The sequence below is a fragment of the Rosa chinensis genome, chromosome 7 (genome assembly GCF_002994745.2).
Source record: "Rosa chinensis cultivar Old Blush chromosome 7, RchiOBHm-V2, whole genome shotgun sequence".
Classification (NCBI taxonomy): domain Eukaryota; kingdom Viridiplantae; phylum Streptophyta; class Magnoliopsida; order Rosales; family Rosaceae; genus Rosa; species Rosa chinensis.
The window spans coordinates 39,783,116-39,853,690 of NC_037094.1; the positions used below are offsets into that span (position 1 = coordinate 39,783,116).

Sequence of the window (70,575 nt, forward strand, 5' to 3'; positions counted from 1 at the left end):
AGTTTCAGTTCCAGTGGTTGGAAGGGAATCGGGGGGCTTGCCCTCACAGCTACCACGTGCGTGGATTTGAGTTCGATAAAATCATATTTTGGGTTCAGGTTGATTTCGAGGATATGGTGGTGTAGTCGGAGGAGTAGTCGTCTAGGGTTTGGGTGTTGGCGGTGATGGAGGAGGTGGGGCTGAGAGGTTGAGGATTCGTCGTCGTTTTCTTGGTGTAGTAGAGGAGAAGGAAAGTCTGCATTTGTTTTGTTTTGGTCGACGACAAATCTAAGAAAGAATTTTTAAATTTTTTTTTGTTTTATTTTTAATAATAAGTTAGAGTCAAATGACAATTTTATCCTTCAAACTAACGGAGCCGTGACGGAAATCGACCACAGGTACGACGTTGATACGAAAAAATGAGTTCAGGTATCACATTGATCACTTTGAAAGTTCAGGTATCATTTTAAAAGTCCTCGAAGAGTTCAGACACTGTTGAAGTAAAAAACCCTTATTGATTTTGGTCCTAAGATCAATAACATACACTCAAGTTTCTTGCAGTTGTGAAACAAATGCAATACCAATACGAATTTATTGATCATGATAATTTATGCAGAATTTGTCTTTGAGAACAACAAGCTTCTACAGTCCATTTATAAGTGATAGATTATAATATTTAGGTACAGTTTATTTTCTAATGTATGTTTGAATATATGTCAATGCATTCTAAGATTTCTAAACTGCATCCTTCTTACTATTAAGTTAGTGCTGATGCAACTTTATTTCGCATCTTTTACATTCAGTCATTGCTTCTTCTTTTTTTTGTTTAAATTGTTTCTTCTTATCATGTGCAGAGACCTGATAAACAAGAACCCATCTCTAACACAAGACACAGTTCCACAAGTGATAGAGTAGACAAAAGGTATGAGTATCCTAATCACTTGTAGTCCATAAATTGCTGATCCAAGAAGTCATGGATAGGTGCTAACTTTTTTTGGAATTCTGCAGAAACTACCTTGCAACACAGCTCTCTTCTTTCGATATCATTGCTATTGTTGTTGCTGTAGTGAAAGGTTGGAGTACTGGGAGTGGTGATTAGCTAGGCTGTGACTTGAGAAACTTAAGGTAAGCAGTAATCTTCTGGTATGTTTTACGTGAGTAGCATAGTTGGTTTGTTAAATTAGCTAATTGGTATGTTGATGAATTTAGTTGGTTGTTTAAATCTGTTTATATGCATGTGGTGACCTAGTTTGAAGATGCTATGATGATGCTAAATTTAGCTCCTAGCTGTTGAATATGTGTATATATATGGAAAAATGATGGATGGTATAGAATTGAATTATGCTGATCCTAAGTGATAGTTTAACCAATTGGTATGTTTATGAATGAAGTTGGTTCTATGCACCTATATACATAGACATTATATATAGATGTATGAGTTCAGTGCTCTATGATCCTAGGTCATAGTTTAGTTCCTAATTGTTGTTTTTGTGTATGTATAAGATGGAAAAAGGATGGATGCATGCTGATAGGAGATCGTTGAGGTTTCAAATACGGTTTGAGGATTTTCTTAAGTTTGCTTCAGCGAATGCTGCTGACAAATCAAATATCTGCTGTCCTTGTTTGAAGTGTTGTAACACTAATGGATTTTCCATTGGAGTTATTAAGGACAATGTATTTTTTTAATGGCATTGTGACTAGTTATAAGAATTGGAAATGGCATGGAGAACCTTCTGTCAAGAATACCGATAGAGTAGGTGAATCTGAAACAGTAGATATGAATTGTAACCAAGATATGGGGGAAAGTGAAGATGAGGAGATATCAAGTGACTTGAATGAGTTTCTAAGGTTTGTGGAAGATGGAGATAAATCTTTGTACCCCGGTTGTACAACGACAACAAAGCTGAACTGTCTTATTCAAACGTTCAACTTGAAAGCAAAACACGGAATGAGTGATTGACATGCTCGATAGCAAGCGCATAATTTAACCCTAAAAATATCATTACTAGCATAAGCAAGTAGGGATCGATTTAATCCGAGGATTGAGGGTACACCTATCATTGTAGGACAATTAAACAATTAATAAAGACACAAAGTATATTATTTACAAAAATAAAATAAAGTATATACATAATCACGAAATTAAGGGGAGATTTAGGTTTTGGTTTTCGGAAATAAACTAAGTAAAGAAAACAAAGAAAGCTAAAAACATAATTATTCGAATGGAATGAGAGAACAAAGATCAAAACCAAAACTATGATCAAATTCGATTAAACCCTAATATTGTTCATCTAAGTCATGAGAAAGGAGTCGATCATGTGAAATATTCGAAAGCAAATAATTTCCCATTTTTTTACTTTTCAATGCTAATTAACCTAAGTGAAAGCACAAAGATTAATCCTATCAAACATGTAATCAAGCCCTAGAAAGCTAGTCAATCATGACATGTTTAACGCATGAAACACATAGAAAGGTTATCAACTCAAGTGTGCAACTTAGTATGAAAAAATCCACCTAATTAGAATCCTCTTTAATTAAAGTCGGTTTTTGTCCAAAACCTTTACTACTTCGATTCAAGTTACACAAAACAAAAAGTATATTTCATGTTCTTAAATCTAGCACCATTCATATCAAAACTTTAAGTGTTTCAAACCACATAAGATTAAAATACAAAAGATATCTATAAAGCAAATTTAATTAAACAAACTCACATAAGCAACTCTCGAATTACAAAAATAGAATCTGAAAATTTCATTCAATCATATAAAATTTCAGAATTGAAAATTTTGTTCAAACATAAACGTCAACTAGTATATAACCAATTAATTCAAAACAAGGTTTACAAAGAAGAGGTCAAATTACACCGTGGATGGAAGATGAAGATGGATGATTAACATTGTGGTCTCTTGAAACTCGAAAGCAAGCTTCAAGGATGGGGATGGATGGTGGTGCTCACGGCTTCTTCTTCTTCTTTTGGCCTTGCTTGAACCCGTGGAGATGACTAGAGGATGGAGAGGAAGAGAAAAGCTCACGGCTATGCTAGGTATTTTCTGAATTTTTCTAAAGTGTAAAACGTAAAGGAGAGCACCCTCAACGTCTAGAATGAGATGTATATATAGGAGCACGGCTAGGGTTCACAAAGCAATCAGAAATTTCCACATCACTACAACCAATGGTATGATGCCAAGTAAGCCCTTCTTTGTTGTTCAACCAATCACAAAATTCCAAATTATTTCCCTAATATATGGTTGCCGAAATTCCTTGTAAATATTCTGATTTTTCTCTTTTATTTCGGCCAAACTTCCTTTAGGGAATGTGGGAATGAACCTAGACACCTTTTTAGCTTTTCTTGGTCTCCACCTTTTTCTCTTTCCTTTTATTTCTCCCTTGAATGTCTCTTGGCGTCATCTTCTTAGGGTTTCTTTGATTTTCACGTTGATTCCCCTTTTTCTCTCTCCATTTACATGGCAATTTCCCAATTAAATCCTCCAAGAATATCTCCAAGACATATCCTTCCTTGTATGGCGTCAATCACTTTTATCTTGATTGATTTTGACGCCAACTTTCTCTTCCTCTTAGGTTTTCACGGCAACATGGCTTAGGTCTCCAAAAATATCTCACATGCATCACAAAACCCTAATTCCTTGGGCTTTTATCCATTTGCCGAAAATCCAAGTCATTCTTGAGTGTTCTTGGGCCTCCATGTGCCACCTTCATGCCATGTCATCATCAAATGTCTTCAAGAAGCTTCTCTCATGCCATGACACAGTATTTTTCCGATTTCCTTTCTTGGTTGGCTCAAGAGTCTTGTTTTGGCAGGGTTTCCTCTTTTGAGTGGAGTTTCCTGGTTGAAACAGGAAAGCTTCTTTTCTTCATTTCAGCTCATTTATGCAGCCCTTAGTGGCTTGTCTTTACTCCCTCCAACGTTGGCTAGCTCCTCTTTCCATTTATGAGCTCATTTCAGCTCATTTATTCCAAAGTCCTGAAAATAGAAACTGTTACAAAAAATAGAAACTTTCCTAAAATGAAAAACAGAAACTTTTCTAAACTAAAATGGGAAACTTTCTAAAAATGAGAAATAGAAACTACAAAACGGAAACTTTCTACAATTAGGAACTTTCCCAATCAAAGAATGGAAACTTTCTTAAACAGGGTTTTAATAAGGAAATAACGCAAGAAATGTAGGGAAAAGCAAGTAAAACGTAGCATTAAAATGCTCCTATCAGTGATGCTTGTTATTCCGACATGCTAGTCATGATTGGCATGTTGCTTCCCGAAGGGAATGAGGTACCCGGTTCTCTATATGAGGCTTAAAAAACACTTGCAGCATTAAGGATGGAGTATGAAAGGATTCATGCTTGTCCAAATGACTGCATGTTGTATGGAGGGTAGCATTCTGAAGCTACAAGCTGTCTGATCTGTGGTGAATCACGATGGAAACTGGGAAGGGATAAAGTTGAGAAGGAAGGGGTGTCTGGGAAGGTATTGTGGTACTTCCCACCAATCCCAAGATTCAAAAGGATGTTCCAATCAACGAAGACAGCAAAGGACTTGACTTGGCATGTTGAGAATAGGAAAAAAGATGGCATGATGCGGCATCCATCAGATTCACCGACTTGGAAATTGGTCGACATAAAGTGGCCAGAATTTGGTAGAGAAGCTAGGAACCTTCGTTTATCCCTTTCCTTAGATGGGTTTAATCCCCATAGTTCTTTAAGTAGTTGGTACTCTTGCTGGCCGGTTATCCTCATTACGTATAACCTTCCTCCATGGTTATGCATGAAGAGGAAGCACATGATGTTAACATTATTAATATCTGGACTGAAACAGCCTGGAAATGATATTGACGTGTATTTACAGCCATTAATAGATTATTTGAAACAACTGTGGCAGGGAGTTGAAGGTGTGTACGACGCTGTAAGAGAAGAGTCATTTACACTCAAGGCAGTCCTACTTTGGACTATTAATGATTTTCCTGCATATGGGAACCTCTCGGGCAGCATTATCAAAGCATATAATGCTTGTCCTATTTGTGTCGACGAAACCCGACCATATAGGTTGAAACATGGGAAGAAAATGGCATTTATGACGCATCGCTGTTTTTTGCTGAGACATCATCGATATCGCAAGCAAGCTGCTGCCTTCGACAATACCATAAAGGAAGATGTTGCCGCTTCACCATTAAGTGGAGAGGAAGTGTTGTCAAGAGTTGAATGTTTAAACAGAAGGTTTGGGAAAAAATAAACCCTTCTGCCTCTTATAAGGGTGCTGAAGAGACTAGACCTTGCTGGAAAAAGAAATCAATTTTCTTTGAACTTGATTACTGGAAACATCTTCCAGTACGACATATTCTTGATGTGATGCACATTGAGAAGAATTGCTGCGATGCTATAATTGGTACCGTCTTGAACATTCTCGGGAAGACAAAGGATGGAGCTGCTTCTCGTTTGCACATGGTTGATATGGGCATCAGAACTGATTTGAAGCCTACACCTAGTCCAAAAAAGGCCAAGTTACCTTTATGTAGTTAGAACTTGCGGGTAGAAGAGAAGAAAAAAATGTGCAATTCATTTTTTGGTATGACGGTTCCTGTGCGTTTCTCTTCAAATGTGAGGAATCTAGTCTCGATGGAAGATTTAAGACTGGTTGGTCTTAAATCACATGATTGTCATACGGTGATTCAGTTTCTTCTCCCAATTGCAATAAGATCAGTTTTAGAGAAGCCGGTTAGGTATGTAATTATTCGGTTTTGTCTATTCTTTAAGGCAATTTTTAGTAAAGTCGTAGATGTTTTAAGACTTAAACAAATGCAAGCAGATTTGGTTGATACAGTTTGTTTGCTGGAAAAGTTCTTCCCACCTTCCTTTTTCGATGTAATGATTCATTTAACAGTTCATCTCATTAGAGAAGTTGAGTGGTGTGGTCCGGTATTTTTCCGATGGATGTACCCCTTTGAGAGGTACATGAAAGTGTTCAAAGGGTATGTGCGAAATCGACAATTTCCTGAGGGGTGTATTGCTGAGAATTACATTGTTGAAGAAGCTATAGAGTTTTGTTCAGATCGTATCCTTGAAGAAGATGCTACCACTGTGGGAATTCCCTCTACAAGCCAACCTGAACACTACAAACAGTGCAAACCATTATCAGGCGAAACCATGGTAGCATTTTATAGAAAGGAGTTGATGCTAGCACACCTTTGTGTATTACGAAATACTGAAGATGCTCAGCCATACTTCATGTAAGTGTTTTCAACACTAGCTATAGTTTTTTCGGTTTTGTCATTTCAATACCTACAATCATTTATGCATTTGATTAATCTTGCTGATTGGTTATCTTGTTCTTCTACTTAGGGAGCATATGCAATTGTTGGAGTTAACGTTCCCTAGATTCAAGAACCATAAGTGGATGAGAGAAAAACAGAACAAGACATTTGGGGACTGGTTAAAGGAGAGGGTAAGTTCATTTTGCACCCGTAATGGTGTAAGTGTACTTTTTAGTTTGCAAATGAAATGAGGTTTTCGGACAATGATGTTTCCGAATCCATTTTACAGGTTACAAATCAAATGAGGTTTCCAGACAATGATGTTTCGGAAACAATAAGGTGGATGGCTGGTGGCCCAAAAAATGAAGTGCCAAGTTTTGCTTCATACCATGTCAATGGAGTTAACTTCAACACCAAAGACCGGGACAGGATTCGAACAGTTCATAATAGTGGAGTTTTTTTTGTTGCCGATGCAATGCAAGTTGCAAGTGCCAAGGATCAAAACCCAAGGACTAATGATATGGACTTCTATGGTGTTATAAAAAGTATATGGGAGGTAGACTACTATAAGTTTAGGATACCAGTATTCAAATGTGATTGGGTAGAGAGTACTAGGGGCGTAAAAGTAGACGAACTGGGGTTTAGTTTAGTGAAACTGAATAGGATAGGCCATGTGAATGACCCTTTTGTTTTAGCTACACACGTTAAGCAGATTTTCTATATTAAAGACCCATCGATGCCGAATGGTCAATTGTTGTGATGTGCCCAGATAAAGACTACTATGGGGTTGATGATGAAGAGGAGCTGCATGACATAGAAGTAGAAGAAAGTCCATTTGTTCCCACAATGCCATCAGTTGATACCTTTGATGATGTAGATGGTCATCAGCCTAGCATACATATGCGAGATGGCGCTGAGGGAATATGGGTTGAAAATGAAAACTTGCCTCATGATTGATGGGAATAGGTAGCTCATAGGGTTATCATATTTTTTTATATTTATGCTTATTAGGGTTTAGGGTTTATTTCCAGAATTGTTGCTTTTAGCTGTTAAAGTTATTAGGTGATGAAATATATTTGACATAATCATTTATCTATATTACCTCAGTGTGCTTTTTCATAATATATCAGTCATTAATTATCATGTAGCTGACCAGATTTGCTTATACATTTCAGATCATGGCACCAAAGAATAGAGCAGCAGCTGCTAAAGCTATCGCTTTAAGAATGAAAGCTATGTAAATGAAGAGGGCTAAACCTAAGGATATAGAGCAGGCAACTTCACCATTGAAAACGTCTGTGTCTAAGAAGAAGTCTGCATCTCCAAATAAGAAGGATGTGTCCCAAAAGAAGAGGACTTTATCGCCAAAGAATAAGGCTGGATCCCCAAAGAAGAGGACTTTGTCGCCAACGAAAAAGGCTGCATCCCAAAAGAAGAAAGGCACATCTTGTTCTAGTGCTCGATCTATGAAGGATGTGTCAAGCAGTAAATCTGGAAAGATTGTTAAGTCCACTAAGAGAGTACAGAGAGCAACAGCTAGTAATGAGGAAGATATCAACGTAACAGGTGGTTTGAGGCTGCTAAAGCGAGGAATGGTGACAATGAGTCACATTACAAGGCGGCTGATCAGAGGGAAGCGGCTAACTGTGGAGATTAATGATAAAGGGGAACCAATTGGTAAGGCTGCAAAAGAAATGAAATCTTACATTAGGGTCTTAGCACGTACAAAGATCCCCATTATCATTGGTGATTGGAGAGAAGTGGACCCGGATGAAAAACAGAAAATATGGGAATCGATTGAGGTATTTATATTATCCCTTAAACTAACCTTATAGCTTTGAGTTTCACTAGTTTTATATGTAAACTAACCTTATTGCTTCTGTTTTAATGCAGGAGGCATTTGTGATTCCTAAAGAATGTAGGAAATTGGTGATATCCTCCGCTGCAAACAAATGGCGGGAGTTCAAAAGCAAACTGACTAACAAGTACATTATACCTTTTATCGATACACTTGAGCTGTTGGAAAATCCTCCAGATGACTATCGATGCATTAACAAGGAACATTGGGAACAATTTGTTGCTGAAAGGATTTCTGATGCATTTCAGGTTTGTGAACTCTTACAAACTAAGTCCATCTATTGGTTTTAGTTTAGCTATGTTGAATAAGTTGAATCCAATTTTGTTCCTAATCATTTTCTTTGTAGGAGCTGCGTGAAGCCCAAATAGAAAAAAGGAAGGAAAACAAGTATCCTCACCGTATGGCGCGTAAAGGATATGCTAATTTACAAGAAGAATTGGTTAGTTCTTGGTTCATAACATAAATTTGCTGGGTACAGCGTGATGTTGTTCAAGTCCTAATATGTTTCTTATGTGTCATAGTCTGCGACAATCCCGATAGAGGAACTCGATCGTGCAACAATGTGGGTGAAAGCACGGCAAGACAAGAATAGTAACTTCAAAGTAGTTGAGGTGCAGGAGAAGGCCAATAAAATTGTAAGTCATTTTATGGTACTTTGATGGATGATATTGGTATTGTACAAGAATTACATCCTGAATCATAAGTGTGTTTATATATTTGTGTCAGCAAAAGTTAAAGCAGAAAGAGTCTGATGGATCGATTACCACACAAGGTTCTGATGATGTGCTCACTTTGGCGTTAGGGAGACCCGAGCATCCTGGTAGGGTATGAGGAGTTGGAGGTTATATCAAACCAGCTTCATTCTTTGATGTAATGCCCCGTACCTTAAAATCTTTACTAGTTACTTTTTACCGTGGTTGACCGAGGAGTGACTTTTTCTTTAATCCGGTAAATTAGAAAATTTATTTGAGATTGTCGTAGAATACGAAAAATCGAGTTCGTGGACACGTAGTTTGTTTAAATTGGATTTATATCGGAAAAGTTATGACCAAAAATAGAAATTTCTATTTTTGGCATGGTTTTTGTTTGTGAGCTTCTATTTGTAGTAAGGAAGGAATAAAACAGATGGAAGAGAGAGAAAGGGAAAGAATCAGAAAAAAAAAAAAAAAAAAAAAAGGGAAAGAGAGAGAGCACGGGTGGAACCCGAGTCACCCCCCCCCCCCCCCTCTTTCTTTTTTTCTTTTGTCGCTGCTTTCCCTCTCTCCGGCGATTCCGTCGCCGTCCGGCCACCCCAGGACGAAAGCTTGGGCACGGCGTGATCCTCGCTTCCTTCTCCTTCTAGCCATGTAAGTATTTCACCTTGGGTAGCTTTGGTTTTGGAGATATGAGGAGAATTGCAGAAATGGAAAAAAATGGATTTTTGCTTTGATGTCCGGTTTCCGGCAATTTCCGGCCGGATTCTTTGGGGGTTTTGGTTGTTGGGGAAGTACTGAACGTATTCCTAACCTTGTTGCTGCTCGTTTTGATCGGTGGAAGAAGATTTGAAGGTGTTTGAGACTGTGAACAGTACCGTGAACAGTAACTCTCGAATTCTTGGGTTCTTGTTTGATTTTTCTGGTTTTTCTACTTGAATTTGGTTGTTGTTGCAGGTATAGGAACTGTTAGTTGTAGTCTATGAATTGTTGTGTTAGATTTAAGGTTGTTGGTTAATGAGTTTCCTTGGAGTTTGATGTTGGTTGTGGTTCTAAGGTGGTTAAGATTATTATCTTGGGTTGAGAATTTGTTGTCATGTTTTTGGTGTTGAGTTGAGAGTGTTGAGAGGTTGAAGAAGTATATTGGGTTTGGAATGTCAAAGAGAAATTTGGAATTTTTGGATGTTTTAAATGTTTTAGTTGATGAATCTTTTGACTTAATCTCTTGGTAATTTATTGTCAATGTTATTGTGGGATTGGTCTATATTGTTGAGGAATTTTGGTGTTGAAATTGTGGTTTGGAAAAGAAAATTTAGAGAGAATTTGAGATTGTTAGAGTTGAAATTGTGATTTTTGCAAAGGAGAAAAATTAAGAAAGAATGTGGAATTGTTGGAAAAGGATTTATATTATAAATTGGTGGTAAATTGTGTTGAAGGAAGTGAATTAAAAATTTGTTAAGTTATCGAACGGTCTTTGTGAAGGTTTAGATTAAGCGAGGTCATAGAATGGTTAAGGAATCGATTTAAGAATCGATTGAGTGGTTATGAGTTGGAGGGCATCGAGGTTGTAAAGGAATGATAGAATTTAATCCCAAATTAAAGGATGGGAGTTTTATAACAATTTGTGAATAACGGATGCTTATTCCGAGGGTAATGAGTTGTTTTTAAGAGTATTTCATTATATGGTTAATTATATCCTATTCAATTGTGACAGGACGTACTGAGCCCTCGAGCGAGGAGGACACAGGCAGGCAGCAGGGTTAGCTGCGGGACTCACTTGTGAGTGGACTTTCATTTTTTTTAAATAATGCATGCAGCATGGAAATAAGTTTTCAGTTGATTTATTATTTTGAGAAAATGTGATTTGTGGAAAATAAAGGATTTAAAAAGGAAACAGTTGACAAGGAGGCCAGTTTTGGCGCATGCGTATCTTACCTAGTTGGCAGTCCCTTCTAGGTAATAGTATGGTCGGCAGTCCCTTCCAGATGACTTGAGATAGTTAGTCGGCAGTCCTGTCTACTACCTGTGACTGTTGGCAATCCCAACTAATCACCACCTCCTATTCCGATTGGCAGTCCCTTCCGGTGCGTCATCGGGTGGCAGTCCCTCCCCGATGGCATGAGATGCCTAGGAAGCAGTCCTTCCTAGTCATCGAAAGAGTTTCTTGGAAAAAGAGTGAATTGGAAACTTTTATGAAGTCTAGCTGCATGTTTGTTTTGTTGGAAAGAGAAATGGGAAAGCATACCATAAATTGTTTGATTCTTGTTCGGTTTTGTCCACTCACTCTAATGGATTTTATATGTTTTCCCCTGGGCCCTTCGTTTTCAAATGCCCAGATTTCAGATTAGCAGAGATCGCGTCTAGGCTCAAGGACTTGGAAATCAGCGCTTCCGTTTTTTGTCCGTAGGTTATTACTTAACCTACCTTGTATGATATCGGCTTAGTTTAGTGTTGCTCTGATAAACCTTTTCTTTTAAGTTTGATGGATGTTGTCGCTTACGGAGGATTATGTTGGGATTTGAACTTTCCGGATGTAATATATGTGCTTGGATTGTAAATTTGATATAGTAGGTTGAGTAGAAGTTATAGTTGAAAGCATGTCCAGGTTTGTGAAATTTTGGGTAGCCCATATTTAAGGGAGGTTCTGCCAAATTTTCGGTAGGATTTCACTTAATGTGGGCCCCGCAGGCTCGTATCCAGGTAATTGGGGTGATTCCTGGGTCGGGTCCTGTCATTTGACCTGCCTAAACGGCGAAAGAAAAGTGTTGAAGAGACAGTGCGGAAAAGTGTGAAGCTGATATTGGAGGAAGAGAAGGAAACCATCCTTGAAAATGAAAGAGCTTTATGGGAGCAGGAGAGAGAAAGAGTATGGCAGCAAGAGAGAGAAAGAGTGGTTGTTGAGAAGCGTGCCTATTGGACAGCCAAGTTTGCAGAATTGGCGGCAAAGATTGATGGAAAGAAGCTGCCATTAGAGTCACCAAAACTAGTCACACCCCTTCAAGATCCTGGTTCAGGACAAGGGAGTTGTTCCCGACATGCTGAGAAAGTTATGCAGAATAATTCGGACAGTGAGCTCAATGCAGTGAAGAAGAGGTTGGTTTTAAATGATGATGCAGCTGGACTGTTAGTTGAAGAGAACCATGAAGTTCTAGAAGGGAGCCACAAAGTAACGACAATAATCGAGGAGGAGGTTAGAGACATCATGGCTCCCAAAACTTCAGCAAATGATGATTTGGTAACACCATTATTCCCTTCATTTATCTCTTTTCTCATTTCCTATAGTTTGCAACTTTAGTGGAACTATTAATGAAACTAAAATATATGAACTAATTGTTTATTTTCATTATTTGTCTTAGGAGACGACTGCTGCGGTCCATAAGTGTGAACTGGCAGTAGATAGGGTGGACAACATTGTTGCTATTGGAACAATTATTCAAGTGAATGTTGCATCGAGTGATCAGCTGATACATGGTGTTCCATTGGGAAATGAAAATATGCGCGTCTCAATTGTTCGAGCCATTGTTGATGATGCCCTGTTACCTATTCCGGTGAAGGATGAGATTGTCACTGTCAGCGACGCTATTGGTACTTGTGTTGCCTGGCCAAGAAACCTGGTTGTTATCCCTGGAGAAAAGGCACCCCCTAAAGCCATTCAGCAGAAGGTAATCAATCAGTCTTATGTTTAGCTAGTTTGAAAATGGTTTTGTTCAATATGCAATTTTGTTTATGTACTATTGCAATATGTTAATCTGGGAAAAGTTGATAACATGTAGTCTTATTGGTTTACACAACTAGAAAAAAAATCGTGCTAATACCAAGAAGAGAATGAGAAATGTATTTGATGACAATGAAGACCTTGAAAACTTGCCACCGAATCTGCCAACGACATTAAAGGATTTGTGCACGTGGGGGAACAATTTCCTTAGAGACAGGGTCACCATCCACACAACATTTGCTGCAGACCTTTTCGGCCGTTCAAAGAAAGTCTGTCTGTTAAGAAGTGATCTCTATACCATGGCCAACAAGCTAGAAGTATCAAATCATGTACTTGTGTTTTACATGAGGTAAGGAATTATTAAAGCAAGTTGGGTGCATATAGTCAATAATACATTATATGATTGAATTTTGATTGGCATGTATCACTGTTTCTTTTGAAGTACTTTTAATACTTTCATATTCCAAAATAATTTGTAGCTACCTTCATGAAGTCTTGAAGAAGTGTAAGATGGTGGATATGGTTGCCTTTGTCGATCCTGATCAGACTGGTACACTTGGGTGTGGAAATCCCACTGAAAGGGCTCGGTCTTTGTCAGATTGCTATAGGCAAGGGAGGTTAGGGCAAATCTTTGTGGTTCCACATAACTCAGGGTACGTAAAAATTAAAGCATCTGGTCTGCCAAGTTATATTGTTAATGGTAATTAACAGATTTTTTTTTTTTTTTTAATGTTATCCCATAGTGCTCATCGGATGTTGACGGTTGTGAACCCAAATGAAGAAGTCGTGCACTTCATGGATCCACTTAAAAGGCGACTCGATACTGGGGAATGGAAATCTATTGTCAACAAGTAAGTGTCTGATATTGTACTATAGTGATTAATCAGTTGGTGTTTTCATGTACTGGACTTGTTTACTAATTATCATTTTCTATTTGAAGCTCCATTAAAATCTATAATGCTCACAAGAATCAGAAAGGAAGGAAAGTAATTCAATGGAAGAATCTTGCTATGAGTCGGTTGAACTTTTTGTAGTGGTTAGTTTTATGTACTTCATTGTATATTTCACCTTCGATTACCTTAATTCTTTATTTTCAGGGTATTCCGGAGCAAAAAAATGACAAGACTTGTGGATATTTCATTATGTGTTACATGAAAGAAATTGTGGAGGACAAGAACTTGGATTTTAGTGTAAAGGTAAAATTGATCAACTGCTTACCTATGGACTTTATTGTTTAATGATATAGTGCATGCTCTATGCATAAAACTTTCATATTTAATTTGCTGCATTTCCTTATTGCAGTGGGGAACGAGGTCAAATTTGGTTTACACATACAAGGATATTGATGAGATCCGAACGGAATGGGCTAAGCATGTTTTGAAGTTCCCAAAAAATTAAGTATCAGCCTATATATCTGCTTTTGTTTCTGGTAGCTTGATAACTTGCAGTAGTAGTGTCTAGGAACTGCTTTTGTGCATTTTGATAGAACTGATGGAAAGTGTTGAACAATATAATGCATGCAGTTGCTGTAACTACTATATGGATGCTACTAGGTTTTTGTCTTAGTTAGATTAGGATCCATGCAACAATGGCAGGGGTTAATGTAAAGGCTAGCATGCTAGCTAGTTTAATTAGTATTAGGCTACTGATGGGAATGTATTTTGGTGTGTTAATTGATGCAATGAGGAATTTGCAGATTTCTGATCTTATAATATGCCTTTTTGATTACTAGTGTACAGAATGATGTTTGCTATATGCTTCAAATCCAACAAAATGCAGGTTTATGATATGTTGTATCACAAATACAGTAACAACATAAAATAATATCTCTCTGTTGTTCCTTCATACTTGTAACAACAGAAAACTAAAGTTTATTTCACTATCAAACAACAGAAAACTAAAGTTTATTTCACTATCAAACAACAGAAAACTGAAGTTTAATTCATTATCAAACAATAGAATACTTTTACCAGACAACAGAAAACTGAAGTTCAATTACTATCAAACAATAAATACTTCTAACATACAACATAAAACTGAAGTTCAATTCATTATCAAACAACAGAAGTTCTTCAAACAAACAACAGAAACGCGTAGTTCATTTAATTATCACACAACAGAAGAGTGTGTTTTCGACCTCAATCAAACTACAGAACTACAAGATTACATATAGTTATATTGTCTATCAGACAACATAAATACTTAAAACTGTGGTTGGAATACAAGATAAAAGACATAAAAATAAAGTCTTAAAACTATTTAGACGACAGATGAGCATAATTTTCCCAGTTATAAGTGATTTTCAAACAACAATTAAATGTCTTTGAAAATGCATTCAGACAACAGATTGTTAAACAAGCCTTTATTTTGGTAACTTTAGACGACATATAAATGTGTTCTTATTACATGTCAGACAATAGCAGTTTTATTAAAACTGTAGTTTGTAGTTCATTTGAACAACATTAATCTGTCGTTGTATATGATTATTAACGACAGAAAGTCCCAAATCCTTTAGTGTTGGGTTGTTCAGACGACAGAGCCTTGTGAAACTTCTGTTGTCTGAGTGAGAAGAGACGACAGAGGATATCTGTCGTCTGATGCCGTAAGAGACGGTAGCTGGATAGACAACATATAATTTACATATCAGACGACAGATGAGTCTAAAGGCTTTATTGGCATAGTGTTGACTAAAGATTTCAGGATCATTATCTTCTCCCCAATCAAATTCAGCTTCCTGCAAGTACGCCATATATTCATGAGGGTTGATGGCAGGTTTTCTAATTCTTTCAGATCTTCTAAGTTGCTGAGGAGCTGCTTCAGGATTAACTTGTGCTTCTTGCATGTTTTGAGGCTCAGGTTCTTGCTCTACTTCATTCAGATCACCCACGACATTTTCAAATTGTTATTTTGATTTTCTGCAACAACTTCAAGTTGAGGTTGTTCAATATCTCCAGCTACAGTTTCAAAAGTGATGGGGATGGCAATGTTTTCAGATTCATCTTCAGGTAACTCTTGAAACTCAAGTTCCAGGTTTTCAAATGAGTGAGAATAGTTGATTTCATCAAGGAAAATAGCCTTGTTGGTCTCAATTATTCTTGTGGTGTGAGAAGGGCAGTAGAACCTGTAACCTCTAGAATGTTCTAGATATCCAATGAAGTAGGCTGAGATTGTCTTTGGATCTAATTTTCCTTCTTGATGGTTATATGGTCGAGCTTCAGCCTTACATCCCCAAACATGCACATGATGCACACTTGGTTTTCTGTTTTTCCACAGCACAAAAGAAGTTTTAGCCACAACTTTGCTTGGAGTCCTATTCGTAATATAATTTGTAGTTTTAAGAGCCTCTCCCCATAAGATTCTCGGCAAACCTGAGGTGCACATCATACTCCTCACCATTTTGAGAAGAGTTCTATTTCTTCTCTCTGACACGCCATTTGATTCTGGTGTACCTGGAGTTGTATACTAAGCTTGTATCCCATGCTCCTGCAGATACAAAGTAAAAGGCCCCTTCTGCTGTCCAGCTTCAGTATACCTACCATAATACTCCCCTCCTCGATCTGACCTCACTGCCTTAACTTCTTTTCCCAATTCTTTTTATGCTTCAGTTCTAAAAATTTTGAATTTGTCTAGGCTCTATTATTTTCCTGAGATGAGAAAAACAGTACAATATCGGGTGTAGTCATCTATAAAGGTAATAAAATATTTATTACCACATATAGTTTGGTGTGCAAAAGGTCCACAAATGTCTGTGTGGATAAGTTGTAATGGCTCTGTGCTTCTATTGGATTCCTTATTTCTGGATTTAGTCATTTTCCCCTTTACACATTCAATGCAGGTGTCAAAATCTGAAAAATCTAGTGCAGGCAGCAAGTTCTCTTTCACCATTCTCTATAATCTATCTTTAGATATGTGTGCAAGCCTTTGATGCCAAAGATAAGCTAAGTTCTCACTGTGTTTTCTCTTTTTACTTATATCTTTCTGTGCATTCTCAATCAACAATATATATATATATATATATTTTTTTTTTTTTTGACTTTGTCAAGGGGAACCCAAAGGCTTCCTAGACCCAAGATAACCCCTTCGGCGCATGTGAAATGCTCCAACTGTGCATTGCAGCACAGTGCCTGACCACTTTGACAGCTTGGGGATTCGAACCTAGGTTGGGGAGCACACCTAACTGGGCAAGAATCACTAGGCCACTTGCAGTGGTTCAACAATATTTCTTTAGGATAAGAACATTCAAGAGACCAATAATCATTCAAGAAAGAAGCTTAGTCAATATAACGAGAATCATGGGAGATTTTTATTCTGAAAGAGTTGATGTAAAAAGTATATCTTTGTTTCACTAACTGAGAAACAAAAATTAAATTCCTCTTCACCGAGGGAATATAGAAAACATTGCTCAAATCAAAATGAGTGCCTGAGCCTAACACTAAACGGACTGTGCCTATAGCCTTCACAGCCACTCCCATGCCATTCCCAACTGCTACTTGCACCTCATTTTTCCTTGGAGCTCTCTTGCTTAGAAAGCCCTGCAATGAATTTGTAATGTGAATTGGTGAGCCGGTGTCAATCCACCAAGAACTAGGAGATAAATCAACTAAATTAACTTCAATAGAGAAAGTATCTAACTGTGACTTACCCTTCTTTGCCATCCAATCCTTTAATCCCTAGCAATTTTTCTTCATATGACCTTCCTTTTTACAAAAGAAGCATTTGAAGACTCCCGGTTTCTTACCCTTGCTATTCACAGATTTCTTGGGGCCAAGTTTGTAAGGCTTGGTCCCACTGGTACCTTCTCCAGAATTAACTGCACTAGAGGCAACAACTTTGCCTTTTCCCTTCCATTTCGACTTTGAGATCAGATTCACAACAAGTGGTCCATCCTTCTTCATCCTATCTTCCTCTTGCACACATATCGCTATTAGCTCATTCAAATCCCACTTATCCTTCTATGTAAAATAAATGGTCTTCAACTGACCAAAAGAGGCAGACAAGGTTCTTAGGGACTGATGCACTATAAATTCAGCAGGCAGGGGTATCTCCAGATCTCCAAGCCTAGTGGTGATGTCAATGACCTTCATGATATGCTCACGGACACTCTTAGAGGAATCATAATTGATCCCCATCAACATATCCAGTAGAAGAGAAATCTCGGCCTTCTCATTCTCTCAAAACTTCAAGGCAATAGCAGCCATAAACTCAGTGGCTGTGTCTTTGTCAGCAATACTCCCCCTAACCACAGCAGTCATGGTTTGCTTAAGAATAAGCTTGGTCATCCTTTTGGCTCTAACCCATTCTCTATGTTTCATAATCACTAGATCAAAGCTAGTGTCATCTATTAGCGGTTCAGGCTCAGTCAGACACCAATCAATTCCTTGAAGGCCAAGGTAAAGCTCTATGGATTCCTTCCACTTCTTAAAGTTACAACCATTGAGAGGTTCAATGGTTGCAAGGGACAATCCTGAGGTGTTCAAAGCTGGGAAAGAAAAGAAAAGAAAAGTTTAGTTTAGTTTTCTGCCTTAGTTTCTGTCTAAAACAAATTCCAGAAAACTATGAATACAAAAGAAATCAAGTCACAACAAAACTACTCGAGATCAAAACAGAATATATGGTAATCAGAATCCCCAAAACATGCATATTAATTTTCAATAATAGATCTTACCTGTATGGCAAAAGAATATGTTATTGCTTAAGTTTCTTATTTGCAAAACCAAAATACTAAAAACCAAAATATCCCTGGAACAGTCAACACATGTATAGCAAGAAGAAAAGTCCAATTCTCTGAATTTAGTTTTTAATACTTCATGATGCACTGTTTTACTTTTAAGAACATAAAGTTAATCCTTCGGTTGAAGATACAATTTGTTCCAAAAAATAAAGACACAATTTTCCTTGTTCTATATCCAAATGATTTCAAAACAATACATTGACAGATTGATGTGTACAATATGCGTCAACATACCATCTTGCAATCTAGAACTAGTAGTTATTACTCCTTAATTTTTAACACAGCAAGCTAAGTTAAAACCAAAGAAAGAGAACAACCTGTTCATCAACGAATTTCCATGAGCAAGATTATGAAAGTTGGATTACCAAAATGGGAGATTATCTTGTCAACAATTCAAGACAAAAAAATGTATATATAATTCAACCATAATTCAAGAGCAGACAATTGATCATTTAGAAATTTTCAACATATTCCAAACATCAAAAATTCAAGATCAATCATGCTAAAGTAAATTTCATTTGGTCCCCATGTACTCTAACCTAGGTGCATGCCAGGAATGCTTCTAATGTTCAGATGCTCAATCAAGAATCATATATACATAATAATAAAAAATATTCGAAAACGGGAACTAACCCGGTGTTCCTGCTGCTGTTGGAGTTAATCGAAGCAAGATGAGCATATACAGCAACATACTAAGCCATAACAACCTTCTATCTTACAGTAATTTGGTTCAAAAACGGGGAAATCACAGGGTCAATTTGATTTTTTTTTTCTAGAACCCTAATTCCCAATTCTGGGAAAACTGAAATCACTGACCGGTTAGAAAGCAATGGTCAATTGGGGTCGTGATTTTGCACATATGCACTATTTGTATGTGGACTTGTGGACCCGAAAGCAGGGGAAGTGTTAGGTTTGTTGGAAACAAACTTTATATTTTAATAAGTTAGTGCTCTTATTTTATTCTATTTTGTTAAGAATAAGAACGTGCAAAACCCAACATGCAAAACTGAATTTGTTTATGAAACATGCAATAGGCTCTGATACCAATTAAAAGTGTAAATCTGGAACACTAATACAATTGCATATAAAATACAAACACATGTATTGCACTCACATACACAGATGCATATATAATTATAGAGAAATAAATATGCAGATCTTTAGAACAAGATGTATACCTACTGGAACTGATGAAGCCATCTCAAATACAGATCTTCTGTTCTCTTTGTTTGCTATATATCTATGGGGCAAGAACTGAATAGCTCTATTTAAAGAGGGTATAGGGACCTAGTATTTATAGTGAAAACATCCTAATACAATGCCCTCCCATAAATGATAATTGTAATCACAATAATGTCTGTAATCACTATGATATATGTATTCCGACGTCTTAGTGCTTGATTCAAGCTATTTACGTTTCCCAATATATTCATTTGATTCATATGATAAATATATTTAACAGGGAAAATGAATTACTTAATATCTCTAATTACTTGCTCTATTAGTAACAGTAATTGTTGTGCTAAATATAAGCTTGTAATTGTTCAATTTCAACTTACAATCTCATTAACAATATAAGAGTGTTTAAACAAGATACTTCAAGAAGGACTATTCAGGTAAACAACAAGCTCTTTATCTTCATCCTTATGTAAGGTTTCTTTTTTTTTTTGTTGGATATCCAGTGTTATTGTTTTCTTTTTTACAATGTCCTTTGTTCTTGGTTCTTGGTTGTTTGGTGTTTGGGAGCTCACAACTGGTCTTCAATTGTATCTTCTTCATCTTGGGTATTTTATTATTTTGTTGTTCAATTCATTGTAATTTAACGATATTTTCATTGTATTATCTTTTACTGTTATTTGGTTTATTATAGTTCGGTTATTCAGATATGAGTCTTTTCTTTTAGTTCTACTGTTCACTTCATTCTTTCTTATACAACATGTAGGGAAGGTACAACTTGAGGAATGAAAAACAGAACATATTTAAAGCTACAGATGTATTTGGAAGAGCTCAACATCAAGAATGAGGAGATCTAATCACCCTAAATTCACTCCCAAATAAGTAGCGAAGTGTCTCAACATCAAAAGTTTTGGATCTGCTTTAGAGAATTAATAGAATATTGTTATTAGTTTTACTATTATTTATTTTAGGGATAAATATTGTTTAGTCCTTGAGCTTTCGACCAAAAAACACTTCAGTCCCTGGCCTTTTAATTTCACACGTTTAGTCCTTATACTCCAAAATTTCGAACCAATAAGTCCTTTCCGTTACTCGCCGTCCAAAACCTCAGTTACTCTCCGTCAAAATGTCTATTATACCCTCAATTTTTATTTTTTTTACATTTATTCTTCTTTTTCACTTACTTGATAAGTTGGAATTCTCTCTCCTCTCAGACCTCGCCGCCCCAAAATCGAGTGTGGAGCAGCTGTTTGGAGCTCCAATTCAAACCTGAAATCGAGGCCGAGAGACAAGATGATCCGACCTGGGTAAACATCTGCACCTTTGAAAATAACCGGAACATCCCCCTTCAACTCGGAGCCTTCACCGGCCCAAACAAACACCAAATTCAGTATCTCCCCACACTCCTCGTCCCTATGAATCTACAAAATCACAATTTCACAATCCCAATTTTAAAATCAGATCAGAACAGAAAAATAAGCAGAGCGGCTTCCAGATAAATAGGTTCAGACCCATCATTAAAACCAGGCTTTAAAAATCGAGGGTTCTTAGCAAAAGATCCAAAAACAGAATCTGAAAAACAAGAAAAAGAGAGGCTGATAGCATTTATGGAAGAGAAAACAGTGCTCTGAAAGAAAAGTTGGAGAAACCCATTTTCGATTTTGGTTGTTGGACTCAAGCAAAGCCTCTAGTCAAAGAGATGAACAATAGTATGGAAGTGAAGACGACGGCGGGGATTTGACTGGTGAGCTTGGAGCTATTTTCCAATGGCGGCTGAGCGAAGACAACTGCGGAGATTCGACCTGGGCTTTGTCTTTGGCCGAGATTTGGTTTCCGGTGAACTCTCTGGGGATGGCTTGGAAGGTGTGGTAGAGAGAAGATTGGGATTGGATAGAGGTGTGTGAAGCAGAGGAAGGGTTTCAATCTGGGCATAGAGGACAACAAGAAGAGAGAGGAGGAAGAAGAGGGCACGGGCTAAATGGCTTAGGAGTAGTGAGTAGGTGGAGGAAAGAGATAAACAGAGAAAAATAATAATAATAATAATAATAATAATAAATATATATAAATATATATATATATATATTAAAAAAATAGTGAGGGTAGAATAGACATTTTAGCAGGAAAATGATTGCCACGTCAGCTACTTAACGGAGGTTTTGGACGGAGAGTAACGGAAAGGACCTATTAGTCCGAAATTTTGAAATACAAGGACTAAACGAGTGAAATTAGAAGGCCAGAGACTGAAGTGTTTTTTGGTCAAAAATTCAAGGACTAAACAGTATTTAATCATTTATTTTATTAAGATTTGTATCAGTAGTACACAATGTAGGAAAACATGTTGGCTGAGACAATGCAGAGGTGTGTAATTTGATGAATGCCACATTGTATTTTGATTGTTATGAGATTGTTAATGAAAATAATGCTCTTATGATCAAAGATTTGAGAAATTATTATTGTGCTTCCATGTTGTAATGATAGTAGCACAATTGAAATGCTATTAGATAATGAACTATAGTATTCAAGCAAACACTATGGATTGTCTAAGCATAGCGGTTCACAAAATGCTATGGAAAGTTTAACAATAGCGTTTTTAAAGTGTTGTTGAAGCCTATACAATAGCGCTTCTAAAATGCTATGGATGTTGAACTTTTCATAGTGTTTGCCAAAGCGCTATGATAGAACCTAGATCTATTATAGCTCCGGCAGACATATCGTTGACTAAAACGCTATGGTATCCTACGATAACATTTTTTGAGCGCTATAAATGAAAGTTTATGGTGTAGTAATTGGGGCCTTTCTTGGGATTCATGGTCTTCAAGGGGGAGCAATTTCTTACCCTTCTCTTGCTTTAAGTTTTTTGTTGGTGTTAAATTCCAGTTACTTCTTTGTTTTAGTGATCGTTTCCATGTTCTTTCTTACCATGCTTGACTCTTTCATTGCAAAGCTTTCAAGAAGTGACTTTTCCACATTGGGGACAATGTTAAGTTTAAGTGTTGGTGATAGGAGCATTTTAATGCGACGTTTTAACGGTTATTTCCTCATATTTACTTAGTTATTTCCTTAAATGAATCCCTTTAGTTTAAGAAAGTTTCTTTTTCCGGTTTTTAGAAAGTTTTCATTTTTCATTTCTGGAAAGTTTCTATTTTTCATTTATGGAAAGTTTCCATTTCTCACTTTTAGAAAGTTTCTATTTTTCAATTTTGGAAAGTTTCTATTTTTCGTTTTAGGAAAGTTTCTATTTTTAGTAATAGTTTCTATTTTTAGGTCCTTGGAGCTCAAAAGTGGAAATGAACTCACAAAAGGAAAGAGGAACTAGCAAACGTTGAGAGGTGTAAAAATAAGACAAAAAGGGCTACACAAATGAGCATAAATGAAGAAATGAAGCTTTCCTGTTTCAACCAGGAAACCCTGCTCAAAAGAGGAAAGTGTATCAAGCAAGATTCCGAAGCAACCAAGAAAGGAAAATGGAAAAATGAAGTGTCATGGCATTGAAAGAAGCTTCTTGAATACATTAGAAGACTATAAGGCTTGAAAATTACGCAAGAAGGCCCAAGAGCATTCTAGACCTTTGTGGATTTCGGCAAATGGACAAAAGCCCATGGAATTAGGGTTTTGTGACGCAAAGCATTATAGGGGGAGTGTTTGCCGTGAAATACCAAGAGGAAAAGAAGGAGTTGGCATGAAAATCAAGAAGAAAATAAAAGATTATGCCAAGAGATTTTCTAGGGAGAGTTTTAAGGAAAGAAGAAGTGTGGACAATAAGAAAAAGCTCAAAATGCGTCTAGGTTCATTCCTACATTCCCTAAAGGTATTTTGGCTGAAATAAAAGAGAAAATCAGAATATATTCATGGAATTTCGGCAACTATATATTAGGGAATCATTTTGGAGTTTTATGATTGGTTGGACAACACAATAGGGCTTACTTGGCGAATTCTTATTGGTTGGAATTATGTGGCAATTTCTGATAATTCTTTGGAAAATAAAAGAAGATTCATGAAGACTTGAAGACCAAGGACAACGTCCCTATATATACTCCCTTCTAGTTGACGTTGGAGGGATCCTACAATTCAGAAAATTACTCTCTAAAACGTGAAGCTCTCTCTCCATTCTTTAGTTCATCTTCTGCGATTTCAAGCAAGGGAGGAAGAAGGAAGAAGAAGCCATGAGAACCTCCCATAATCCACCTTGAAGCCGTGAGTTTTGAAGCTTGCTTTCGAGATTCAATGGTTCATTGTTCAAGTTCTTCATCACCATCTCCATTCACGGTATAATTCAACCTTCTTTCTTGTAATCGTAATTGATTTTCCTTGTTTGATTCGTATGGATGTGTTCTAGTTAACAATAATATTTGAACAAAGTTAAATTCCTAATTCTATGATTGAATGAAGTTTTCGATGATTATGATTGTGATTCCGTAGTTGCTTTTGTGAGATTGTTCAATTAAATTTGCTTGATTGATATCTTTTATATGTTTATCTTAAATGGTTTGAAACTTTTAGGGTTTGCATATAATTGGTGCTAGATTTAAGTTTATGATTCATCTAATAGTTTTGTAAACTTGAATCAAAAGTAGTAAAGGTTTTGGACAAGAATCGAATTTAATTGAAAAGGATTACAATTAGATGAACTTATTCATACTAAGTTGTGTACTTAAGTTGATAACCTTTCTCTTGTTTATTGCGTTGAACATGTCTTAATTAGCTAGCTTTCTAGACTTTGATTGCATGTTTGATAGGATTGATCTATGTGTTTTCACTTATATTAATTAGTAAAGGAAAGTAAAATATGGGAAATCGTTTGCTTCAAATGTTTCACATGATCAACTTCTTTCTCATGACTTGGAAGAATAATTGTAGGATTGATTCGAATTTGATTATGGAATTGGTTTTGATCTTTGTTTCTTATGTTTCATTCTTGTATTTGTGTTTTTGTAATTACTTAGTTTTATTTCTTTCTTTTGTTTTTCAGAAACCTAAAAAACCTAAACTCCCCCTCTTAATTTCGTAAATTGCATATATTTGTAAATATTATACTTTGTTTTTATTTTAATTCTTTATTTGTTTCAAAATGACAGGTGTACCCTCAATCCCCGGAATAGAACGATCCCTATTTACTATATACTAACGATGACATTTATAGGGTTAAATTATATGCTTGCTTTGAGCGTATCAGTTGGGGGAAGGTTTAGTTTAAATTCAATAAATTCAAATTGTCAAAAAAAAAAAAAATTGTTTTTAGCTTTTAGTTTTTTCTAGTTTTTGTGTGTTTGTTTGCGTTTAGTTTCTTCCAACTCCTATGATGAAACTTAAACTTAATTTTAAAGGGCTAGAAAATCATGATTATTTCTTGTGAACTCAATTTTTCAAGACTTATGCTTAACTTCACTGTTACCTTTGATTGTCAAGTTGATGCCAATAGATATGGTTGGCATGATGAAATTTGAGAGAACTATTTGCACCATATGTGAGTTCTGAGCCTAATGAAAGTGCATCCAATAGCTCTTAGTACTTTATTCTTCATGTGTGATCAATCTTTTATGGATTGTATCTCTAGAATTTGTTTTGTATCTCTCAAAACTTTTGTTAAGCTTGAATACATTGCGGAAATGATTTAGGCAATAGGATTCCACCATGGCCAAACAAGCTCTTATCCTAAAAAGATGAATACGCTTAGATTGCCAATTTGTGCTTTTTGTTAGCCTTTCATTTCTTTGCACCACAAATACCTTACCTTCTAGCTTAAACACTAGCTAAGCCTTTCTAAGTTTTCTTAGCGAGCAATGTGAGATTGTGTATGTCAAAATGCATCAAGAAACAAAGTTTGGGGGTACTTGAAGAAAAATAAGTGGGGGAATGTCACGCCCCTGATTTTTAGCACAACTAAAAATCGATATATAATCTCATAATTACATATGCGTGATCGTTCAACCATCAATACCAAGCACCTGGAAACTTTTTCCTTTTAAACCAAGTACAAACCGATGCCCTGCACCCTCAAAAATTAATATGCACTCACTCCAAAGAGTTATATATTACACAAGCTTACGAATTAAATTGTCAATAACAAAATAAACGTAACTGCCACTCAGAGTTAACTATACAACGGAAGTCCCTATCAACGGTAAAGTCACAAAATGGCATCCTACCATAAAGCTGCAAAGGCGTTATCTTAGCTCCAGCCGCGATTATCCTAACTTGCAGGATTAACCCCTACACCGTTTGAATAGTGTATCGGGTTGTCACACAACAAACCCGGTAAGCTTTTGCAAGCCCATATGAGTAACTCAAAACAAACACCACACAACTCACACCAAAACGAGGAAAACCTTTCAACTTGAAAATCAGGAAAACATACCATGCTTCCCAAAACAATACTCTTTTCTCAAAAGAAAACAACGAAAGTCACACCGTGACAAAATCATATAAATCGTTAACCTAACAATTCAAATATGATAAATCGATCCAATCTGGATAATAAAAATCAACTCACAACAAAACATCAATTCAGTCCAACCTGGACAAAACACAAATCGGTCCAACCTGGACAAAACACATCAAATCAGTCCAACCTGAACAAAACACAAATCGGTCCAACCTGGACAATATATCAACACACATCAATCATACCTATCGTTAACCTAACAAATAGAATATGATTCTTTGGTCCAACTTGGACAAAATACGTACCCCGGAGTCGTAAGTAACCTACTTAGATCCATGAAGTACCATGGCAGACAGACTAGAGCTCTAACTGAATCGTAACCTGTCACCTGGCCAAGGTTCAACCTTACGATATAACATTGCCTGAGGATGCAACCTGCAACCCCGGATCCTTAGGCCAACCTGACCCTCAGATCAAAACGTCAAATCAAATCAAAAGGAGAAATCACAACCTGTGACTCTCAAATCCTCAGACCACTAGTCGTTAGATCAAAACGTTAAATCAACTCAAAAGGAGAAATCACAACCTGTGACTCTCACATCCATCCTCAGATCACCGGTCGTCGGATCAAAACATTAAATCAACCCAAAAGGAGAAATCACAACCTGTGACTCTCACATCCTCAGACCACCGGTCGTCGGATCAAAACGTTAAATCAAACCAAAAGGAGAAATCACAACCTATGACTCTCAAATCCTCAAACACTTTTCAAAACAATAGAAATACCATTTCCCACCAATTGTTTTTCGAAAAGCCGCAACCCAAAACAATAAAATGCATCAATCATGCACATTGTTTCCATAAATCCACAAATCCACCAAAACACATATATTTCACATAAATATATAATTACGTAGTCATCCGCTCAGGAATGCCATACCAACTATAGTTTGCAGTTAAATCAATAACTCTCAAAACTACAAAGGAAATCCGTTCATTAATGAACCTTAAACCTTGTGAGATTACTCACCTCAGAATCCCACTGCGTCTTCTATACACAACCGAACTAACACTATCACCAGCAACTCGTCCAATTCACCTTTAGAAGCACCTAATCACCAATGACCTCAAATCAGTAACGATTCACAAATGATTTAAGTCCGAAACCCCTGTTTTGAACTAAAATCCCCAAAGTGACGCCAATCAAGGCAAAACCACATCCGAGACCACCCAATGTCTTCGGAATACGTCTACGATCGATATGTCCAAACCACAAGTCGATCGGACGCTCGGATCCTCACAGATTGAAGCATCAAACGGTCTGAAACCATAAAAATCACAATATATTCATACGATCTCCAAAAATTATGTATTATATATCAAAATGCTCGTATCGACGAGTAGATCGAACTAAGGAATAGAAACTATCCCTGAGGTGGCCGGAAACTGCCAGAAAACACCACCACAGTGGCGGCGCCGCTGCTGGCCCAAAGTCGGAATTTGACAAAACTCCCAATACCAAAGTTCTTCATCTCAACTCCAATTTAAACTTTCATAACTAACACAAAGTCTAAATCATAGTCGTTTGGCTGGAATTTACCTCGCAATATCTGAAATTCGATGAACCCTAGTATTTCAAAGCTTCGATTCGTCCTCTACAAGTGAAATCGTCCCAAGCCACTTTGGGAGAAGCATCAACTTCCTATGGGCTTCAAAAGCCCTCAAGAATCACTGGAAAAGGTGGCCGGAAAAAGAAGAACAGATGGAGGCGATTTCGTCCCCGACGAGGTTCTCTTCTCGGCCTTGTAGCGCCTCCTACAGCTTGTATTTCACTTCGATTTCTTCTACAAACTCGTAAAGGGGGTCAAGACGAGAAAAGCCCACTTTGTTTCACGTCAATCGGTGGCCGAATGAGGAGGATATGGCCGAAAAACTAGAGAGGGCGAAATCTAGGCTAGGGAGAGAAAAGGGCTCGGTTTCGTTTTTCTGAAATTTCTGTCCTTCTCTGCAATTTTCGGACTTTTCTCCTATTTATAGAATTTTCCCATTTTTCAATCATTCACAACTTTCTCATATGAACTCCGATTCTCGAGTTCCACATATCCACGAACTCGTATCGACGCGCTCTACAACTTTCGTGAAGGAAGTTTTTGAAGAAAACCAACATATCAAAAGTCAACCTTGAACCCCACCCCCCCCCCCCCCCCCCCAAAAGTCATACTTTCCAAATAATTAATTCGTCCGAAACACTTCCGCTCCGTCCACGAGCCACGAAACCGTCCAACAACCATAAATTAGATTCCGGAAATTCCTCGGAAAATAATTACGAATTTCTGGGGCATCACAGGGAGTATCATGTTTGTTGTGCCATTGTAATTTGTCTTTACATTTTAAGAAAGTCAAGAAACAAAATTAAAAAAAAAAAAAAGTGTCTTTAGTTCAATAAATAGTTTTTAGTTTAAAGTTTGGGGGAGTGGTTAAGGGAGAGAATCATATGGAGCATCTTAGGGTCTTAAGTTCGTAAAATCTTAACAAGGGAGTTGCTTGCCAAGTTACTTGGAATTTGTGATTTCCTATCCACTTCACTTCTCTAACCCCTCACCCTAAGCCTCATTACAACCTAATAAAAGTCTTTTTTGATCCAAGATGGTTTGTGCATGACTCGTGGAGATGAGGTTGAAAAGCAAGCATATGACGACATTTGCATGAGATTGTTTGAGTGATAGTGTATCTAACCTATAAACACTTGTGTGAAATTTAGAGTGAAAATCTAGTGAGTTTATGGTTAGCACGGTTTTGTTGTGCAAGCTTGGTTTTGGTGCATCAAAGTGACAGTTATGGCATGACATATATATTTTACTCTAGCGTTTGTCCCATAGCTTCATAAACTTTTGAGACATGACTTGATTTTCTTGCTTTAAGCAAATTGTGTTCTTTGAGGATAATATTGGAAGGATTAGGTTGTGTTAGTTTTGTTATGTTGTGGATTTGGGTTAATGATTTTGTTTGAGAACAAGCAATATTCGAGTTTGGAGGCATTTATTGAGTTACAAATTACTTATGCAATTGTGCCCCATAACTATAAAAATTGATTTGTCTTCCATGCTATTTCGCCCTTTTTAATCAATTTCCTTTTATTTGTAGAAAACCATGCATTGAGAATAAAATGACAATTTGAGACTTGAAATGCGAAGATTTGAAGGTAAGAGAAAAAAACACAAAGATTGGAAGAAAATTGCAAATAAACTTTTCCGGTGAACTTTTCGGACAAGCGGCCACTCATGGAGGATCATTTCTCCAGCAAATGAGGACCATGATTGTGAGAATCTCCCATCAATTGAAATTCAAATATCTCGCTATACATTTTCCTCTTGTCACCGTGCCAATTTGGGACCATTTGGGGGACAATGGTGTAAGAGCATCTCTTGCACATCTTTAGACTAATAGAAAAATTATTACCTTACGCATTTAACGAGGTTCTTAGTAATGTACACTGGTCCTAAGTTGAAACTGAAGAAATTTATTATTTAATCGATGCTGTTAATTCATCAAATTTATCGAGATTTTACTGTATTTGACAATTTTTAATCCCAATATATAAATAATTGCAGTTCAATTGTGAGACTAAATACAATTATACTTTAATACCACGTACAACTCTGTATATTACGTCACAAAGTTTGTGTATTAGAATTTTTATATTTGTTTTAGTCAGAAATTAGAGAAGTTTCTGTTTGTAATTTTACTTGTTATCATATCATATATAAAGAAAAAAAGAAGAAGAAAAAAAGTTGTAAACATACACAATTTTGGGTTGGGTTGATCGCAGAGCGTGCATTTGGGTTCAACTCTGATGCCCAGCCGTCCTCGTCTTCTTCCGGGGTTTGGTGGACTGGTCAAGCTCAGCGTTTGGAATTGGAATGGACATGGAAGCACAGAGGTTTTTATGGGAAGGAGCAATTCCTTTGCAGATTCATCTCCACGAATCCGAAGTCACGACTCTTCCTTCTCCCCCGCCCGCCCTGGTATCTCTTTCTCTTCTCTCCCCTTTTTAACTTTTCCGATTGAACCACCATTGATTGATTGATGCTTGTTTCAGATCTTAGCTCCTCGGCTAGGGTACCTACCATTGTTGGCCTCGCATCTAAAGCCTTACTTCAGCACCGCACTTCCTCCTGGTGTTGACACTATTTGGTTCGACTACAAAGGCTTGCCCTTGAAATGGTACCCCAATGCCCTTTTTTTCTGTCGCAGAATTCACACTCATGGACTCCTTTATTTATTTGCAACTGCTTCTTTCTTGCAGGTATATACCAACAGGAGTTCTTTTTGATCTTCTTTGTGCAGAACCAGAGAGACCCTGGAATTTAACGGTATTTCTCTTTTTATCTGGTTCCTCTTTCTTCCAGTTAATCAGTCTGCCTTTTCGTGCCTCGGGAGCATTCTTTTTTCATATTGCTAAATTGGTCTAACTGAAAATCTTTGTAAAATGTTGTGTAATGAAATCCTATAATGTGGATTCCTAAATGATCTTTGACATTTTACTAGGCCATTTATTGCACATTCTGTAGTCATAAACTCCCATTCCCTATCTACATGTTTGGTTCTGTTCACCTTACTACAATTTACCTCTTTCTATTCCCTGTGGTGGGATATATCAATTCTAGTGTTAATCCCCTATCCTTCGATACCTAGATGTGTATTTGTATCTGGACATGTGTATCTAATATAGTTCACCTTCTAAGTCTTGTTTGTCGTTCCAGATTATGTGACCATAAAAATGCTGCACAGCCTTTTAGTGTGGCAGTCATCAGAGATGGTGTTTTTGACAATTTAAATTCCAAAATTGGTTTCATTCTCAATTTATTATGTGAGGTTTCAAACGCACAAGTTGAATTTTGAAAAGTTTAGATGATCTTTCTTCTATTGTCTCCTTCCATCTTTCTTTGCCACACATTTGCAAATTAGAAGTAACTTTTTGAACAATTCTGTAGGTTCATTTTAGAGGATATCCAGGAAACATATTGATCCCGTGTGAAGGTGAAGATAGCATAAAGTGGAACTTTATTAACTCATTGAAAGAGGTGAGGGCATCTTAATTCTATTTTCTAATCTAAATTGACGCAACTTATTATTTCTTCCTATTTTCATTGGACTGGGCTTGTTTTTGCTGCTTAATTTTGCGAGTTGGGGACAATCCCACTGGAAATGTTTGTATTACAATGCAGAAATCCTTTTAATTATGAGTTCTTATAGTATTTAGTTACAACTGCAGGCAGCATATATAATCAATGGAAACTGCAAGAATGTGATGAACATGTCTCAACCTGATCAGGTGGAGCTCTGGCGCTCTGTCTTAAATGGTATACACATTTACTGAAAGAATAAAAATTGATTTGATGCTAAAGCAACTTTCTATGAAGTCCTTGACCTAAATATAAGTACTCTCAATTGAAGTCATATTGTGCAAAGTAATATTTTATACCAGTAGTTGGGTAAACAGATATTGTCTCAAGGTAAACTGATATTGTCTCATGCCTATATTATGTATTATAGTTCAGACTTCAGAGAGATGTTAAAACATTCACCAGACAAACTGTCCTTATTAAATTTTTGTAAGAATAAGTTTCACCCTTCCTTTTAACTTTTTGTTCTTCTATTTCCTACTTTTTATTTATTTTTTAAATAATTTTCCTACTTTTTATTTTTTTATATTTTTTTTTCAAAGATGATTTGTTCTTGAATTTTTGCAAATGTTACTAGTGGCTCTGTTGTCTCATATATTTATATGATATCTATGGTTTATTAATTTATTTCTTTTTGGGAAGTATCAGCTCCATGATGAATGCTAAGATTGTTCATATATTGTAAGATGAAAACATCTTGTGACTAACCCTTCTATAAAACTTTGGAACTCATTATCTCAAGTTATAAAATCTTGCTCTATCTGAAATGGAAACTTAGAAATAATACATTTTCATACTAATCAACTTTTGATATCTTAGTAATTTGAACTAATTGCTCTTGCTGGTGAAGATTTGGTATGTAAAATTTTTCAAGACTGTTTCAATCTTTTGGTTGAGTTCAATATCCTACGTGCGCATTTTGCTTTATGTTAGATTTCGCATATTGGCGTAATGTCCACATGCACATACTTGCTGTTTAACCTTTGATATTAGAAATCAATTCCAAGATGAATAATCACATTTTTTTTTATTACACTGACAAGCATCAACTTATTTTGTTATTACGTTGGGAAAACACTCCCTTGGTGGATAGTATTAGTTCTACAGTTTCTAGGAATGGACTGTCGGCCAGTCCTTACCTAATGTTGATAGTCGTTTGACTAACATGACATTGCATTCAGATTGTTATTTGTAAACATGCTTCCCGGCTAAGTTAGTAACCTAAAAACTTCTCAGATATCTGGAGCCCCTTGTAGCCCTTCCCAGTCTTTTGTTTGTGTCTATTTATATAATTTTTTTTTTACCATATTGCCAGGGGAAGTAGTTACTATCTGATTCCAAATTTAGTTATTTTATTAAAGAGCCTTCTGTGATTTATCACTGTACACATTTTGTTACAGGTAATTTGGACTCCTACCGACGGGTATCTTCTAAACTTAAGCTTGAAGCCGTTGGGGAAATGAACTCGAGCTCGCCAAGATCCCGATTGAGTATGGGTGAAGTTGATGTTTCTGGGCAGGTGAAGCCAGGTGAGAGTGTAATTTTAAGTTTGACACCTGAATTGCTTGCTTATGTTCCTAGCTTATCATCATCATTTCTGTATCATCTTCTTCCTGGCAATCATTTATATACATGGCTTCTTTTTCCATTGCTTACTTTAAGCCCACCCAATCTCGGTATCTATGTTCCCTATTTAAAGGTGCTTGCATGAATCAATTCCACAAATGCCCTGATAATGGCCAGTTATCAGTTTTGATCCTCAAACGTAGAATTTTCTCTTTCTGCATTCTGAATATACGCTCTAGGTTATCCTTATTTATAATTGTGTTACCTGAAAAATATTGAAAGAACTAATAACATTGTTGTATCATAATTTTGACATTGATTGGCTTTCTTAGGCCGAGTTCCAGTTCGGTTATATGTTTGGAATGTCAGTGAGGACTTTGATGACTTAGAAGATGCACCACCAGTTGATAGTTGGGATAAAGTTTCTTACATAAACCGGCCTGTCGAGATACAAGAAGGTAAGACAGTTTTATTATTTCTTATATGAAGAACCAACTTTGGGAATAGGTGCATGTGGCTAGTTCAACGTTTTTGTTCTTCATCTTATGATTTTGATCATTCAGTTGTATTAGGGTGCAATTTTTTCTCATCTTGTCACTTGTCAGAATAGACAAAAGGAAAACCTGTTATGAACTTTCTTGTGGAAAGCCTTGTTGATCTGGATTCTGGAAGAACCCTGTAGTTCTTTCTACAGTACTCCCCTAACCTGCTTTGTCTTGGAATTGCTTTCCCTCCACACCTTATATTCTTACTTTTTATGTCTATTGTAAGTAAGCAGGGTTATATACCTTGTGATTGTTTGTACCGAGCATGGTCTCTGTTAAAAACGTACACTGTTAGAAAATAATATCCGTTGAAATGAAAAAGAACGAAGTCCTAGGCACTCTTTTGTTTTCTATTTTAAGGCTCTACTTGGGATACACGTTCCTGAATTTAAGTGTCAGCAACTATCTTGCATTAACAAGAAGAAAGATCCTGCTTATTATGAATGCTCTCATATGCATAATCATGAGCTTGACTGAGAGCAAATATTTTCTGTAACTGTGTCATGTATTAAGTGAAATTTGTTTCTCAGAACAAAAGACATGGAGTAATATATGCTGTAATGAATGAACTATTTATATATGCGTGCATGTTTGTGTTCATAGCTTGATTATATGCTCTACTGTTTTTAGCTGTCTAGTGTGAGCCTCTTCTATAATTTTAGTATACTGTCCATTTCTAATCATATTTAGATGAAAATGAGATTTTTGCTCTCATTATTTTTTCTATTATTTAGATAGGATGTGTATCAACTAGCTTTAAGTTTAACGAAATTGATATCACTTGGATTTCGGAGGATGAGATATGAGAACAATGAAAGATAGTTCAATCACAAGCATTCATGATTATCTGCACTTGCACAGACAGAAATCAGATTTCCCTTGTTTTCTTTAAAGCTAGACAAACTGTCGAGCCTTGACCTACTCAGAGACATGGCAGCTGTCAATTTAACTATGAAACTGCGATCACTAAGTTTTCACCAAGTTGATCTTGCACTGCAGGTAGATGCTTCACTTTACATGACGCAGTGAAGAGCCTTCTGCCAGACTATTTTGTGGTCAAATCCTTGGGCACTGCTGAGTCACTGACAGTAGTTGGTGATGACGAGCAAAGAGTTTCATCCGAAGATGCAAGCGATGATAAAAAAGCTGAAGAGGAAGTAGAAACTTCATCTGATGACCATGTAAAGGCTAGTTACGAACATGAAGAGCCTGAAATCAAGCTGGTTCGTATACAAGGTATTGAACCAAAACTGGAGATACCATTTTCTTGGGTTGCAAACAACTTAATGCACCCTGAGCACTTCCTTCATATCTCTGTATATTTGAAAGTACGACAAGTCAATAATACCATGTCATAGGTGGCATTTGTAATCGTGTTTTCCATTTTATTGAACACAAGGAAACCATCTTCTGATGATGGCTTTATAGAATTGTACAGAACGTTAGTTGTCAATACATAGATTTTCATCATCCACTGGATTTTTGTTTCATCGTTCAGTTCATTTCAGAGCTTTGATAGCTACGGATTTTCTTTTCCTGTTGGATCTTGCCTTCTGTTTGGGGTTGTCATAATGACCGATTCCTACCCTATTCTGCTGTACTTGTGTTGGTGAGGAAGGGACGTCCTGAAAGAAGTGAAATGCACCCCAGGAATTTAAGAACGTCCTTTTGTATACCTCACCTGCGTTAGAGATTTAGTTTACTATGACAGCTTTCGCAAAAAGCGACATAGGTAGCTATGAAACAACTTGGTACTGGAACCAAGAAACTCAATTAAAGTGTACTATTTTAACGTCAAATGCAGCCAACAAATGCAATTAAAGCAAAGCAGAATGTTTACATTATTTTAACGTGATTGTCCGCTAATGACAGCATCCAAATTTCTACAAATGATGAACCGATTAAGTACCAAAAAAGATACTGACCATAATTTGTTAAAGGATCGACAAAAAAGATACTGAAAAAACAAAACAAAAAGCGAGTGTATAAACTAGTGTAGTCCAAAAAGGCGCTTACAGGCTTTAAGGATCTTGCCTCCATTATGCCTCTTCCTATTAGATCTTGTTGTTGTCCCCCAATCACCTTCTTCATCCCCATCATGATGGTCAATGCAAGTTACAGACTGGTCATGAATCCTGGAATACCTTTCTGAAACTGTAGAGGAAGATCTTCTCATTGACGATATTGCTCCTTTCACTGCAGTTTGAAACCCAGAAGACGAAGAAGAGACTGAGCAGTTCCTTTTCAATACCACATGACTGCCATTACCATTACCAAACTTCCTCTCTTGATGCTGCATCTCATCGTCTTCTTGTTTGTTGGAACTGGTGTAGTCGATCTTGTCCTTGATCTGTAGATTGCTTTCTGACTCTGTTTTGGATCCAAGATCTGAAAAATCCATGGATCTTGAATTCTGGCGGTGTATGATATTGATCTTGGAATATCCCCCATCCATTTCTGGGCGCTTAAACCTTGAAAGTGAGTGTGTGTATTTGAAACCAAAGTCAAATAATGGAGCTGAGGACGGGGGTAGCTAGCTAGCCCTAGTAATGCATTTATATATATAAATATAGAAATATTACCATTGAGCAATTAGAGGTATAACCGTATAAGTACGTAGAGCTGGAATGTGGAAGCAAGTGCACGGTTATTGTCGTGGGACCTCCTTGTACTTGTCGGAATGCAGAAAAGTCCAGGGAATGGGTGCGATACATGAAGGTGAGAAGAAATTGAGGCATGTATCTTGTCAATGAGGACATCTTCAACCAGGACGTGCCACTCTGGCTCGCAAATTATTTTCTAATCCCACAATTTTATATTTTTTCTTTCTATCGGTGGGATACAAATATCTCTGATTTAAAGTTATTGCATTAAGTTTAAATTTCTCAATTAATCAAAAATGTATCCGCTTAATGTGTTTTACTGATTCTCAAAAATAAAAAACCTATTCAGTTTTACAACAAGCTAGTGATGTAATTGATATTTTACAACATTTTCGTCAGATAACGGCTCAATGGACAACCGTGAATCTCCAAATCATGCAACGATTTTTTGCTCTGTGTGATGCAGTTTTTGGCTTAGCGCATAAATCAAAACTCGAATATCAAACTTCATTTACGATCAATATAAATCAATACGTTAAATTAATATTCAGAAAATATTAGTACATGCAGAATAACTAAAAGCAAATGTCCACTCACTATGACGGTGGTCCGACAAATTCCTCCTCGAGCTTGCTTTACATGTCGTCCTGAACAAAATGATGCTCATGAATAACTAATTCAAGAATTAAAAATAATTTAACGATAACAAAACCGAAACCATATAATGTTAATTCATTGAAAGCTCGAAATTACATTGGAATGAGCTCAAATTTCACCGGTTACATTGACTCGATATTTGATAACTATAACAACCTAACGAAAAATGATGTCGATCTAACGGTCGAATCATCGTGAATAACACCTCCAAAATCTCGAAACTTCGAACATTCCGATTATTTCTCAAACGTCTACCAATTATAACAAAATTCATATCCACAAGTTTGTAATGTTAAGCTCTACCCAACTCACCAAAGCAGAAGACCAAAAAAGCAGAATGCGCCCCCACGCACCACAATACCAAATTTCAATTAGGAGCAAGAATTTTACACTAACATTTTCATTATCAAATGGGGATCCATTTTTATACTTGAGGCTAAAGTCAATTTGACCTAGAACTACTAAGAAGTTACAGCACCAAGATTCATCAAGGCTTCGATTCTCACTGCTCTGATTGATTCATGCTGTAAGGCTAATACTGGGATGATAAGTGGAACATGGGCTTCAAAACCAGGGTAGTCTCTCGGCCATAAATCGCCAGAAAAAAGATATCGAACCGAGTTTCTTAGCGTAGCACCAAAAATTCAGGGCTCTATAGCTCAAATTGTTTCTAGGGATGGCAAGAGGGAAGAAGAGCGATTTGAAAGGTAGTGGTGCAGTGGTCTAGGTCGGTCGAACGACAAAGAACCCGTTAGGTCTCCAGTTTAGGGTCGGGTCAACAATCGGGTTGCGTCAAGAGAGAATTGGGAATTAGGGTTCGACTGAAATGGAAACTTCCTGAAATGAAAAGGTGAAAAAAAAAAAGCTAATTATAGTAGGTTTCTCGAAATATTTGTTTTTCAGATCATAACTTCTTCATACAAACTCTGATTTTTACGTGCTACATGTCCTCAAAGTCAGTTTAATGTGCTCTACATCTTTTGTGAATTTCGAGGTTTTCTCGAAAAGTGGATCAAGAAAAAAGTCAAACTTGGAGCTCTAAAAGGTCAAAATGAAAATAACAAGTAAAGATTTTAATCGTTTACCGTCCAAAAGACCAATAAATAGGTAATTCTGGGTACGGGGCGTAACATACCAAATTTGTGTGGGACTGACTTTAAAATGTTAACGTGGGTCTTCAAACTCTCGTCCATAGTTGACACATTCTCCTCGCCAGTTAGAACTCCCATACTTGTTTTCTTCCATACCATCTTTCGTCGAACCTACTAGCGTCTGAGATGAAACTGCAGCTGTTGTGCGTGCTACTTGAGTTGCTTCAATTTCCTAGAGCCTAAGATCTCCCTCGATCCGAGTTTGTATTTCTCACTAAATCCTTGTAAAGTCATTCACAAAATGCAACAGCCCCGTAGCCAAAGTTGCACCCTTGTGCTTGCAATTGTTCGACGTGAAACCGTTCGTACAAGGCCTTGAGCCTTTCCCCCATTTTCTGCATCCAACAAACAATGTCGCCCTATATTTTTTTACGCATTCAATTACAAAAGTAATAGGAGATGAATGCCTCCTTAACTCGTCAAAACTCAAGATGGATCTTCATTTCAGAATGTGAAACCGTGTTCTGGCATTGACTGTTTGGCTCGAGAAAAAAACTTGTAGAATAGTTTTTCATCATTGGTTTAGTGGTCCACTGGGCCTGTGGTACCAACATATAGCTAAAAAATAGAAGTGATGAATTTACATGGTTTCTTAATACTTAAGATCTCCTCAATGAATGGTGATCTCCTAATTTTCTTTATCGCAGCTGCATTTCAAACATCTTGTAACACATTCTCTATTCGAAACGCCAGGTTTTATCTCTCACCTTCTTTGTTTTTCTGTGGTCTGCACTTCTTGGGTTGGGTTCTGTGCTTCAACCTGTTGAATTTTCAACTTCTTTTCGAGTTGATCCCTCAACGACCTCTTCCTGCTTATCATTGGCGGAGTCCTCTTCTCTGTCTTGCTCACTTGCTTTACGCTTTTGTCTTCGTGCCTCCTGGAGTTCTTCTTTCTTTTGTTCATTTTCTACTTTTGTTGCAATATGCTTACATTGTCTACATTTGTTGGAACATGCTTTCAACTCATGCCTTACCAGATCCATAAACTAGAGTATTTATATTGTCTCAAACCTTATTCATGAAGTAGTTACTGCTTGGGCTGTAATTCACTTGTCCTCCAGCTTGGGCCCAATTCACTCGAGCTACGGTTTGCGATGCACATTTCGCTAGTTGACCCAATGACTTGAGGCCATGTGTCCCTTGAACTAAAAGATAGTGGGATTATGTTACTATATAGATAAGGAGGGAGCCATTCTAATGAGGATCACTAAAATGAAGACTAGTTGATGGCTTACTAATCAATGGTTTGGAAGACCTAATTTTCGATTACATTATGGCAAATCAACTGTTAAATGTGTTAATATGCATGAGTAGATCACTCCTGAAAATTTTCTTCCAAATTGCTAGGTACTGGACAAACCAAATTTGTCAAACATGAACCGTTCATGTTCGTAACAGATAAATCACGATTATGAATGTTTTAATGATTATCAATTTGGTTGATATATTGCATAATATCTAAACATCTAACTGTTGATTTGCCGAAATATGATCGAAAAGTGAGCATAACACAAAAGTTCTAAATGAGTCCTCATTTTAGTGATCTTCATTAGAAGTGCACCCTAGATAAGGATACAAGTGCTTGAGCCGCAAGTTGTATCTTAGCGGGTACCTTTATTTGGGCTTGCAGTTGAACTTGGTTGAACATGAAGGGTTTGAAATTTCACGGACCCTTTGCCGTGCCTTTGAGGGTGGGCCTCGTGCCCTAAAATATACGTCTCGAAGATTAGCTAGAAATTATTTTCTGGCACTCTCGAGTCAATTCATATCGGGTCAAACCCAAATTTCACTGCTGCTTTGTTGGATTGATTCACATTCACTCACTCACACTCACTCCACTCCACGGTCTCCACCCGGTTGGTTTGTTGGTTTAGGGTTTGTAAGGTCTGGAGGGCAGGTTGTTTGAGCGATGTGGTGAGGGGGATGGCGCTCAAGGCTGCAGCTCCAAAAGCTGCTGAAGCTGCTGAGGCCGCGATTGCATCAATTGGGCGTGGATATGATGTATCCATTGATCTAAGGCTCAAGTACTGCAAAGGGGACTCTCGATTGATTGAAATTGACGACGACGACGGGGGTCGCCAGGTTCTTCTTCCAGGTGGAATTACGATCCCCAACGTTTCCAAATCCATCAAATGCGATAAAGGAGAGCGCACGCGTTTCAGGTCCGATGTTCTCTCTTTCCAACAGGTATTCTCATTTCCCATTTAACCCCCTCCCCATGACTCTAATGCTAATTAGGCTTTTTTTCCAGAGGGGTGTATAATTGATTGTTTGGTGCAGATGTCAGAGCAGTTCAACCAGCAAGTTTCTTTGACCGGAAAAATACCCTCGGGTCTCTTCAATTCTATGTTTGAATTCTCAGGTTGTTGGCAGAAAGATGCAGCCAACACTAAGACCCTTGCTTTCGACGGGGTCTTCATCACGCTCTATACTGTGGCACTCGAAAAGTCTCAGATGGTACTACGTGACGATGTTAAAAAAGCAGTCCCATCATCATGGGAACCTGCCGCATTAGCAAGGTGAATATTTTTAGCTGAATTGTAACATCAGAGTTGATGTTTATTTCTTGAAGCTTCATTTCTTTAGCCTATGATTCATCGTCTTTTGTTTCCGATCTAATACTGCACTCAAGCTTGTGTTTCTTTTTTTTTATGTGTATCTTCATTCTAGGTTTATAGAGACATTTGGAACGCATATAGTTGTTGGTGTGAAGATGGGAGGTAAAGATGTCATCTATATGAAGCAGCAGCATTCTTCAACTCTTCAACCAGCTGACATACAGAGAAGATTGAAGGACATGGCAGATAAAAGATTTTTAGATGCCAATGGACAGTACGGCATACCGTCTGAACAAGCTTACAAGAATGACAAGGTTTGTGACTAATTGTTCTGTCGCCTACATTTTACAGTTGAACATTTAAAATGCTATCATCGATCACATATGCCTACAGTCTTCTCTGTTTTATATTGGTGTTCGGACTGCTAAATGTGTATAAGTTTTCCTTTGTTCTTTTTATTTTGAAAAGGCATCCTCTAATTATAGATAGTAAATTTGCTATTCTATGAAGGTTACAAAAGTAGTAGTGACTAGTGAGTCTGCTAACCTGTTTCCAAAAGAGTGGGTTGCTAGAGTTTGGAAGATTGAAGGTCGATAATCTTTATTCTAGATAATAATGAATCTAATTGTGCTATTGGTTTCTATACCTTTGCCATTCAACCATGGGTGAAAAAGTATCTTTTATTTTGAAAAAGATAAATTGGTCCTCCAGGGGTGCTATTGGAGTCATAGGAGATCACTTGGACTTTTTGTATCTCCAAAAATCAAAATCCTTTCTATGTTTTCTGTTATTGCAATGTCTGTCTCCACCTGTCCTTAGTGATATTAATCCTTTCTACAACAGTGGATCCAATAATCACTACCCGTCTTGACTTAATTGTTAAATCTTCACAAAGCGTAATATCAGTATTTTTGTTTTTCAATGAAAATCACACAAATGGTACCACCTCTTCTCAGATGAGTAAACAATTATAAGCTCTTCTAGAATCATATATTTGTTGTGGATCTTCTTGTCATTAGAATGTAGCTTCTGTTCTTGGATGTTCTACCTCATAAGCAAATGGGAAGCAAAGAATGGGGATTATCACTTGAATAGCAACTCAGCAGAGAAATTTCTGTTCCAAATAACAAAGAAAACGGATGATTGTGTATATATACATGTGCATATAATATAGCTGGAGTTCACAAAACAGTTGTTTAGCAGACCTCCGTTTCTGGCATGTAATTCAATGGTTGAAACCGAACGCTCTTTAATTCCCTCTGCAAGAATCACACTTATATAATATCTGCCCAAGCAGTCTGTTTAGCCACGTATTTGCTTTATCTTTTTTAACAAATAATCCTTGCTGAGCCGAAGTTAAGTGAAGTCCTTCAGTATGCTTAAAAATAGCGGGGTTTAGGTAACTGGTCTAGTGCATTTATGATCATCCTTTAAAAATTGCCTGCATTCTAGCATGCTAGTCATTTTCATTCTATTTCTCTCCATCCTGTTTCTTTTCAGCATCAGGGTAAGCAGTCTGCGTGTAATTTAAACCTAGTTTTTCCATTGGTATGATGTACAAAAGAGTAGAGTTACAAAGTTGTGTTGAATTTGATTTAAGTTTTCTTTTCTCTTTTTACTGTGCACCATATGCATTAGTTTGTATAATTTTATAATTACTTGTTTACAAAAGTACCTGGACTAATAATCTGTCTTCCAGTTTGAAATCAGGGAGCAGCGGTTGCGGTTTGCAGATACTAGTCCATCAAGTTCTTATTCACACAAGGAAGTGAGTTGTATGACAAATCATCTTCATTGCCTTGCTTGCTGAATGCATCTTTATCAAATATCCTTCTAACTACTATTGAAAAGTTCAGCGTCTTTTGTCTTTCAGTCACTGAATTATTTAAGTTGCAGGATATCGTAAGCATTCGCAAAAGGAGAGGTGGAAGTGATATTAAGAACCTATCCCATAATGAATGGTTACAAAGTGTTCAACATGAACCTGATGTGATCATAATGTCATTTATGCCAATTACCTCTCTGCTAAATGGAGTCCCAGGGAGTGGATTCTTGAGCCACGCAATAAATCTTTATTTAAGATGTGAGCAAGTTTTCCTCTGTTTGCATCTTTATTTCATTTACTTTTCTATTTACTGCTATTATAATCCTATTATAGATATTTTTGGTCCTACATTTCGTAAGATATTGTTGTCAACTATATAAACTTAAGGGTTTGAACTCGTCCTTTTATGGAAAACTCTGGAATATGGACCTTTTATGGAAAACTCTGGAATATGGACTAGTTGAAGGAAATGGAGAAAAATAAAAACTGATACAAAAAAGAGCTGTCTGTGACCTGATAGCTGTGCATATGCTGCTTACAATTGGAAAATGATTTTGTTGGTGCTAAACCAGTTTCCACCTTCCAAAACCAACTATACCTTTTCAGTAAATTCTACTTTTACTTTTGAGAGCATGCTTGCTAAGTGTCATGATCCATTCATGGAGAAAGGCCTAAGCAATTTATAATTAGTAGAGTTGATCCAGAATAGTACAACAGATTTAAGTTTTTGGCCTTGCAATAGAATTAAGACAGCAAGATAATTTAGAAATAAACAGAACTAGGAGAAAAGAGAAAATTGTTTGGGACCCCTTCTCTATACATTGGTACTTTTGCAGAAGTATTGTAACAAGTTAATTGGTAACCTGAGAGAATCTTATTATCGCTCATATGCTTGCAGATAAACCACCAATTGAAGAGCTCCATCAGTTTTTGGAATTTCAGCTGCCAAGGCAGTGGGCTCCAGTTTTCAGTGACCTTCCTCTTGGTCCACAAAGGAAGCATCAAAGCAATACATCTCTTCAGTTTAGCTTAATGGGGCCCAAGCTTTATGTCAATACTAGTCTGGTAAGGCCTCGCGATGTCTGCTTCCTTAATTAGAGAAAAAAAAATTGTGTTGCTTCTGACTGTTATTGTCATAAATGTTTTTGTTCATGGGATAACTTATCATGTTGATGTTTGAAGTTTACGAGTCATATTAAAGGGAAAATATAGACATTCAACCCTTAACTTTGGAAATGTTTTTGTAATGGAAAAAAAATCTTTGGAAAAGTTTTCTAGTAATACTAGAGACAACCTTTATGACCCTGTTTTCATATTTATGTTCTGTGATTCTGTGAAATGATATGATATCTGTTTGACTGGTCAGTTTTACATTGCCTTGGTTATGCTACAATAATTCCATGCATGAAGTATAAACTATATCATTATAATTATTCAGGTCCTCTTAAAAATCCTGCTTTCAGAAAAAATCATTATTTGCCATGGCTTAATGTCAGGTTGATGTAGGAAAGAGGCCAGTGACTGGTCTGCGGCTGTATCTAGAAGGCAAAAGAAGCAACCGGTTGGCCATCCACTTACAACACCTCTCCTCTCTTCCGAAAATCTTTCAACTCGAAGATGATCCAAACGGAAATTTCCGTTGTGATTCTTATGATCGTAAATACTATGAGAAAGTCCGATGGAAGAACTTCTCTCATGTATGCACTGCTCCTGTGGAGTCGGATGAGGATCTTTCAATAGTAACTGGGGCACAGTTGCAGGTTGAGAATTATGGGATAAAGAATATTCTCTTCTTGAGACTCCGCTTCTCTACTGTTTCCGGAGCTACAATTGTAAAGCGTCCCGAATGGGATGGGTCACCAGGGTTGGCCCATAAGTCAGGACTCATATCAACACTAATCAGTCATCACTTCACAGCAGTTCAAAGGCCACCTCCACGACCAGCAGATGTCAACATAAACTCGGCTGTCTACCCCGGGGGTCCTCCAGTTCCCATCCAAGCGCCAAAGCTGAGGAAATTTGTGGATACAACAGAAATGACAAGGGGGCCACATGAAACTCCAGGTTATTGGGTTGTATCTGGGGCAAGACTAGTTGTCGAAAAGGGCAGGATATCCCTCCGTGTGAAGTATTCTTTATTAACTGTAATATTACCTGATGAAGAAGAGTTGGAGGAACATTAGCTGATAAGAAAAAGAAAACTAAAATGATATAGGTGTCAAGGACGGGGCGTACGTTATTAGGAATTGATGGGGTTTCGAAGGTTGTTGTATTACTGTATATTTAATTTATCTCTTATGTGATGAAGTGGAGATTTTGTACCTGGACAAGTTCACAGCATGTGGCATAAAGCTTGGGCACATTCGGCTTTTGTGGCATTATCAGCTGAGCACACCTAGGATGCGAGTGTTCTAGGCTTTGTTATGATGTCTACTCCAGCATGAATTTTCCCGAATAGAAATGTGACTGCTTCCTTCTAGAGATGAAAATGTGATTATGTCGAATGAAAGTCCATTATAATTTAAGATTCTAAATCCATTTGTCCTTTCTCCATATTCATGTTGCAACCTAACAACCATTCACATCATCACAGGATATTTCTAATAATATTGCAGTTAAATTTCTTCATGCAAACATTGTTTCAATCATCCCCTCCACTTTTTCTTCTTTTCGTTCTTTTGATCCATCTATTCCTAATTTTCTCTGATTTCTTGTAAACAAATTTTGATTGCTACATCGATCTAGTTCCTTCATGGAACGGTGGAGTGGAGTCCCTTCTATAGCTCCAGCATACCCACAAGGATCGAAATTTGTGATCCAAAATGTTTATGGAAGATTTGGTGACGGATCCACCAGTTCGATGTTTATTCGGAAGTGAGATCTACGATATCTGCTTGTTTCTCTGTGGAAGGTTTCCTAGTTGGGGGGGGGGGGGGGGGGGGGGGGGGGTTCCATTGCCTTTTATTGGCTCGTTGTTATAATTACTCTACTTGAAGCTAGTTTGTATATGTCGGGCCTTGTGGCTATTTGTTGATGCATTATTTTCACTTTCATAAAAAGAAAAAGAAAAAATTACTGATATAGCACCAAAAAAAAAAACATTAGGGGGGGTGGATTTCTAATGAGGACCAATAAAATGAAAACTTCAGGAAAACTTTCTAACAAACAGTTATTCTATTCAGAACTGCAAAGCTCCTCACCTGATTTTCATTTTGTTTAACTAGTACATTACCTATTTAAATATATAAATGATAGTTTCAAACAATGAACAATATATAAAGAACCAATATTATCTACATATTTCTCGTTTGGGTATTTGTTTCGTTGTAGTTGACGTATATTTATGTATCGAGGTTTAATATGATACATGCATTATGAGAATGCGGTCCCCAAACCCTAGCCGCTGGAGCTCTACGTTTCTTCAATGGCGGTCGTCACTAGCCTCCCTCCAAAGCCATCTACTGATGGCTCTCCAACACCAATCTTGTGTGGCGACCACCAAACCTAGTCCCAGCATCATCTTTGCTCCTAGTAACAGTGTATCGAACATTGTGGGTGAGAGGAATGGATGGGCTGATCTGAGAAAACCATCTAATGGAGCGCGAGAATTCTGGATTCGCCCTTGTAGGGCTCGACTCAAACCAAATCATTGTCTCTATGCCGTTTTCTGGTGACAACGGAGAACTGTGGTGTAGCAAGGGTTGATCACTCTTGATTGGCTACCCAATCCACCTCAAACTCTTGGTGGTAAATGGCTGAAGGATCGGGGAGGGCTTTTAATTCGATGCTTCTTTGTTTGTCTGCATTTGGAATGGGCTGGTAGCGGTACGAGAGGAAAGAGACAGATGATCAGCTCTGGCCGATTGTGGGATGCGGCGGAGGATCGATTTTGTCCCCAGAACAAGACGACGACGATTTGTTATTCACGCACCGTGGTGGTCCGTCTCCGATTTGCAGGTGCGGGGATAAATTCTAGCCGGGATGGAGCAACGAGAATCCTAACTCATCGAATTGGGACGGCGGTGCTCACAGAGGCAGGTGCCGAAGACAAAACGGGTTGGAAGCCCAGATGTTTTGGGAGGCCCAAACCTTGTTGGGTGCCCAATTTGTTTTAGGTCTCTAAATCGTTGTGGGTGTCCAGAGTAATATGAAATTGGATTTGGACCCTAGTATCGACCAGGCTGACGAGCTCAGGCTCTTTAGGGTTTCGTATTTGGGATCCAGGAGAATGGAGTCTTTATTTTGCTAATCTCTCTAAATGTCCTAGCCCTACTATGAAGGGCAAGAAAAATTTAAGTTTTGTATTTTGTTTAGAACTTAGCCTATTTACTATTTTATAGTGTGTAGGCTTGATTTTGAATAAGTGAGCACTGATTGTCTAATGGGTGGTGCTAGCATACCACGTCCTAAACTTATCCTAGAGTTGGCAAGGGAAGGTATGTATCCGTGTCATTCTGGTTTGAGATGAATGAATGATTATTTGGATCAAAAAAAAAAAACATACTTCTCGTTTGTAAAGTTAAAAGAGAAATTGTATTCACACATATCAATATACTTAATATACACCCCGTAATTTTTTTTGTCAAATATTATCATCAAACTTCCTATTATATCCTCATTTTACATTAAAAAAAGATGATAGATTTGAACGAGAATGCAAATCTGTGCCAAATCGATAGTCACTTAAGAAGCCTATTTCTTAATCCCAGCTAGTCTCTATCTCATATTGACTCGATGCCCAGCACAGCAAAGCAGATAATGGTTTCTTTATGTGATTGTGAGATGAAATTATAAAGGAACTAGATATAAATCAACCAAATACACCTTCAAGAAATCTGTCTCTCTCCCTCTTGTACTTTGATTGTAGTGCCCCAGAAATTCGTTATTATTTTCCGAGGATTTTCTGAAATTTAATTAGTGGTTATTGGACGATTTCGTGGCTCGTGGATGGAGCGGAAGTGTTTTGGACGAATTTTTATTCGAAAAATGTGGATTTAGGGGGGGGGGGGGGGGGGGGGTTCAAGGTTGACTTTTGATATGTTAAGATTCTCCAAAAACTTCATTCACGAAAGTTGTAGAGTGCGTCGATACGAGTTCGTGAATATGTGGAACGTGGAAATCAAAGTTTGTATGAGAAAGTTATGAGCGATTGAAAATTGGAAAAATACTATAAATATGAGAAAATTCCGGAAATTTGCAAAGAAGGACAGAATTTTCCAAAACCAAAAAACTGACCCTCTCTCTCTCTCCCAAGCCCAGATTTCTTCCTCTCTGGTTTTCCGGCCATATCTTCCTTAACAGGACCCGCCCCGAATTTCACCCCGAAATCCGAAGTAGTCCTGCGGGGCCCGCCTTAGAAGAAATTCTACCAAAAATTTGGCAGAACTTCCCCTAAAAATGGACTACCCAAAACCTGTAGAAACACACAAAGCACTTCAAGCAAACCAACCTTATACTCCTGGAGCCACCCTGCTCCCCAAATCACAACATCGTCCAATTCACATAACACAAAACACAACTTGAATAACATTAATCCCACAGGTAATCAGAGCAATTCTAATAGAAAGGTAAATAAGGGAAAACCTAATTCAAAGGCAAACGTGGAAGCCGTGCAGTTGACTATGCCTCAACTCCATGTACGCCCGACCTCAACTAATTTTGCCTGCAAACTGGGCATTTGAAACCGAAGGGCCCGGGGGAAAGTAGACGAAAAACGTTAGCGTGAGTGGACAAAAATAAACAATTTTAAAGGAAAAGAAATTCATACTTTCCCACATTTATTTCATTAAAAACCGATGCATGCAACAATTAGAAAACACAATTAGCTTTAAATCCGAGGATTTCAAACGATAAACCGACTAGCCTTGCTAGTCACAACATTCGAAAAGATATATCGTAAAACTGAAATCTCATTTCTCAAGAAGATAAGACCAGCCCCGCTGATTAAACGGAAAATCGGACTAGCCCCGCTAGTCAAGAATATAATGAGTAGGGGAAGATGATAGCCATACGAGTGAGCCTCCCAGGCTCGGGTGATAGCCTCCCAGGCTAAAGTACTCCCATTACTCCCGTAATATACCCTTACGCCACTATGTGTAGCGATAGGATACTGGGCTTGAGAATTACTATCACAGAGACAGTAACCAGCGCCACAAAGGCGGAGGGTTTCGGTGATCCCATCACCTCGCCACTAAGGCGGAAGATCAATGCTAGCAATGATAATAGTCACCTAAAGTATGGCAACAAAAATCCGAAAACCAAGTAAATCCATAAATACATAAGGCTTCCCCATCTCTCGTAAAAGAATTTCCAATGACGTGTCCTACACACAAAGATAATCTCAAATTCAAATAAATAGGAAGATAATAATAATAAGCATGTTTTCCGTAAACCGAAACAAAACCAATTTCAAAATCATCATCAAGGCATTCCCAATGCCAAAACCAAAGTCGGTAAATAAATAAGGAATATAACTCCATCGAAATCCCATTTCGATAATCCTTTAAAAGTTTCAAATCGAAATAGATTATAATTAAGGGTATAATTCCGGAAATCACCTCGGAAATAAATAATTCGTCAAATAAGATTATAAATCATAATCAACTTCAGAAATAAATCATTATCGAAAGCACTTATATGAGATAAAGCGAAATCAATCTCTTAGATTAAAATCACACGCTCGAAATGTAAATTGATAAATAAATAGAGCATATTCAAAGAAATAAATGCATGCATCATTTACAAAAAACAAAAGTCCACTCACAGTACTATTCCGACGATCACGTATACGAGTTCCTTCATCGAGCCAGAGCTTGGTACATCGCCCTGTACACGATTATATTCTGTAAGCGATAATTCGACAATTTAATACGAATCCCATAATCAAACCCTCACCAATCAACTCTCCACTTGTTCTCGGATTCGACAAATTTTACCTCTAATACTAATTCATTATCTTAAAGGTTCCAAGTCAGAACCGAGAGATATCCGACGGTTGGATTCTCGTAATTCGATAATAGAAACCCTAAACTTCAAAATTCCTAATTAATTCCAAGTTTCTCCAAAAATTACCAAACTTCACATACAAGCTCTACACAATTTATAGGATTTAATGGGCTAAAAACCGGAATTAAAACACTGCCCTACACGCCTCCACGCGCCACCAACAATGGCATCGCGTGGGCCCCACGCGCCACCGGCAACCACCTCCGATGACCACCAAAATTTGGCAGCACCATCTACTCAACAAACCCAACCTCTTTCTCAACTACAACAAGTTTCAATTTTACCTAGAAGAGCTCCAATTTGGCCGGTGAAAAATTTCCAGAAATTCCAAGAACCCTAGAAATTGAAATTGTTAATTCGACCTCTACACTGCAAATTGAAATGAAAGACCTAGGGGAAAATGATCTATGTCAAAAACCGAACCTTCGACGCCAGTTTGGTGGCCGGAGACTGCCGGAATCGGAAAATATCGGCGTTGACTCAAAACTGCTACAGTGACCGTCCTCTTCTTCTCGTTTCTGCACCTTCCACAGTTAATATTAAGCTACGAAACGAACCCAGAAATGAAGAGAAGGAAGAGAGCTTTCCAACGACATCTTATACGTCAAAATCCGTCGCCGAATGGAGGAGTTATGGCCGGAAGAAGGTGACGAGGTCGGAGAGGAAGAGAGAATCGGGGAGAGAGAAAGGAGAGAGCTCGGTAAGTTTCCGAAAATGGAAACTTACTACAGTAACTCGGCTATTTATAGAAAATTACCATGAATAGTAACTTTAGTATTTTGGCCATAACTTTCGCATATGAACTCCGATTTTTACGTACCACATATGCACGCGCTCGGTTTAACGTCCTCTACAAATTTCATGAAGAAAACTTTCTCAAATTTTGATCCGAAAAAAAGGTCAACAATTTAGGGCCACTAAAGCTACCGAAAAAAAAGTAAAGGTAAAACAAATTGTCGTTTACTGTCCAAATGACTAGTAAACCGGTGAATTTAGGTTCGGGACGTTATATTCCTCATTCGGCCACTGATTGACGTGAAACAAAGTGGGGTTTTCTCGTCTCGACATCCTTTACCAGTTTGTAGAAGAAATCGAAGTGAAATGTGAGCTGTAGGTGGAGCTGCAAGGCCGAGAAGTAAGCCTCGTTGGGGACGAAATCGCCTTCGTCGGAACTGGAGATTCCGGCCACCTTTTCCAGTGATTCTTAGGGGCTTTTGGAGCCCAGAGGACGTGGATGCTTCTCCCAAAGTGGCTTGGAGCGATTTCACTTGAGGAGGACGAATCGAAGCTTTAAAGTTCTAGGGTTTCAATCGGTCTGATTTGTTCTAAGGTACTTGACATGCTTGTGTTTAGCAGATTGCGACGGTTTGTGCCTGTCTTGGTTAGCCTGTGAAGACGCAACGGGATTCAGAGGTGAGTGAATCTCACGATATTCGTTATGAGCCTAATTACTATATTGTCTTAGAATTATGGGATTAACTGTGACTATAGTGGTATTAGTGGCATTCCTGAGTGGATGATCATGTATATATATATTGCGTGATATATATATATATATATGTATGTATTGGTGGAATCTGTGTGATGAGTTGGATGATTACTATCTGTGTGATCATTGGTGAAATTGTGTATTGAGTTGTGATTGTAGAATATCATGTGTTGAGATACCATGGGTCTAATATGACTGTCTTAAGTGAGATTTAAGATATGGTAAAGCTTGTGTAGGAATATATGTGTGATGAATTGATGACATCAGTGTGATGAATGTTTGTGATGATTATCATGTAAAGCTTGTGTAGGGATATCTGTGTGAAAAATCGGTGAAGTCTGCGTGATGATTGCTATCTATGTGATGACTAGCAATGAGTCTTTGTGATGATTGCTATCTGTGTGATGATCAGTTGGATGATTGCTATCTGTGTGATGACCGGCGATATCTGTGTGATGATCGCTATCTGTGTGATGACCGGCGATATCTGTGTGATAACCGGCGATATTTGTGTGATGATTAGTTGGATGATCGCTATGTGTGATGATCAGTAGGATGATGGCTATCTGTGTGATGATCGGTGAAATCTGTGTGATGACAGCTCGGTAGCGGAGTTGAATTGTTATTAAGTTAACAAAGATCGAGAGGACTGCTGTGATAGTCAGAGCTACCTATGTATGTCAGAGTGTGGGGTTATGATGATTACTATGACTTGTTTTGCTTGTTTTGAATTGTGATTGTCTTGTTTCTTCTTGATTTTATTGATTGATGGTTCGATTTGTCTTGGAGACCATAGTGGTGACGATTATGCTCTGTGTGAGGTAGGAAGGTGATTCATTGTTTTCACCTTGATGTCATGTTGATGACAAAGGCTTTCGGTGGGAAGGAAACGAGTGTGATCCTTGTGATTTGCCGTTGTGCGTCAAGGGATTTCCAAACATTATCTGAGGAGGTTTTGTTTGACAGGAAATTTGTGTAATGGGATGCTAGGTTGAGGATTTGAGCATGTAGTTTAGTCACGAGTTGACCTACGTAAGCATGTTATGGAAGATTTTGAAACAGATGGTTGTAGTTGTGAGTTATGTGCTTATCGTGGTTAGGTTGAGGTGACTTAACGTGAAATTTTAGGTTTTGAGTTGTACATTTTCATGAGAAGTTGAGCCGAGTTTTCAATAAAATTTCTCAAAAGTGGACCCCACTGGACATCATGAAATTCCAGAACTAGTGTTATTGGTTGGATTCTCCTCTCTCTACAAAAGCAAATTAATTAATATCAATTTCACAAAACATATCAATCTTTTTTAGGACAAAAACTTTTTCCTTCGTCCGTCGGACGGGCTTGTTTTCAAAAGCCATTATGACTGATTGGTTTGGGGTGATGTCCTCAGCTCTAACTCGGATCAAGATGATGGCAAGGAAGTTGGTGGACTTGGGGTTGTAGTGGCGGTTTGTAAGGCCCCGTACCTTAACATCTTTATGAAGTACGTTTTTATCGGTTTTGACCGAGGAGTTTACTTTTTTTCATTTGTCTGTTATGTCGGAATATTCCTTGAGTACGTCGTAGGTTATGAAAAATTTAGTTGGTGGATACGCAGTTTGAATCGATCGGAGTTTTTACCGGGGAAGTTGTGATTTAAGTGTTTAAAGGTACTGTTCCTTATTAAAATATTGGTTTTTGTTTAAAGAAAAGGGGAAATAGATAATTAAAAGGAGAGAGAGAGAGAGAGAGAGAGTGAATCGGGACAGAGCCCGATTTCCCCAAACCCTCCCCCTTTCTTTTTCTTCTTCTCCCTGAACCGGAACCCGATTTCCGGCCGATCCTCCGCAGCCGGACCTCGTTGGACTCGCCTCCGGCCACCGCAGCTTCCTCTCTTCATCCTCTTTCATCTCAGGTACGTGATTTTAGCTGGGTAGCTTCGATTTGATTGATTTTGGGGGAAGATTGCCGATCGGGTTTGAGAACCTCCGGCTGGGTTTTCGATTTCCGGCGGTCTCCGGGCGGAAATCCTTGTGATTTTGGTTCTCTGTGAAGGGTTGAACACTTCTCCAACCTCCTTGTAGCTTGATTTGGCCGGAGGAAGTGGTAGGGATGATGAACAATGGTGTTGAACAGTGGCTGTCGGATTTTTCCGATTTTGGGTTGAATTTTCGACCCCTTCTGCTTAGTTTTAGCTGATATTGCAGGTCTGAAAATTGTTGGGTTTGCTGTGGTGAAGTGTTTAGGCTAGTTGGGTTGGCCGGAGATGGAGTTTGGTGTGATGGCGCGTGAAACCATGCGCCGCCACTGGTGGCGGCGTGTTGAGTTGTTATCAGGCTAGTTAACTATCTTGTGAGGGTTGTTGTTGTTGTTGGAAATTGTTGGCTGTGCAGGTATATTGTTGATTCTTGGCTGGTTTTGGAGGTTGTATTGTTAAATAGCTTGACCGGTTGTAGTGGTTTGTGCGGTGGCGCATCGCCATGGGCGATGGCGCCTTGGGGCGCCAGCAGCTCTATGAAAGCATCTATTTTGTATGTTTGGAGAAGTTCAATGTATTTTTATGATTTTGATGTTAAGTTGAGCTTTTGGAAATGTTTGTAATTAGTTATAGTGGTTGGTTTTGGTTAAGTTGGTCATGACAACCGGTATTGTGATTTTGTGGTAGCTACGACTGTGGGAACATTCGGAAAATTAAATGGATCAAAGGAAGTTAAGAGCGAACTTGAGGAACTTGAAAGGGAGAATTTATCCTTTATTTATTGGTTAAATTTGTAGCTAGGATATTGAAATTTATTGTTGAGAAGTTACAAGTGACTTTTGTAGGCTAAAAAGAAATTAGAGGATGTTGAGAATGTTAGGATTTTTGTTGTCAGATGTTAATTATCTAAATTGGAAAGATTCGAAATTGTAGAGGAATTGTTGAGTAACGAGTTACTTAAATTTTCAAGGGAATGAGTTTTAATTCTTTAATGATTTCCTTTGTGAGGTTAATTTTATTATGCCCAATTATTACAGGACGTACTGAGCCCTCGAGCGAGGAGGACACGGGCAGGCAGCAGGATTAACTGCTTGATTTACTAGTGAGTGGACTTTTATTTTGTTTAAATAATGCATGCAGCATGGAAATAAGTTTTCAGTTGGTTTATTATTTGAGAAAATGTGACTCTGTGGAAAGTAAAGGATTTAAAAAGAAAGCAGTTGACAAGGAGGCCAGTTTTGGCGCATGCGTATCTTACCTAGTTGGCAGTCCCTTCTAGGTAATAGTCTGGTTGGCAGTCCCTTCCAGACTACAGCCCGGTTGGCAGTCCCTTCTAGACTACAGCCCGGTTGGCAGTCCCATCCGATGCGTCATCTGGTTGGCAGTCCCTTCCAGATGACATGAGGTAGTTAGTCGGCAGTCCTGTCTACTACCTGTGGCTAGTTGGCAGTCCCATCTAACCACCGCCTCCTATTTCGGTTGGCAGTCCCATCCAATGCGTCATCTGGGTGGCAGTCCCTCCCAGATGGCATGAGATGCTTAGGAAGCAGTCCTTCCTAATCATCAAATGAGTTTTCTTGGAAAAATGATTGAGTTGGAATTTTTATGGAGTCTCGCTGCATGTTGGTTTTGTTGAAAAGAGAAATGGGGAAGCATTCCATAAATTGTTTCAAATTTTGTTTCAGTTTTGTCCACTCACTCTAATGGATTTTATATGTTTTCCCCTGGGCCATTCATTTTCAAATGCCCAGATTTCAGATTTGCCGAGATCGCGTCCAGGCTCTAGAGACTTTGGAATCAGCGCTTCCGTTTTGTCCGTAGGTTATTGCTTAACCTACCTTGTATGATATCGGCTTAGTTAGTAGTGTTGCTCTGATAACCCTTTTTAATTTGATGGATGTTTTTGTTTGGATTGATGTTATTTACGGAGTTGTGTTGGAAATTTGAACTTTCTGAATGTATATATATGCTTGGAATCTAAATATGGTATTGTGGGTTGAGTAGAAGTTAAGTTTTAATCATGTCCAGGTTTGTGAACTTTTTGGGTAGCCCATATTTAGGGGAGGTTATGCCAAATTTTCAGTAGAATTTCGCTTAACGTGGGCCCCGCAGGCTCGTATCCAGGACTTTGGGGTAGTTTCTTGGGTCGGGTCCTGTCACGGTTTGATGGGGTCGACTGGTTTGAGATCTTCGCGAAGGCTGAAGCGGTGTGGCGTGTAGTGATGGGTTGCAGGTGGATCGATCGGCGCCGTCCCCGGCCTCCTCTCTGGCCATGCAGTCGTGTGACTGTGGAAGGGAGACGAGGTATGTGGATGATCGAGATCAATGGGCAACAGGTGCTAATATCCCAGATCGAAAGAATCTGGATATGGTATTTCTTTGGTATGAGAAGGAACGGCGCCGGATGGGTCGGGTGGTTCGGAGACGGTCCAAGCTCTCGTACGAGAGATGGGCTGGGTAGTCGAGTTCAACCTTCGGTAGTGGTGCGATGTTGGAGGCACGTCGGAGGAGGCCTTACCAGGAGGAAGAATAGTGTGACGGTGGTGGTCGGTGTGTAGAGGCAACTGTGGATCTGGGTTATGGGCCGCAGCCTTCTCCTTGCAGTCTTGATTTTTGGTTGGGCTTGGACCAAACTTTTGGGCTCTTGCTTGTTGGTTTTTTATTTTCTGTGTTGGTTTTATTTTCTAGTAGTTGTTGGCTTTACGCCATTAATAATTCACTATCAAGTTATGGTAGGACAAGGTAGGCTTTGTCCCGATTTGTGCACCTTGAGTGCCATGTCTGGTCTAGGACGGCGGCGAGTTCCTTGCATTGTCAAATGGTCGTAGCCTCCTAGTGGCAGGATGAAATTAAGTATCATCGAATTTATTTTTCGATGGCAACATAGTGGGAAAGTTGATATTACTGTATTATGGCTCCGCGTGAGCGTTATCTTTCCGGTATGTCGCCAAAATTGTAAAGCAAATGGAGTAGCCAATGATGCACTCTTTGCTAATTGGTGCGTGGTAGAATACACAAGATTAGTAGAGAATTCTGATATTATTTCGGGACTTTCTCTCAAAGCTTATTGTCATACGGGGTTTAGGCACTATGTCCCCCCTTGTATTCTATGATTTCATCAATGATTATGGCTTAAGGGCAATCGATTTGGCCCTACCTCGAAAAAAAGAAAAGAAAAAAACAAAAGCAAATTAATAATTGGATTCATTGGTTGAAACCCTTAAGCCGGCACATGATTCTGGAAAGGGCAATGATAGGGAGCATCAATGAGGTCTATTGCCCTAAGATTTGTGGCCTCAACTCTAGATGTCATGCCATGTTACATACACACATCACTTATTTGCCAAATCATGCTATGTAATTCTTAAGTAAAAAGACAATCTAATCGTTCCAAAATCTAATGGCTCTAGATGATTTTGGCTTTCTTCTGAAAAAAAAAAATTTATCTTGGTTTTTTTTTTTCGTTACACTCATACACACACACACACACACACAGTCCGGCTACACTAAGGACGTCCTTACCTAGCCTTAGGTACGGATTTTCGGTTTTCACCCACTTTCCGATCACATTTTCACATCTTAACCGTTCAGTTTTTAGGTCCTAATGTATAGATCACCTCTGCAAAATTTCAGTCAATTTGGTGATTGTTAAGGCATCAAAAACTGCAATTTACCATTATAAATACGAACGGTTCCGGTTCGACAGATTCGGTTCGTTCGTGTAAATTGTGATCGGAAAGTGGGTGAAAACACCAAATCCGTACCTAAACCTTAGGTAGGGACATCCTTACCTGAGAAAAGTCTTATATATATATATATATATATATATATATATATATATATAGATACATACATACTAGTCTTTATTGACACATGCATCGCATGTGTTAAATAGTTTTATTTTTATTTTTATTTTTGGGTGGTGCTATTCACACACCTTTTTTTCTCTATTCACACACCCTTTCTATTTTTCTATTACTTTAATTCAATTTTTTTTTAAAATTACCCCAACTACTCTCCCTTGTAATTCTGTTTTTTATTTTATTTTATTTGGCTAATCAATCATGAATCAAACATCATTATACAATAGAGAAAATAGTTGGAGAGAAAAGTGGGGGTTGTGGAATCATTTTTTTTTAAAATTTCTTAATAAAATTTATTTTATAATTGTCCTATTTATTCTTGTGATTTAATTTATTCTCAAATTTTTTTAATCTTTCAGGGTTAAATTTGTCAAAATTTTCAGTTTTGGCTAACAAAATCTCTTTTCTTAATAATAGTATATATATATATATATATATATTTTTTTTTTTCAATCAAGAATAAAAAAAATTCACGTAATTTGATCAATAGATTTGCATAACACATATATATGAATTCGAAGTTTGTTAGATTTCTGCAAATTATGAAAATATAATATGAAAAATTTATAGTATACTTGTTCAATGAATTCATATGAATATATATATATATGTGTGTGTGTGTGTGTGTGTGCGCGCGCGCGCGTGTGTTTGTAATATGCCTGAAGGAAATAATTTCTGAATTTTTTTTTTGACATCCTTCTTTTATATTCATTGTGGAATGCCAAAGACTCCTTAGACCCAAGAACTAATCTACTATAATCCCGCCTAGGAACTAATCCGCTAGGATTCCGTACGACCAACAAGGCAGTCCCTGTCTTGGCCATGTTTATTATCCAACAATTGGTTATTGCAAATCCAGTGTTCAAACGCTGGACGTGGAGGTTCCACATATCGAACGTTTCCGCGTGGTTAAAATAATTTCTAAGATAAAATGAGAAGAAAATACGTAATATTGGATGGGAATGGACCGGGTCCAAGCCTCATATCAAGGCCCAACACGAACAAACAAATCGTAGCCGTCGTTTCACTTTAAAAGCCACTATAAGAACCTCGACTAAACCTAGGGAGGGTTTCTCATCGAACCAACTCAGTGCTGGTTGCCGCCTTCTCTTTATCTCTCGATTCGTAGGTAATATTGTTCAGTTTCTCTTATACTCTGAACAACACAGCCGTACTGAAGCCCAGTCCTTACTTTGTTAAATTTTTTCAGTGTAATTTGGATTCTGTGTTTTTGAATGTCTGAAGAAGATCTGTGTTTTGTTGCGATTTCATTATGAGATTTATCATGTCATAGCTACAACTGCTTGGATCTTGTTTGTCTCTTTTTCTTCTTCTCCAAATATCATTTGTCTGTGAACGTCTTTACAAGCTTTAGGATCTTAGACATTGCTACGTATAATATACATGCCCATGTATATTAATTTTTGTTTTTTGAATTTCTAAATGTAAATCATCATGTTTTGGCTGGATAAGGGATAAATATATATATATTTTTTGTATTAAAAATATTAATTGAGATGGTGAATGCTACTACTGTACTCCATTGCTGGTATGAAATGCTTTACCCAGAAGAACATCGTGAGTAATCAAGGCTGGAGTCTCAAAAGGGCTCTATTTTAACCAGAACCCTTGTTGGTTTTGGAAAGAAATACCAAGGAGCCCGAGAATTGGCATTCTTTTGGTGCCATAGGCCTTTGGTCACGGGGGATCATTTCATGCTATCTTACAGGAGTAGGTGGTTGCATTCTACCCTTCTCAACAATTTTTTTTTTTTTTGGATGGGGATTATAATCATCAGTTGGTAACTTGACCAGCATATGATATTTGTATGAGCTTTGCCTCTCTGTCTGCGCTATGTTTTCATTTATCGTATCCAATATTTTTTACTTATTTGAGACAGATGCTTGAACTTATTGCCACCATCATAGGAATTTTGAGGTTTTTGAGTTTTGTAGAGCTTAATTCAAGAAGGAAACATGTCCCATCGCAAGTTTGAACACCCAAGGCATGGCTCTCTTGGATTTCTTCCAAGGAAAAGAGCATCCCGCCACAGAGGAAAAGGTTTTCTACTGCAACTTCAGTCCTGATGTGATATTCAATTGTTTCTATGTTAGATGTTGCAATCTTTTGCTCTTTAATCTGTAAATCATATTTAGCTAATCGATTAGATATATGTGGGTGACATGCTAAGTAGATAAATATGGTTAGATTAGTACAAATTCTCAGCCCTTTACTGCTCTTCCTTTTGATGTGTTAGTATATTGTGATTAGTTTTTTGTATGGTAATTATTTGTGATTTCAAAGATCAATTTAAACCCTTTTTTTTTTGGAAAAAAATTCTCAGTTTTGGTTCTGTTGTAAGAAAAGGTGAGCAAGAAGATTTTATGACTTATTTTTGGTTGTCTAGGTTCATTTACTTTTTCAGCCTCTAAATGAGTGATTGTGGCATGCAAATTCTTGTCATAACCAGATAGTTGGTTGTGTGCTTCTGAGTTGTATTTATTCTGTCTGAATAATAGATTGTTGTGTGACAAATGGTGCAATTGGTGTCGAGTTTTGGATCTGATGAGTTGGTTTGGTTCCTCTCTTACGGGTGTTAGTGGGTGTTTATATTTAGACATATCATGAATGTCTGAAGGTGTCATATGTGAAGTGTTCCATATGTGTAAGGATTGGTTATGGGCCTTCCAGATGCACTTGTTACAGTGAGCGGATGCTCTTTTTGTTTCAATAATGTGCCAAACGATAAATTCAAAAATCTGGTTTATGAACAAATTTCAAATTTATGTTTCAAGCATTGATGTTGCAGTACATGTCTGAAAGTTATATGAAAGTATTACCTACACTTTGATTAATTATACACTTGGGGTGTTATTGCAGTGAAGGCATTCCCCAGAGATAATCCAACGACATCTTGCAGATTGACTGCTTTCCTGGGATACAAAGCAGGAATGACCCATATTGTTAGAGATGTTGAAAAGCCAGGATCAAGTGAGTTCCCCTACCATATATGTGTGTCATGTATGAAAAGATCAATTGGTGAAACTGGATTACTGCAGTTTTTTGCTTTATTTGCATATGTAAAGATGTTTAGGGCCAATTATTTGTTTGGTTTAACTGTACCTTCTTTTTTATTCTAGAGCTACACAAAAAGGAAACATGTGAAGCAGTTACAGTTATTGAAACACCACCCATGGTGGTTGTTGGGGTTGTGGGTTATGTGAAGACACCCCGTGGTCTCCGTTCTTTGGACACAGTTTGGGCCCAGCACCTGAGTGAGGAGGTGAAGAGAAGATTCTACAAGAACTGGTGTAAGTCTAAAAAGAAGGCATTCACTAAGCACTCGAGCAAATACGAGAGTGAAAATGGGAAAAGGGACATCCACGCCCAATTGGAGAAAATGAAAAAGTACTGCTCTGTGATTCGTGTTTTAGCCCACACTCAGGTAATAAGATATCATGTACATCTTTTTGCATATGTATATATATTAGGGTTTAATATGTTTTTGTTTCAGACTAGATCAACTTGAATGCAACTTACTAGAGCTTAATGCAAATGCTTTAACCAACTGCTACTTTAACTAGATTAATCTTTGATGGCTTATTCTTTGTAGATTAGAAAAATGAAGGGACTGAAGCAGAAGAAAGCCCATTTGATGGAGATTCAGGTGAATGGTGGAGATATTGCAAAGAAGGTTGACTATGCTTACAGCTTCTTTGAGAAGCAGATTCCTGTTGATGCTGTTTTCCAGAAAGATGAGATGATTGACATTATTGGAGTGACAAAGGGAAAAGGCTATGAGGGTGTGGTTACTCGCTGGGGTGTCACTCGTCTTCCCCGTAAGACCCATCGTGGGCTTAGAAAAGTAGCCTGCATTGGTGCTTGGCATCCAGCTAGGGTTTCGTTTACTGTTGCCAGGGCTGGGCAGAATGGCTACCATCATCGTACTGAGATGAACAAGAAGATATACAAGCTTGGAAAGTCTGGGCAGGAGTCTCACTCTGCAATGACCGAGTTTGACAGGTTGGTGCCTCCGCTGCATCTTTCTTCCCTGTTGATGTCTTGATGTTTGGTGACTTCTCATTTTACTGTTTGTATTCTCAGGACGGAGAAGGATATTACGCCCATGGGTGGTTTCCCACATTATGGTGGGGTGAAAGAGGATTATCTTGTCATAAAGGGCTGCTGTGTAGGTCCGAAAAAGCGAGTTGTTACCTTGAGGCAGTCACTTTTGAAGCAGACATCACGGGTTGCCATGGAGGAGATAAAGCTCAAGTTCATTGATACGTCATCCAAATTTGGCCATGGTCGTTTCCAAACTACACAAGAGAAGGCAAGGTTCTATGGCAGGCTCAAGGCTTGATCTACCTGTAGTGATAGAGATCCAGAATGACCTCTTTCAGTAATTTATCATGATTTTTGTTTTCGGATTGGATCATTAATTTCTTGAACTTGTATTCTTATATTTATGATTATTTTGGTCAGTCTTACCTTTTGAGTAAGCTCGGGTTTGCACTGGTGTAGTTCAAATAAAGATACAATCCAAGTTAACCAAAAAGACACTTCCCTGGCAGATGTGTATGCGTGCCTCCATAGCTGAGCTATGATAGCTCCTCCCACAACCATCGCTGCCATGTGCTCCATCACAACTCCTCTCACTGATAACACCATTATTGCCTCCACGACGGTGTTTCTCAAGGCTCTGTCATCCACGATCTTCACTAGTCAAGATACCGCGACATCAACAAATCCTACCTGGTGCCACGACTCATAACCTTTACTAGTTGCTGTTACTTACTTATATGCAAGCCACTGGGAGTGAGTTTTCTAAGCAGCGGAAAAAATTGCATTGCAGAATATGAATAACAATGGAGGAAAATCAACAACCCGTAGGTCGTAAATGGGTTTATAACCAAAGAAAATTCAGATGGCAGTATAGAAAGGCATAAGCTAGGGTAATAGCTAAGGATTTTTGTAAAGACTAGTCTCAATTCTCAACAAAAAGATTCTTTTAAAATCCAAGGATTTCCTTGAATAAACTCATTTTTCGATCACATATTCACATCTTAACCATTCAGTTTTTAGGTATATATGAGTAAATCATCTCTGCAAATTTTTAGCCAAAGTGATAATCATTAAGGCATTCAAAACTGTAATTTACAATTATAAACACGAATGGCTCAGGTTGGACAGATTCGGTTCGTTCATTGATTTAATCTAATTTTATACCTCAATGATCATCAATTTGGCTGAAAATTTACAAAAGGGATCTATACATTATGACCTAAAAACTGAACGGTCGAGATGCGGATATGCGATCGAAAAGTGAGTCTATTCAAGGAAATTCTTAGATTTTAAAATCTAAGGAGGTCCGATTGTATGTGTGTGTGTAGCTTCAGGGTTTCATTAAGTCTAGGAGTGAACACATGGTTCATGAATTAAAGAAATAAATGTATGGACTTAACCGAGCATCTAGACAATGATTTAAGAAATTTGATACTGTTGTTATCTCGTTTGGATTTACTGTGTTTAATTGAAAATTGTAGGCAAGCATTTTATATTCTTGATTTTGTATGTTTTACGACATATTTCTTGCTAGCAGTGATCTGGACTTGTTCAAATCAACCAAGACTTTTCTATCTAAGAATTTTTATGTGAAAAATCTTGGTGAGACTTCTTTTGTATTGGGAATTGAAATGAAAAGAGATAGGAAGAATGGTTTGTTGGGTTTATCTTAGCAAACTTACATAAAAAAAGTCAAAGTCTTCACTAAAGTTTGATATGCAGAAGCATGCATTTGGAGGGGTTCCCATTTTGAATGGAGATAAATTAAACGAGGATCAGTGTCCTAGACACGACTTGGAAAGAGAGGATAAGCAGACCCTATGCTAGACTTGTTGGTACCTTAATGTATGCATAGTGTGCAAGAGACCAAATTTTCAGCATATGCAGTGGGAGTTTTATCAAAGGTTTCAGTTAAATTCTGGTCGTGAACATTAGGTTAGAGGGAAAAATGTGCTTAAATACTCACAAAAAACAAAGTAATGGGAACTTAAAAAATTAAAAGTACTTCCAGAATTATAAAATCTACTTTTGGATATATTTATATAATAGAGAGAGACTCTAATGAGGAATTTTAAAATGAGAATTTCATGAGGACTTTCTAATCAATGGTTATGAGACTCACTTTTTAATTATATTATGACAAATCAACCGTTAGATGTTTAGATATATATGCTGTTATTTTTTTTAAAGAATTTAGAAATCGACACATGATCTTCCATTCCACTCATGCAGACATATCACAATTTAATAGTTTCTCATCGTTCTGTAAATGTTTGATCCCCCAATCACTTCCCTGTATTAGGCTCTCAGTATGAATCGAATGAAATTGGAAGGTTTAGAGAAAAGTGATGGATGATATGTCCCCTCTTGGACTTTACTTACAAGTGACGATAACATGAGTGTACTCCCAATTATATATAGGCCACACTGAGATTTGAGTGATCACATGATGATTTAGTAGGCAAGCCATATATATGAATCACGTAGTAAAGGCCACAAAGACAGTGACCCTTCCGAAGCGTAGCAGGCAGGCAGGCAGGCAGGCCGGGCTGCCCCGGCCCTCAATAAGACAGATAGAGACACCTCAAAAAGAGCACGCTAGCTACCTCTTCCTTCTGCACATTGGCTTTGAGAGAGAGAGAGAGAGAGAGCTTTCATATACAAGTGCACTCTTTCCCACGTCTGAGGTGGTCATGGATTTTTCTTTCTTATAAGATCAGAGAGAAAGGAAAAGAGCTCGGAATGAGTTGTGAATTATTAATGAGATCGAGATCATGATCATCAAGTTAATACAAGAGCGCTCTTTTCCATGTGAATATTGGAGGAGATAGCAGAAGAAGAATGGTCGTGGCATGGACCGATTTGCATCTTTTTCTTTAATTTTGCTTTTTCTTTTTGATCAAAAGCAAGCGTCCTAATTTGCATTTCTATCTCTGCTTTTACTTTTGAGCCCCCTCTTTAAGACTATCCCATCTTCTCCTATTAAAGAAAAGAAATCCATATTTTACATGAGACTCATAGAGAGTTGGTCCCTGCTGCGCTCTCTCTACTGTATCTGTAGGGCAAAGGAGGAGAAGGAATAAAGCTGCATGCAGAGATCGATATCTCAAAAACCTAGCTATCTAGCTATGCAACCTATTCAACAACATAATTATATATTGATGCATCATTCAACCACGACATAGTAATCATATATTAATAATCATCTTCTTTTACTTCTACTTGCAACCACAGAATGTTGCAGGCACACGTATCCAACAATAGACCAGACCAGACCTCATTAGATCGCAAATTACCCCCTTCTTTTTGTTCTTTTGTTAGTTTTCTTTTTTTGTCTGTGTGCTTAATTGCTTATGATGGATATTACATCGATTAACAAACCTTAGACACACAGCATTGCAGGTCTGGATCTTTAGCTTCTGCGCGCGGTAACTAAATTTTCACATGCTTTCATGAATTACTTTGCATTTCACTTCAAATACGTACAAATGCCCCACCCCCTGCACTAAAGTTCCTAGCATGACGTATTACATAGCAGTAAAGGAGGGAAAAGAAAAAAAACATAGTATTTCATCGATCAATGAGCTTCTATAGATTTGATTTACAAGTACACTTTTCTATAATACTAATCAACGTTTCATTGTTCAAAAGTTTCCGCGGGGAATTTCTTCTTTTGGCTGTTGTTACTATCACACTGGCATCCTAATTAATTAGATGATCACGATCGATGAAGAATACAACAAGAGTTAGAGGGTACATCAAGATTAATTTAGGGGGGTTGTGCCCGTTTGCCCAAAAACTCATGGTATTTTGCCCATTCAATCCATCATCCTTGTATTTTGCCCATTTACACAACTTTTAGGTGAAAAGACTCATAAGGGTAGTCCTTTCTAAGTAGTGCCTAGTGTATCCTATGCTGACTTTTTGGGTCCAAAACTCATTTTTTCTTAGAAAATCTTGTTCTAACTTCTGAAAAAAAACAAAACTAGCCTTCAACATGCCCAAGTTTTTCACCTAACGGCCTCCTGCCTAACGGTGATTTAACAGGCGGAATCACTGCTGCTTGTTTCTATCCTAAGCTGTGGCAAGTTTTTCTAAAAAACCAGGAATTCTGAACTTAAAGAAAGTATAAGATACTGGCTGAACATGATTAAAGATAAGAACATAACAGAAAACTTGACTTGCTAACACTTAAAAACTGATGAAGTGGGTGAACACACTGAAATTATTTATATAAACATAATTACAAAGCTAAGATTTCAGAGCCTCATTCTCAGGTAAACAGCTAAGAAGCTGTTTAGCTATCCATAAGAATGATTACAGTACTTACTTGAAATGAAAGCACACTTCTTCACACAGGCAGGAAGGAAAATCACTCTGCTACTAGAACTACTAATCTGAACTGATATCGAAATTTTCGAATGCCTTCTAAAGGAAGCTAAAGCTCCTTATATAGGGAGCGGAACTCAAATTACAATTCAAAACAACAAAATGAACAGAACGACTCCGTGATTTCCTGCTTTCCTTAGTGCTCCTGCTGGTGGAGGTCGACCGGGGAAAAGCAGATTCTTTTAGGTGAAATGTTTTTCACCTGCTTTTTGAAAAGCAAAAGTCACTTTTGGGAAGAGTCCAAAAGAACTTTCGGTGTTTTCTACACCTGCTGCTTCACATGTTCTCGTCGGTTTCTGAGTTGTGACCGAGGACAAACGAGTCGTTGTCTGCCTGGGCCATCCTTGCTGTTGTTGTATTGTCTTCGACATCTGTATCAACATACATCTTGTAATGGTTGTCTGTTTCAAGCTTTTCCACCCATCGTAAGCATGCCAGTGTCGAATCTATCTCCTTTCTGGTAAGAGATAGGAATAAGTCACTGCTGACTACGTCAGGATGATCGTAAGCAGTGATGATAATTTTCTCTCCTGCTGCCAGGAAGGTATTGTAGGTATCTTCAGAGATGATCTTTTTGATATATTCTAGAGTCATGGCCTTCATCCATGGGATGCTTGAGTTTGGTTGGCCATTGTACCCTACACAGGCTGGTTGAAGATATTTCCTTTGAATAATTCTTACATAATGATAAGGAGGAATATATTCAATTTCACAGTTTGCCTTCTGGATCCATTCTGGAGGAGTGGATCTGAACTTCAGTCTAAGCATACAGTCCTTCTTTCTTACATTTTTGACTGTGTTGACAATGATAGGCGGCAAACCTTTTAGATCATCATTTGTTTTAGTCCACAGATTATGGACAAAACCATTTTCAACAAGCCAAAGCTTGTGTTCTTGAGGATGTTCACTCTGAACATTAACCAGGTATCTTCCAACATAAGGACCTGAAACAATAAAGAGAGTTGGAGGAACTAGGTCTTCTGGATTATGTCTTCCTATCAGACTATGGAATTCATGCCAGTCTGATTCATTGAGTGCCATGATAGGAACTCTAGCACTTTCTGGACTTTCAAGGAAGAGAAATTTTTCTTTTCTTACAGCACTCTGCTGTATATGGCTTTCTTCAAATTGTGGTCTGGCATTCTCATATAGTTCTTCAGCTAGTGCAAAGAGTGCCGGGAACATTAGACCACTGCTTCTTTCTTGAAAGGCAAATAAGAGATTATCCAGGATTGCCTTTTGGTGATAAGCAAGTCTCCTGCCAGTTCTGAACACAGGAGTATCAAAAGTTCTTAATTCATAATTAAAAACATTTATGACTCCAGTTGGAGTTGGTCTGCTTTTTGGCAAAGCAGCAGCCATCAACGGTCTTGATGAGCCTTTACCGTCTGCCGTTTGAGACGGGCTAGCCAATCCTTTACCCTGGGATTGGTCAGTTGAGGCTAATCCTTTAGGACTTAGCAGAAACCTTTTAAGAACCTTTTCTTTGGTTTCCATAGGATCTTCTTGAGGTTCATGTTCTTTCCCAGTTCTTCTGCTTCTGGGATTACGACCTTCGTCTTCTTCTCTTTGGTTGAACATTGCCATTTCCCTGGTCAATGCGTCTGGAAGATAATTCTTGTTACCTGCAATTAATTCAACATTATAATCATATTGGTTAAGAAATAATTGCCAGTTTGCTAATCTCCCTCTATCAGCAGCTTTATCAAGTTTGAAATTTTTGAAATTCTTTACTCTGGCACAATCGGTGCGGACAGTAAAGGGTTTTCCAAGAAAAGCTGGAGAATTTAAAATCGTTTTCTTGACAGCCAAAATTTCTTTTTCCCCTGTGGGATAATTCAGTTCTGCAGGGCTGAATTTGCCACTACAAAATTTGCAGATCTTTTCAATGTTAGTTCCAGGCGTTTTTGCCAGAACCACACCAGACCAATAATTATCGCTCGCATCTGTCTGGAGAATAATTTCATCATTTTCTTCTGGTTGTTGAAGAGGAGGGAGGTTTTTGCAGAGATTTTTTATCTGCTTCACTATCTTTTCATCATCTTCTGTGAAGTTCCATTTTCTTTTGGAACTTGTCTTAGGAGATAACATTGCTGTTAACCCCGAGATTTTGGGAATGAAATCTCTCCCATAGTTTATGACACCAAGGAATCTCTCTAGACTCTTAGCATCAGGAATTCTATCTGGAAATTTCCAGATCTTCTCAAGGATATGGGGTTGGAGTTTTATGACTCCATTCTTGATGTTAATTCCTAGGAAATCAACTTCATCGAGGATAAAGAAGATTTTTTTTTCTCCTAGGATAATCCCATGCTGAACTATCAGCTTTACTACCTCATGGAGGTGTCTCATGTGTTCTTCTCTGTTTTTGGAGAAGACCAGAATGTCATCTATGTAGACGACACAGAACTCCGCTACATGCTTGAAGATGTTGTCCATCTTTCTTTGGAAGATCGAGGGAGCTTGCTTTAGACCAAAGGGCATTACTAACCATTCGTAATGGCCTTGTGGTGTTCCAAATGCAGTGAGAGGAATGCTCTCAGGATGCATCTTGACCTGCCAGAAACCCGACTTTGCATCGAATTTTGAAAAGACTTTGGCTCCTCTGAGCTGGTTAATCAATACTCTTACTTGAGCAATTTGATAACCGTCTTTGACAGTCTTCTTATTGACGTCTCTGTAGTCAATAACCATTCTAGCTTTTCCTCTTAGGTTTTCTGCATGATTTCTCACGTAGAATGCTGGAGCATGATGAGGGCTAGTGGAAGGTTGAATCAATCTCTTTTTCAGGAGATCTTCAATATCTTTTCTGAATTCCTTCTGGTCTTCCTCTTTGTAGTGAGGAATGGCTTTGACATGACAGATGGCATTCATGTCATGTAATTTTAATTCACAGACCACTGGGTCTTTTTCCCAAAACTTCTGAGGGTCTACATCGATATTCTGTTCGAGTAGTTTCTTGATTCCTTCGAGAGTGGGAATTTTCTGAGACTCAAGCTTATTCTGAAAGTGCTTGAGGTTGTGCTCATGGATGAAACTAGCTTCTTCTTCTTCTTCACTAGTTTCCTCTTCTTCAGAAGATTCTTCAACAAGTAATTCTTCTTGTTGCTTGATTTGGAGTATGGGTTCGAATTTTGGTTTGTAGGGGTAAGACCACCACTATTCTGTTGCGATCTCTGATACTGAGTAGTAAAACCGGGACCAACCACAGTTCTGGCTTGTGTGAGGCGGTCTGCCCAGAACACCCGTTCTCCTTTCCTGAAGCCGATTGCTTCTTCATCCTGAATGAATCGTTGTTGGAGAATAAAGTCATTTCCCAACAAGAAATCAGATCCTTGGCCTTCAGATTGCCAAACATTCTGGATGATAAATGTTCCTCCACCAATGGTGATATGAACATTTTTTGCTACTTTTTTCATGGTGAGATGGCTTCCATCAAAAGTAACACCAGTAGCTGACTTTTTCTTGTCTTCTTTCCAGAGTTCATCTGGAATTGCAAACTTCTTTGCAACAGTAAATCCCGATCCATTATCTACAAAGGCATGTAGATGATATTTTCTATGATCCGGGAATTTTAGCCCAATCTCTATGTAGTTGCTGTATCTACTGGTAGAGACGACCTTCGATTGATGAAGCTCATTTTCTTGAGCTTGTTCTGTGGAATGAATGGTTTACATTCTTCTGGAACATGTTCCTGAGTGGGAGATTTATCATCATCCCAATCTGTAGGAATTATTTCTTTGATGTCTGGATTACTGAGCCATAACGGAGGGTCATATCTGACTTTATAGTCAAACTTGCCAGAAGGTTGGCCAAGTAGATCCCATGTTTCAGTATCTTCTTGTCGTTCTAAGAGATGAACAGTTTCTGGTGGTTTCACCAGTTCTACCTTTTCTGGTATTTCAACCAGTTCAACGTCTTCATCGACTTCTTCTTCATTGATGATTTCTTCCTTTTTCGAGGAAGAAGGAGGAGAAGGTTCTATAATTTTTTGGAACAGAGTTTCTACCTCTTTTTCTTCTTCGTTCTCTTTTTGTTCAGAGAAATATTCTTCATATTCTTGTTCAACCAATTGGCTGACCAGGCCATTCTTGGTTTTTCTTCTTGCTTCAGCTATGAAGCATTCTTTGTGATAAGTCTTCTTAGACTCTTCACAGAACATAGGGAGACCATTCTTTTCATGACATAAGCAATAGTCACAAACGAATGTACCAGGGTTCACCTGATAAGAAGACATTAATGCTTCTGTCTTGCTTTCTTCCCAATTTTTGATTTTCAAAACATTCATTTGTCTGGATTCGAAGTACTCTACTTCAGAATCTATCTCAGACTCTTCTGATGATTCTTCTTCTTCAGACCAGGCAGAGTAGACTGACCTGTCATCATCTTCATCATCAGAATAGGCTATTTCGTAGCCTTTCATATTTGCTACTTCTACTATTTGCTCATATTCTTCAAAGAGAGCTTTAGTAGATCTTTTACTCTTTTCAAGGCATTCGTTGGCATAGTGCCCTTCAGCTTTACATAACCAACATCTGCAAGCTTTCTTGCTTGGTTGTTTATGCTGATGAGTAGTATTCTTCTTTTTCTTGAAGAATTTCTTTTTGGATCTTCATCCTTTTGTTTCTTGTAATTGGAACTCCTCTTGAATTTCCAATCCCTTTTTTATTACTCTTTTTGAATTTTTTAGAGTAATATTTTTCTTTCTTTTTTCTGTGGAATTTGGATTCATGACATCCCCAGTTCGTGGGCATATCCAATATTCCATAACAGAAATTGTCAACTCCTTTGAGTTGTTTCTTGGCCATCTTAGCTCTAAGATTGGCTTTGCATTGCTCTTTCAGTAATTGTCGGATTCTGTCGGCAATTCCTCCAACTGAAAATCTTTCAATTGGTTTTTCAGCTATGCTTTCTCTCACAGCTGTTCTCCATGGTTCAGGGAGTTTTCTGTGCAACAGATTAACTAGATCAGTATTCTCTAGTTCACCAATTGTACAGTAATATTCCTGAAACTCATTCAGGTATTCTTCGAAATATCTCATGTCACAGATTTTGAGAGCATAGATATTCGACTTTGCCGTTTCTTTGGCTTTCTCACTCAGATTTGAAAGATCTCCACAGAACTGATCATACAGTGGTACTGCAAAATCGTACGGAGACTTTGAATTTTTGATTTCTTCAAGCCAGTCTCTTCCTCTGGTAGTTTCTTTGAAAGATAGGTAGTACTTTTTTGCTACTCCTGTGAGAGTAGTTTCATAGTACACCTGCAAATCTGGTGCTTCGAATTTGCCAAGGGTAAGTGCAGAGGCCATCATCAGGCTATCTACCCATTGGTCAATGGTTTTTCTTTTGTCTAGACTCTTGTCTAGATTTAACCAGATACCGTAGTTCGTGATAGGGACTCTAGGCAGATTATCCTCTGGGACAAATCTTTGGGAATTTCTTTCCCCTTTTTTACCCGTGGGGGCTTTTTGTAATGGGAGTTTTACTTTTCCTTTTTCTCTGCTAATGAAAGTTCTGGAGCTTTCTCCTTCTTCCATTTCAATATCTTGATAAGGAAAGACTTTTCTCGTCTTTCTGATTTTGAATTCTTTCATATCCTCGATTAGTTTTTCTAATCGTTCAGGATTTTCACAATTCTCAGCTTCTTCATAGAGATCATAGAGCTTCTCAGCTCTGAGCATGTGGACTGGTCTGCATAGATCTGCTTCCAGGTCTTCTTCTGATATTGGCTCTTCAATAGTGGGTTTTGTACCACTAACACTAGCTTCTCTGGTGCTGTAGCTTTTTCTCAGAAGACTGCTGTTTATCCTGAGGTTCTCAGGACAGACATCACTTTTCCTGTGATTGTCAAAGTTGAGGCTGATTTCTCCAGTTCTTCTACTCTCGTAGATTTTTGCTTTTGCTCTTTCCGATTGCTTTT

At 37.9% G+C, this 70,575-nt stretch overlaps 5 protein-coding genes and 2 long non-coding RNA genes across 8 annotated transcripts; 5 read left to right on the plus strand and 2 right to left on the minus strand.

Annotated features, from left to right (window-relative positions):
• Nucleotides 1–9,310: 9,310 nt before the first annotated feature.
• On the plus strand, nucleotides 9,311–11,250 carry LOC112180637. Its single transcript, XR_002928384.2, has 3 exons — nucleotides 9,311–9,445; nucleotides 10,506–10,570; nucleotides 11,128–11,250. It is a non-coding gene; the product is annotated as an uncharacterized LOC112180637 (long non-coding RNA).
• A 161-nt stretch (nucleotides 11,251–11,411) lies between these two features.
• Nucleotides 11,412–14,167, plus strand: LOC112180636. The gene is made up of 7 exons (XM_040512075.1): nucleotides 11,412–12,026; nucleotides 12,148–12,453; nucleotides 12,587–12,855; nucleotides 12,986–13,159; nucleotides 13,250–13,357; nucleotides 13,447–13,702; nucleotides 13,809–14,167. The coding sequence occupies exons 1-6, from the start codon at nucleotides 11,841–11,843 to the stop codon at nucleotides 13,538–13,540; spliced, it is 1,137 nt and encodes a 378-aa protein (XP_040368009.1). The 5' UTR covers nucleotides 11,412–11,840; the 3' UTR covers nucleotides 13,541–13,702; nucleotides 13,809–14,167.
• Nucleotides 14,168–16,881: 2,714 nt separating this feature from the next.
• On the minus strand, nucleotides 16,882–19,044 carry LOC121050324. Its single transcript, XR_005802675.1, has 3 exons — nucleotides 18,871–19,044; nucleotides 17,149–17,985; nucleotides 16,882–17,038 (listed from the first exon to the last, which is right to left on the minus strand). It is a non-coding gene; the product is annotated as an uncharacterized LOC121050324 (long non-coding RNA).
• A 10,537-nt stretch (nucleotides 19,045–29,581) lies between these two features.
• Nucleotides 29,582–34,562, plus strand: LOC112179374 (autophagy protein 5). Its single transcript, XM_024317772.2, has 8 exons — nucleotides 29,582–29,820; nucleotides 29,895–30,019; nucleotides 30,102–30,168; nucleotides 30,790–30,879; nucleotides 31,071–31,158; nucleotides 32,382–32,510; nucleotides 32,880–33,005; nucleotides 34,092–34,562. Exons 1-8 carry the CDS (start codon nucleotides 29,716–29,718, stop codon nucleotides 34,448–34,450), a joined length of 1,089 nt encoding a protein of 362 aa, XP_024173540.1. The 5' UTR covers nucleotides 29,582–29,715; the 3' UTR covers nucleotides 34,451–34,562.
• LOC112179376 lies at nucleotides 34,439–35,641 on the minus strand. The gene is made up of 2 exons (XM_024317774.2): nucleotides 35,109–35,641; nucleotides 34,439–34,773 (listed from the first exon to the last, which is right to left on the minus strand). Exons 1-2 carry the CDS (start codon nucleotides 35,545–35,547, stop codon nucleotides 34,592–34,594), a joined length of 621 nt encoding a protein of 206 aa, XP_024173542.1. The 5' UTR covers nucleotides 35,548–35,641; the 3' UTR covers nucleotides 34,439–34,591.
• Nucleotides 35,642–39,177: 3,536 nt separating this feature from the next.
• Nucleotides 39,178–44,420, plus strand: LOC112179277 (MACPF domain-containing protein At4g24290). Its single transcript, XM_024317646.2, has 7 exons — nucleotides 39,178–39,690; nucleotides 39,784–40,022; nucleotides 40,174–40,375; nucleotides 41,761–41,829; nucleotides 41,958–42,144; nucleotides 42,785–42,951; nucleotides 43,383–44,420. The coding sequence occupies exons 1-7, from the start codon at nucleotides 39,427–39,429 to the stop codon at nucleotides 44,067–44,069; spliced, it is 1,815 nt and encodes a 604-aa protein (XP_024173414.1). The 5' UTR covers nucleotides 39,178–39,426; the 3' UTR covers nucleotides 44,070–44,420.
• A 12,826-nt stretch (nucleotides 44,421–57,246) lies between these two features.
• Nucleotides 57,247–60,700, plus strand: LOC112180419 (60S ribosomal protein L3-2). Of its 2 annotated transcripts, none has more exons than XM_024318970.2 (6): nucleotides 57,247–57,327; nucleotides 58,154–58,259; nucleotides 59,079–59,189; nucleotides 59,339–59,643; nucleotides 59,812–60,221; nucleotides 60,303–60,700. In XM_024318970.2, the coding sequence occupies exons 2-6, from the start codon at nucleotides 58,175–58,177 to the stop codon at nucleotides 60,559–60,561; spliced, it is 1,170 nt and encodes a 389-aa protein (XP_024174738.1). In that variant the 5' UTR covers nucleotides 57,247–57,327; nucleotides 58,154–58,174; the 3' UTR covers nucleotides 60,562–60,700. The 2 variants fall into 2 exon arrangements, with proteins under 2 accessions (XP_024174738.1, XP_040368084.1); XM_040512150.1 differs by having other exon boundaries at nucleotides 57,277–57,323.
• Nucleotides 60,701–70,575: the final 9,875 nt, after the last annotated feature.

Coding starts and splice junctions, on each gene's coding strand:
- LOC112180636 (XM_040512075.1), top strand. CDS start 11,841: ATGCAGAATAATTCGGACAGTGAGCTCAATGCAGTGAAGAAGAGGTTG. Junction 12,454..12,586: donor CTAAAGCCATTCAGCAGAAG/GTAATCAATCAG, acceptor TTACACAACTAG/AAAAAAAATCGTGCTAATAC. Junction 12,856..12,985: donor GTACTTGTGTTTTACATGAG/GTAAGGAATTAT, acceptor AATAATTTGTAG/CTACCTTCATGAAGTCTTGA.
- LOC112179374 (XM_024317772.2), top strand. CDS start 29,716: ATGGACATGGAAGCACAGAGGTTTTTATGGGAAGGAGCAATTCCTTTG. Junction 30,020..30,101: donor AAAGGCTTGCCCTTGAAATG/GTACCCCAATGC, acceptor TCTTTCTTGCAG/GTATATACCAACAGGAGTTC. Junction 30,880..31,070: donor TTATTAACTCATTGAAAGAG/GTGAGGGCATCT, acceptor TTACAACTGCAG/GCAGCATATATAATCAATGG.
- LOC112179376 (XM_024317774.2), bottom strand. CDS start 35,547: ATGGATGGGGGATATTCCAAGATCAATATCATACACCGCCAGAATTCA. Junction 34,774..35,108: donor AGGCAAGATCCTTAAAGCCT/GTAAGCGCCTTT, acceptor TCTCTAACGCAG/GTGAGGTATACAAAAGGACG.
- LOC112179277 (XM_024317646.2), top strand. CDS start 39,427: ATGGCGCTCAAGGCTGCAGCTCCAAAAGCTGCTGAAGCTGCTGAGGCC. Junction 40,023..40,173: donor GAACCTGCCGCATTAGCAAG/GTGAATATTTTT, acceptor TCTTCATTCTAG/GTTTATAGAGACATTTGGAA. Junction 40,376..41,760: donor AAGCTTACAAGAATGACAAG/GTTTGTGACTAA, acceptor TCTGTCTTCCAG/TTTGAAATCAGGGAGCAGCG.
- LOC112180419 (XM_024318970.2), top strand. CDS start 58,175: ATGTCCCATCGCAAGTTTGAACACCCAAGGCATGGCTCTCTTGGATTT. Junction 58,260..59,078: donor ATCCCGCCACAGAGGAAAAG/GTTTTCTACTGC, acceptor GTGTTATTGCAG/TGAAGGCATTCCCCAGAGAT. Junction 60,222..60,302: donor GCAATGACCGAGTTTGACAG/GTTGGTGCCTCC, acceptor TTGTATTCTCAG/GACGGAGAAGGATATTACGC.